Genomic DNA, 68,746 nt, shown 5'->3' with positions numbered 1-68,746 from the left:
AAAGAAGGAAAAAGAATCAAACTAAGACATAAAAAATTTGCACGAAATTTCTTTATTGATGACACATACCTGCAAAAAAATAAAAACTATACCAAGTGGCGGGAGGGACGGCGGCGGTGGCGGCAGCAGCACCTAGATACTATACCCTTTGCTCTCTTCTTTTTTTCAAGAAAAAATTTCTGGTTGAAGAAAAAATTTATTTGTGTTTTCGTAGGCTTCTTCTTTTGGCTTTTAAAAGGAGAATTGGATTAAATAGAAAGAGGTTCGGATGTTACATACCTAACATGCCACACAAGTTCACGTAAGATCCACATGAAATAGCAATAACATGAAAGAACAAGCATTTTCTAAGCTGCATGATTTGCAAGAGCATTAGCGCACCGATTCCTCTCTCACGAAAGGTATTCATAATTCTCTATCATCATAATGTTGCTAGTAGTGATCGAACAATCATTGCGATCATCAATACATACAGATCAAATGTGTATGGCGATGCTTACGGTCAATCAAATGGATAATAGTTACACATCCAACTTTACCTCAAGTTGGCCAATTTTCTTTATCTAGGCAATCTTGAGCCGTCTCTCATGACCCATCGTTCAATTCTAAGTATCCGAGGCAATATGTAAATATTTTGGTTGAACCCGAAAACCTATTTAGGGGTCTCGGAATTATTCCATCTTAACTCATGATCTCGTATTATTCCCTATCAAATCGTCACTAATCACAATTAAAATTTGTACGTATGCATACCAGGAATTTCCTTGCCTAGCATGATTGGAAGATACTTACATCCAAAATAACACCTTTGACGATTCCTTTCAACACAAAATCATTCCACCAGCAGATTGCACGTTTTTTTTTTACCTTGAACTCTCTATCATTCACATAAAATTTCTGGCCACACCCAAAAATTGAAAAATAAAAATAAAAAGAGAAGAGCATGGGTTTATGTCTACTAAAGACAGTGACGGGGAAAAAAATTATGAATAAGATCGAGACAAAAGTATTCACCCAAGACATTAACTGCACTGTCAGACAAGGATTGAGAGAGAGAGACAGAATCTATGATGACCTCATGATATAGATGGGGAAGAAAGAAAGAGGAAAATCAACCCATGTCAAAATTCATTGATTTTTCTTTTGTAATTCTTTATTATTGGGAAATGGAATTTCATTTATAATTACCAAATTATTACAAGAGCGAAGGGGAGAGAAGAGAGGGGGCGGGGGGGGGTGGTGTGGGTTGGGTGGGGGGAGGAGAGAGAGGGAGGGGTCACATGATGTCTTGTGAGCATTTCGTGTAAGAGGAAACTTCTGGTCCATCGATTGGGCCTGTCCCCATATGTGGAGCAGTCTTAGGTATGGTCACTTTCCTTAGCAGTCTGAGGTCTACCGCTGTCAATTCTCTTCTCAAACCCTAAAATTTTTTCCCTCGCCCAATTTATTGCCAAAGATGAAAATATGTATGACCTATTTATTCATATGTGTTTCTGCATCATATAAAGTGATTTTATATTTCCACAAGTAGTCTAGTCTAGGGTTATAGAAATGTTTGGCATTTTATGTCCATGTAAGCATTTAGTTTAATTTTAGTTACTAAGATAACTAGTGTTCTATTCCAGCTCCAACTGGTCTACATCAAATTTTCGATTCCACCTAAGACAACCCAACTCTTTTCGAAAATTAATCCGCATGGACGCATGTCGAGTTACATGACCCGAGAGTTTTGCTCAATTTGATCCTATTTAGGAGTTGGTAACGCATGTTACCATGGCTTTAAAATTTACTAAAGATGAAATGGGATATTTCATATTGTTGGCTATCGTTTTACACCTTCTCGAGTCGAGGTAGCTAGTAATCACTATATTTTTTTCACTATGGCACGTTCGCAAAAAAAACCACTCCTTTTTTCGTCCAATTTCGCTCCGCGCAATAAGGTCTGTTGGAAAAAAGCTTAAGTCCTCGATGCACCAGTTTAAGGGCAAAATCTTATCATTTGAAGAATTCTAAAGACATCTTTTTTTGATTAGTTCACACAATCCTTTTGAAGAAGAAGCATTATGGCATGACTTGGGTCTTATGGTTTTGTACGAAGAAGCAAGCGAAATCCCAACTCATTTGCTCATGCTTAAGATCATAAATATTAGATGAGCAAATGCAAGGTGCACCGACAACAAAACCCTAGCTCTCTCATTGTAAACACAACACGGAGTCAAAAATCACAATAGTCAGCACTTCCTAAAAAAATCAGTCCAACGTTTTATTCAACAATTAATTTGGATATCTTAATTTCAACATATCCGGAGCCCTTATACAAAATTAACAAGTTTAATTCCTTCTGGCTTAGAATATCCAGCCTAAAAGTATAAACTTTTATGTGGAAGGAGACTATAGCGAGATGTGTGATGCTTTAACACCCTTTCTCACGTGTAAGTCAGATTAGGAATGATACCTGAAATTCTGAGGGAGACCAAATATATAAAGAGTATATGAACCGTATAAATAATAGACGTGCGATACGCTAACACCCTATTTCATGTGCAAGTGGGATTAGACATGGCACGTGGAATTTGATGAGTTGAGGTAGAACTCGACTCTGGTATCACGTTACAATGTCCAACCCAAACAGTGCGTGAAGGCTTCACCTATTTCAGATTTGTCTATCCTCGATGGTTGGTTGGATTCTGAGCGAATAAGACATAATCATCAATTTATATAGTAGTGAAGCTTCGACTTCATGGTCCTTTTCACTGGGGAAGAAATTTGTCCCTTTTCTTGTTTTCCGTTTCCATTTGCACAGACACTCGTTTCAGCAATAATTGATGTACAACATGCCACTCTTTTCTTGAAATGCAATGAAGAACAAAGCTCTACACCCACGAAGCAGACCAACCCTTTTCCTTAGTCACTTCAATATCACATGAATCTCTCACATCCTAATTCCCCATTTCAGACACTTCCTTTCCACATCAATCTCTCAAACATAATTCCCCAAATACTCTCTCTCTCTCTCTCTCTCTCTCTCTCTCTCTGGGACAACATATGACCCTGTCAAAGTTAACATACATCTCAGTCAAATTCTCATTGAATATAGTTCATTTTTCATTGAAAGAACCAACATGGGTCGATTTCACTTTAAGGCAATATTTACCTACCTCTTACACCCCCAAACACATCCTATATTCCATTTCATCTCCCATTAAATGTAAAGCGTCAAAAGGCCAACATCATTTTTGGCTCTACCCACTTTCCCAACCAGAGATCTTCATAACATACATAATAATAATTGCTAAAGAAATGAAACCCTAACACAATACACCATGGTATCATCATGATCTGAGCACAGGCTCTTAGAACCACAAATCCATGCAACATGCCCTAGCTAGTTCTTCAAAGGTAGGAACTCGAAGAACTGGTGCTGATGGGGCGGAGGGCTCGCGCTCTTCTCGTCGACGTCATCGCCACTGCGGAGAGGGAACAATTGGAGGGTTTGTGAGTCCTCCTCGCACCCTCGGCCGCCGCCATTGGCCAATTCGGGGCTGTCTCGGAAAGGCGAGGACACGAAGAAGCTCCTGAGGTCATGAGCCTTGATGATCTTGTTAGGGTCCATCGATGCCCTAGCAGCAGGGTGGAGGGTTGGGGCGGCAGGCAGTGTGACTGTGGACGCGGTTGTGGTATTTATGAGGTGGGTGGGATGAGGACAAGGAGGCAGCTGCACCATCTGCCACGTGGCATTCCTCTCCAAAAGGTTGCTGTTGCTGTGCCTTCTCGTCCACTGAAATTCTCCATCGTCGAATTTGATCCACTGATCAGACGACGACGATCTCGTTCTACGCTCTGCCAAAGTTGCTGCTGATCCTGCTTTTGGTGCCTTTTGAGTCGTAGCTCCTGCAGATTCCTGCTAAACAAAAAAATTTCACGAGGAGAAATTTCTTAGTTTTCAAGAAACAATTGGGCCAAAACACATGACAATTCTTGGAAACTACGTGCAGCCAACAACAAATTTGAAATGACAGAAATTAGGAGACTACTCATGATTTGCCCCCACCTAGGAATCTAAGTGAGTGTACCCTTCGAGTCCCAGAAAGGACCTTGACATTGGACATGAGAGGCCAGAAGATCGTACTAACTAGCTACAGCTAGGTTTGCACTGTCTTTTCCAACTTTTACTAAGTATTTTGCTCCATCTTCTAACGTATGTCCAAATGATATATAAGCTTTCATCATATCTTAAACAGTGACGTTAACTACACTGAGATTGACTTATGAAACCGGTATATCCAGTTAACTAGTGATGCTTCAGACGTTCGCGCGCTCACACTCTGTCGCATCGTTTTATGTACTCACTCTATATCTGTGTCATATTATGCATAATATCGCAACATTCCTTTAGAGAAAATAATCACACAATCGTCAGGGAAGAAAAAGGAGGGACAATCGCTGCACCATGGGTTTGACTTATCTTGGAGTTTGAATAGAATATGTTCTGCTTTTCTCTTCTGGGTAAAGGAAAAGATATCAAGTGTATTTCATTTTCCTAGACTTGCATTGTATCAAGATCTGCAGAGAGAGAGAGAGAGAGAGAGGAAAATGTGTACATGTCTGTGTATCATTAGGCGTGCTTGTATCAGAGAGAGAGAGAGAGAGAGAGAGAGAGAGAGAGAGAGAGAGAGAGAGAGAGAGAGAGAGAGAGAGACCAAGAATGAGATGAGCCGAATTAGTGAATGAATGAAGCACAGACCCCCAGAAAAGCCCAGCTAAGTTTCATAACAGCTGCCCCGACAGAAAGGAAGGATTGCAGCTTTTGGACGACTCTTTTCATTTCCCAACAAACACAAAAAAAGCTTCTCTTTTTCACCTTCTCTTCTCTGAATTATCCTTTAAAACAAATGCTCTTTTTCTCATCTTCTTTCTGTCATGAATGTCCCAGTTTGAATTATCTCCTAATCATATGAACATAAGTGACCCTTAATTGCTTTTCATAGAACCCCATTTGAGATACCAAGATTACGAAAAAGTATGTTCCAAATTCAAAAGAGAATGGTCTTTTTGAGCAGTCTATATAAGCTGTATGAAAGAAGTATATGACTATAAACAAAGAAAGTACTCAAAAAGAAAAAGGGAAATTAAGGACCTCTGCTAGTGTACTGCAGTTTATAGGGGGTGCCCAGTTGTTCTTGGTCTGTTCAACTTCAAGCACTGTCCTACTCGCGCCTGTAGACAAAAAGAAAAACAGAAAGAACACAACTTTACACCACAACCCAACAAACAGAATATATCACAAAAAGCAATATATCAGAAGACTCTAATACGACTAAAACAATCCCATAATTCTCTCTTCTAGTCCTGTCTACCACATTCCATGTGACCCTCACCCAGGAAAAAAAATCCCAGGTTTCTCATGATAGATCGATGATAACAACGAGCATGAAGTGAACTCCAATGTTATGAGAAATAGAAAAGAACGTGAAAATGAACTGCATGTGCAATGACCCTTTGACCTTTATAACTCAAGAGCCCAATGTGGGAGTGTAGTGTCACCTGTTTCTTTCCTTTCTGATTCTTCGGCATCGCGGTTCATCTCCTCGGGGCCTGCCTCCATCTGGCGGCGGCGCTTCTGTCGTTCCCTGGCCTTGTGGTTTTGGAACCAGTAGAAGACATTCTTCCCCTCGATCTTGCCATACCGGCGGAGCTGCGCGGTGATCTGCTGGATTTGGTCTGCGTTGGGGGTCCGGGTCCCACGCCGGTATAGCTCCTCGAGGGTCCGTAGCTGCTCCGGCGTGGGGTTCCACCGCGAGCTCACCACGACCTGTGGCGAATTGAACTCTCTTTTGCTTTGCTCAGCCATAGTCGCTGCAAAAATGCAAGTGGTTCTAGTTGAGGAAATGACTTTATTCATCGAAAAGGAGGAAAATGAACTGGAACTAATGATGAATATTACATATGTAGTCAAAAGCATGAATATAAGATTACATGCTTCCTTATCCTATGAAAAACTAAAAAACACGAAAGAGAAGAAGAGATCAATGTATACCAAGATGGTGATTCAGTGCAAAAATGTCGGTGGCACCGTGGATACGGCTCACGCAAGGCGGCGCGGCGGTGGTGCCGCCACCGTTATTAGGGGAAGGATTGGCGACCGGCCTTGGCATGAGGGGGCGAAGCTTTCGGCCGTTGAAGGCATCGGCCATGTACAGATCTCCATCGTCATTGTAACCCATCATCCACATGTTTCTTGACAGCACCAGTTTAGTGCTAAAACGCTGGGGTTTTTCGGAAACTCAAAGCTTTACGTTGCACACGAGAGAGAAGACAGCGAGAGAGAAAGAGGAAAAGGATGGTTCTTGTGGTTGTGAGGAGGGAGTGACGCGAATTGTTATGGGCTGGAGTCAAGAAGAGGAATGGAAGGGTATGGAGGGTCCAAAGCTTTGTAAAGGGGGATGGAGTTCAAGAAACAGAAATGGTAGAGCCCTCACTTTGAAAAAGTAGATATGGTTCAAATATGGAATGTGTTGATATGCCTACCGAAGAGAGACGATGAGGGTTTCTGCAGCTATATTATATTATACATATATATAAATAAAATGGGGTGAGGTTAGTTCGGGTTGAACAGTTGAGAGAGAGAGAGAGAGAGAGAGAGAGAGAGAGAGAGAGAGAGAGAGAGAGAGAGAGAGAGAGAGGAATTTGAGTTTCTCAGATTTTCAGGGAAGGGGATTGATCACTCGATAGAGATAGAAGACGGGACCGAGAGAGAGAGAGAGAGAGAGAGAGAGAGAGAGAGAGAGAGAATGATTTGTGTGTAGGTGTAGCTAGTAGGTCTAACATAGGAAAGATGAAAGTGGGAAAAATTTTATTTTTTGAAAAAAAAGTGCTCGTACCTTCTCTCTATAAAAAAATATACACAAACCGTTTATGTAAAAATATTTTAGAACAATAGTATATACCATGATCACTCCATTATTTTTTCCTTATGTTTCCACCAAAACGAAATGTTTTGATTACTCTGGATCTTTATGAATGAATTTTAGCAATTATCCAGATCTATGAAAGTCGATATTACTCAAAATCATAACGACCTTAAAGAAACACGCCTAATTAATTTGAATAGGTTTGTGTAGATGAAACAATACACCTACAACATAATTGATAAAAGAACGATAGAGACGACATCTCGAGCGTTGTTAACACGTGCGAACCCAACTTGCATGCGCTATCGGATTAAGCAAGACGGCAGTTCGCGAGACTCGCATGCTATCGGGAAGCGCCTTAAGATTTCATTCCACATCGTGGGTGTTTTACGGGTCTTTGAGTAGTAGAAGTTAGTGCAAAGGCAAGCAAAGCACGGTTCAAACTCAAGAACGCGAGAGAGCATGTAGCATACGGACATACGTGAGGTTGACTAGGCCATAGAGCTGTCGTTTAAGAGAGAGAGAGAGAGAGGAAGAAGGGAAGAAGGCGTGGAATTCTGGGGGGGATCATCGGGAGGAGCGAACCAAAAACGACGTGACGATGATTGAGAGAGAGAGAGAGAGAGAGAGAGAGAGAGAGAGAGAGAGAGAGGGAGGAGTGAATAATGAAGAGCAATGGCCATGGAGAAATACAGCATAAGCAGCTCATCACTCTCTCTCTCTCTCTCATATTAATGGGTCTTCTCATGTCTCGTGCCTTTCACCATTATTCTCAATCCGAACTGCCCCTCTTCCCCCCCTCTGCTCCTTTGCCTTTTCCTTTGTCTATTCTCCTCTCTCTCTCTCTCTCTCTCTCGCCCAACAAGGAACAAAAAATGAAATTCTAGCAGAATTTCGAAATACATTTCGTTTCGCCAAGAGCCACAAAATCGAACTAGAAATTCACCTCTCTCTCTCTCTCTCTCTCTCTCTCTCTCTCTCTCTCTCTCTCTCTCTCTCTGTGTGACCAGGTCGTACGTTGCATTGGCCCTTTTCCAACATCTTCTTTTGTCCAACTATTTCAATTTCAATTCACCCACACGCTTTTGTGTTCCATGTATGTTTCACACACAAGGAGACAATCGTCACATCTCGTCCTAACTTACATGGGTAAAATTGCGCTAACCCCCCTTGTGATTTGGCGCATTTGCTCTCCTTCTCCCCATGAACAAGAGATAAACAACATTGTTAGGATAAGATAGACAATTGTGGTTTTGTACGTCCGTCGAGTTTGAAGTTAGGATTTCTCCCTGTTATTAGGAGTCTTGACCCAAAACTTGTTGAACTTGGATGCCCCGCTTCGGCCATGGGGTCCTCGTGTCCTCTGGTCGAAGATTCGGTGGCATTTTCTTCCTCGAGTGCACAATATATGTCCTTTCTATGAAATTGCATCGTATCTCATTTGCATTTCTTGGCCAAGAAACACAATAAAGTGTCTGGGGTTTTTGTTGTGACCAAGAAATTGAGAGAGGATACTCTCCATCCTTCTCTCCAATATACAGTCTTATGCTTTTGTTTTTCTCAATTCCTAATCGAAATAAAAGCTTCCTCGAATCGGGTCTCTGATTGACGGGTTAGAAATATAGACATCGCCCGCATGCAAACTTAACTAAAAATAAACACGAACAATGTCCGGGCTTGTATAACCCACCAATTAGAAGACCGATCCGGAGGAAAACATGAACCTCTAACTATCTCCGTTTTAACGAGAAAGTTACCTTAAACAGGTCCTTCGGTGTTGGTTTACATTTCTCCAATACTATTGTATCGTTGTAGAGGATGTATCTTTTTTCTTCCTTTTGAGTCCTCCTCATTAATTATTCATTGTCCCCTCTATGTTCCACGCAACAAGTTATCGTCCCTCTTTGCGTCACATAGTGGTAATAAGAATGAAATAATCACCTCTCTCTCTTGTGTACGAGCTATCACTATTGCATGCGGAGATTGTGTCCTCATCTCGAATCTTTTTCTTCCCCTCATTCAATGCCCTCTCGCTCTCTTGCATATTCATCTCTCTAGCTCATCAAGGGCTTGTCCCAATCTCCATCTCATTTGTCCAATGTCCCATTTCTCCCACGACACCTCATTTATCTCTCTCCCTCTCCCTCTCTCTCTCTGTCTCTCTGTCTCTCTAGACCCAAGAAAGGGCAAACCAGAAAGAAATCTCATATCATCATTGTTAAATAATTGGAAGTCTTGGAAGAGAGAGAGAGATGGGGCCAAAAGATTTCATGTCTTCTTCGGTGGCTGACTACAGCCCAAACTGCACATTCAATAATTTCTATGCTGCGGGATACGTCAAGGGACGCGAGAAGTGATGTGTGAAGATTGGATGATAAAGCTCCTCTTCATAGGTATCTAACTGCAAAATCATGATGGTGGTGGTGGTGGTAGTACTGACGATTGGTGACGATACATTTGGCCACGTGTACGGTGTAGTGCAGTGACTTGGACTGAGATGTGATATCATGAATGATGGGAGGGACGGTCAGAGAATTGTTTTGGTGTTTGTAACAAAGGGTTTAATAAAATACAATGTTGGGTAATTCTTGATTTTTCACATTTTCTTGTACCTAAGATTGGTTCGTTTACTTATGAATCACTCCATAAGATTTTTCTTATCTAATGTTGAATCTTGAGCATTGACACTAATTTCTACGTAAGTATTATCTCGGCCCAAGTCCTGAGGATGTTATCGTAAAATGATGATTTTGAATGTCTTTCCCTCGATATCAATTAAGTATGCCCATATTTGTAAAGGAATTTAGTTAAAGTGCACGTCATGGAAACACGTGAAGTATGTAATCAAGGAACACTATAATTTCAATGCATTAAAAGTTTTGCGCGAAATTTAATCAGCATTTTAAAATTAAAATTTTCTCGACAGAATATGTTTAATCAGTGTCTCAGAAACAACCCGCGACATCTCTAACCTCTAAATGTCCATTGAAGGATATACCCTACTTAGTTTTCAATAATTTTTAATGTCAGTCAGAACTTATAGCTGCAAATCTGCTGTCATGTCGAGGATTTTCTTAATAAGTGCTTCCACAACAATTGTGGAACTAACTATACTCAAGGGGAACTTACAACTGTTTCACACACTGTTTTTGTTATATTATGTGTAATAAAAATTTTCGAAATAGAAATAATTCTGGCAAAGTATGTTTTAACAAGGATTTGGCTAGCATAACGGCACCGTTACAGGCAATTAATAAAGATACCAGCAGGACCACGTTCTGTTTTTGCATAGAATTGGCAAACAGAGCATCGGTTTCAAACTCCTTTAAATATCAAAGGCGAGCATCAAACATCTTGGCATTCATATCTCATAATTTATAGGTCAATATTGCGGAAAAAAAAGAGAAAAATAAAAATAACATTTGAGAATTGATAAACGAGAAAAGTAAACATCAAGTATGAAAATATAAATGGTGGACTCTGAATTTTTAATGTTTTCATATCACATACCCAACGACTATGTTCTTTCATCTACGCAATGAAAAACAAGTTAGTCTCGCTTTTCGAAAAAGAAAGTTTACTAGTCCCTTATTAACTTTAATCACACACAAGTATATTGTACTTGAACAACGTATTATAGTTGTTATATTTGGCATTAAAGTTTTAAACTCGTATGAAAGGAATTATAGTAATGAAAGTATAATTCTTTAAAATATGGTAGAAGATTGATGTAAGCATAAAAAAAAAGAAAAAGAAATGTTACCTTAAAATGTAATATAAGATTTAGATCAAACGTATATTGTTTCATATATTTGTGATTATTTGGATCTTGGTCATTACTAATTTTAGGTTTTTCTCCCTTTTTACTTAGGCCAAATTTTTGTTATTTAAGGGAAATCCCACTAGGTGTGATTTGCATGGATTCTTGATTTTCCAAGGAAACCGGACAAATCTTGGGGAAATCTGCAATGCACGGTCACTGCATCGTCACCCATTCAAGAATAACGGTGCAGTCGGTTTCTCATTTTTCTTTTAAAAAGTATTTTAAAAAAACTCGTTAACAAGACCATTGCGTCGAATATTACATGAGAATCATGCCACAAACTTTTATGTCGCCATGTTATGGTTGACGAGATTGTGCAGGGAACTATTTCATCAAGTTGTAATATTCTAAATTCATACAAGAAAGGTTTTCGATGAGTTTCCCTCAAGAAAGTTCTTTTGAATTAATTCCAGAAAGTGAGATTTGTCTCAACTTACCATGCTAATTATTGTCGGCATTAATTAGTACTGCTTGGGGAGCTGTAACTTGCTGATCCACACAACTGTTCCTTAAAGCCCGTTCTTCGTTGTTCATTATATTAAAGTCCGTACAGAGCTAATCTCCAGATTAACTCGGTGGTTCCCTTCTTTAGCTGTCGGTGCAGTTGTTTATACATCAATTAATGCAGATGATGAAGCTAACCACAAACTAATCAATGCACTGTGACCTCTGCATTAACATATTGAGAAGGGCTAAAAGAGAGACCCTAGAAAAATATCAGAAGTGCCCTTCACTAACGCCAATATTACTTGTTTTTGTGATTATTTTTTTGCTGTGGTATAGGTAAGTACTTTTTAAGCGTAGTAACTGATATCTAGGAGTAACTTTTGAGATGGCCAGGTGGAAAGATCAAATGGGTACTAGGTTGTTTGACTGTGTGGGTATAGGCTGCACCAGCACGCAGTGCAATTTGACAAGAGCTTTTTGTCTTCAGCCAAGGCCTAATTAAGTGTGGGACACACCCACCTAAAATTGATCATTACGGTTCGTTGCCCTCGTACAATTGGCTGGTCAACCACTACATGCCACCAAATGATTTATTCACATCGAGAAGGGGAAGCTGAAGAGGACAATTAGAGTAAGTGGCGGTGATGTTTTGAGAAGCCGAGGAGCCGGTTACTTTAAATGAAACATGCCTATGAACTAGGGTTGGATAAGAGTTTGTCTCGTGAAGGTACAAGAGGGTCCTCACATCTAGATTTGATACCAGCTTATTATATGATTTTATATGAATCCTATTAACCGGAGGCCTATGAGCGTCTGTCTATTCACTTAGTCATCGCCTAAGGAAATTGTGCGATTTTTCATTATACTAACCATTCGTGTGTGATCTTACGATCAATACTTTTGAAATTGAATTATTCCGGATTAAACATAATTAAAAAGTACTCTTGAGGCACTCCTCGATAGTTGATATGACTATTTTGTCTTACATAATGCCATCCATGCATATACAAACTCGACTTGATTCCTACTTAACACAATCTTCAGTTTGATCGATAAATCGCTTCGTCTGAGCTTGAACATCTCGCGTCTCACCGGACCGACTTAGAGCCTAATGGCTGGAACACCGGAAATGACAAAATCGCATGTGGCTCCTCGATCACAACGGATGGGGATCCCGAGAGATCCGAACCCGAGCACAAATGATCTTTCCGCAACTCCGAAATGATAGGATGGTCCTCCTCACAAGTGTCCATCAATAATCTCTTTCTTGGAACTCAAAGATGAGGATCAGGCAAATAGGGAAGCTGCTGTGTCGGTCATTTAGGAGAGGTTTGGTTTAGAAATCAAAGCAGATTCGTGTGGGAGCTCCGATCCAAGAAAAGGACCAGCGTACTTCTAAATCGAGTATGAGAATGTTATATTTCTCTTATCAAGGTAAGTTCACGTGTTCCTCACACTCCCACGTTAATCTATCCCATCATTTCCTAAAACTAGGTTGTAGAAATTTAGCTGCACATTGCTATAGATTTCTGTGATGCAATACAGTATTTACCTTTTGGTGTTTGATCTTCTTCGTGTACAGTATTCTCCTTTTTTCTAGGGTTAGTACAATTATAAACCGCAATCCCAAATCGGTACCCCATAGAATATGTTGTTCCTCAAATTAATTGTTGCCTCGCAAAAAACCTCAAACCGGTGCCCCTGATCTAGATCTGCCATCCATTAGCATTCTTTCCAATATCCCGTGAAAATGTATATGTATCATCGTACATGGAAGACGACTGTAAAATGGATCCGACGTGAAGAATGACAGTTTTGACATTGAAAATCCACGTATATTGACACGAATGCTAACACACGTGGACTTTTCACCTCGAATTTGTCATTCTTTGAGTTGCAATCGTTAGCTACGTATATGTCGCGTATTAACTGGATATTAGAAGGATTGCTAACAAATGGTAGATTTGGGTCAAAGGTACTGGTTTGAGGAAAACAATGTCACGGGGTACCAGTTCGAGATGTTCTTTTGTGAGACTAGCATCAATTGAGGGTAAATGTATTGTGGAGGTACCGTTTGGAATTTTTAATGGTATTAACTCCTTTTTTATTTAAATCATGCGACATTCATGTATTGAGAACACCATAAAGGGATTCATCTTATCAATCCAAGCACACCTAGACAAAATCCTTGATTAGTTTCTAGTAATCAACTTGAGCCAGCAAGGGGACCATATCAGCAATTCAACCCTAAACCATCTTCCCCTTGCCAAACCACTGGGGAGCCCGCACCCAGATTCTGATTTTTCTCGATCTTTTCTGTGCTTCCACTTGTGCAAGAATAGACAGCGATGATCGCGAAAGCAAGGGGGAGAGAGAGTTCTGGAGGAAAACCCAGAAACCAAAAGATTTGAACGTTGAACGTTGACTTCATGTGGTGTTTTGGCACGGACTCTTGCCAAGCTGCCCTGTTGATGGATGTGGGACTCTTGGAGGTGATTGGCTGTGTTAGGGCGCGCATGGAATGCATTTTGGAGCAGAAATTCTGCTCCAGAGTGCATTCCGGAACAGAAATGTGTTTGTTAAAAAATTTCCGGAATGTATTCTGGAGCAATTTTTGTATTTTTGGAATAAAAATGCGTTTCTAAAAAATACTTGATTCCAGAATTCATTCTTAATTCTAGAATGCATTTTTTATTCCAGAATGAGTTTTGGGCAAGAAAAAGAAAAGCTACTTTTTGTAGCTTCTCTCTTCCAAAATGCATTCTCTCTTTTTTTTTTCTCTTTTTCGTGGCCTTTATAACACATTTTGAGATCTCACTAATTTTTTTTTATAAAATGCATAAAAATTGAAAAATTCCAGAAAAATTCATAAAAATTTCCAGAAAATAAAAAAAAGTCAGATTTCGGGAAAATAAGAAATTTGGTAAATTTTTTTCAAAAAATATAAAAAAATCAAAAATTTCAAAACTTCACATAATGGCTTAGAAGCCACCCTTGAGTGAAATTTAAATATTTTTAGGTGTCCAAAAAAATCAAAAAATTAAAAATTTCAAAACTTCACACAATGACTTAGAATACTTGTGGTCACCCACTTTGAGTGAAATTTAAATTTTTTGAGGTCCCCAAAAAAATCAAAAATTTCAAAACTTCACAAAATGGCTTAGAATACCTTTAGCCACCCACTTTGAGTGAAATTTAAATTTTTTGAGGTGCCCAAAAAAATCAAAATATAAAAAATTTTAAAACTTCACAGAATGGCTTAAAATACTTGTGGCCACCCACTTTGAGTGAAATTTTAATTTTTTTAGGTGAAAAAAAAGTCAACAAATCAAAACAGATTTCTGTTCCAGAAATCAATTTCTGGAGCAGAATTAGTCATGTTTTATCAAACAGATTTCTCCTTCAGAAATCAATTTCTGGCAAGAATTCTAGAAATCAATTTCTGGCAAGAATTTGATTTCTGGAGCAGAATGGTTACCATTCGCGCCCTTAGCATGCGAATTTGTTTGTGGAAACCCTAAAATAGATTTTTGAGAGGTTGTGAGGGGGAAAACGTAATGGATCTGATCCAAGTTGATTGAATCAAATGATGGGTTCATCTTGATAACATCCCCATGTTTGGCCACCCAAAGATTGGGGAACCTTGTATTGTATGACCCCAAGTTGCAAGATTTACTTTGAATTTGATGCAAGTAGTTTGTATTATTGGAGATCCATCACCAATCTCTAGTAATCAAGCTCAATCCAACACTTTATATATATACACACACACATAATCGTGATAATAAAGAATCAAAAGGACAATCATGAGAACAAACTGTAGTGTCATATTGTGCTATAAAATAGCATAGACTCACTTGTATCGGCAAAACTTACAATCGTGTTTTAAAGATCACACTTTTTTTTATCTTTGTGCACCATAAGTTTCTCACAATCATTTGCAATCTTTCAATATCTTGTATTCTATCAATCATTTACATGTCAATCACGTTGTTTACATCTATATTTCTTATAATCTAACAATCATTTATATTAGACATATTTCAATTGCTGCTTTTGTGACATCCAAAATTTTCTTTGTAGTTTATGATATTTAAGATATTAAGTAGTGAGAGTTATTAAGGTAATAAAATTAGTTTAGTATTTGTCAATGGGGACCGATACGCTCCAAAATACGTATCGAATGATTTTCAAACATTACAAATTTTATTGAGTTAAGGTGTTACTTTTATGCTATACTTTTTATTAATGATTTTAGCGGTTCCAGAATAATTTTCCAATTTATCGGCATTTCAAACGAATACCGATTTCTCTGTTTATTTACCGCAATGTATAGTATATACCCAAATAACCTAATATCTTCCTCTATTCAATTAAATTATGCTATTTGGCACTATATTAGCATGAATAAATGTCTTAATTCTCACCCTATTTTTGTCACATGCCTAATTTAAATGCTTTGAATCTAAGCCCATGACATCATGCATGGCCTATTACATATTTAACTCTAATAAGTTATTATCTAAATGTAACTATAGTTATTTTTTATTATAGTTTTTAACCCAAGTCATTTAATGTGACCCCAAAATACTTTTCATTGTGGCAAAATTTTGAAAGATAAGAGACTAAAAGGCATTTCTTCTTCTTCTTCACGTGGAGATCACTTCCTTCTTCTTCTTCTTCAAGTGCAAATTTTCTTTTTCACTCTCTTTCAACAAAGAAATCAAAGTTCAAGCTCACTTTCAATCTAGTTTCTTGACAAGGTATATTGTTGGACTTCCCTTTCCTTTTTCTTTGTTAAATAAGCTTTGTTGTTTTTGTTTTAAATAATAAGATTTGTTAATTTTTAGTATCTATTTTGATTTCAAGGTGGTTAGAGGCTTGCTTTGTTGAAGATTTCACTTTGGGTAAGTGAAAACTCTAAGGACTAAGCTAGAATGATTTATTTAGTACTCTTGATCATGGTTGATTGATTGTTTGTTATTCAGTTTAGATCTTATGCTATGTGTGAGCAAGTTTCAATAGATGTATGTTAAGCTATGGTGATTGTTGAGCTTGAAGTAAAAAGCTTTTCACTTGTTTATGTGGTCCTTGAGAGATTATTAAAAGGTTTTGGTGTATTTTTGAGTAGGAAAAGTGTGGAAATGGTAAAACTAGGCATAAAAGGGTATTTTGGTAAATTTTCTTGTTAAGGTATGGTAGAATTTCGAATATACAGAAATGAAGAGGGGCTGTGAACAGTGTTATATTATGATTTTTAGTGTTAATTAGTGGGTTATTGAGTATTATTAATTAAAGGAAATCAAACCGGTTGAAAAAAAATGAATTTATAAGCTTTAGGGGAAAATTTGTAATTTTACCAAGTTGAGGGGCGAATCTGTAAAAACTGGAAGTTCTGGGGACTATTCACAGCATGTGGAACCTCATTTTGATAAGTGGTTAAGTTAGTTTTTATAGATAATTGCTTAATTAGGTCGTATGTTTAACTATGCAAAATTGGAGCAATTTGTATTAAGTAATTAAAAGTGGACAGTTTTGAAAATTTTGTAAAGTATGTGGTGTCTACATTGTAAATAAACATTTGTGTGTTTTAAATAGCATATTAATAGCATATGGTTATTAATTTATTATTATGGCTTGAGGAATTAAAAATCGAAAATTAGAGGTAAAATTATAAAATGAGAAATTTACTAGGATAATATTCTAAGTCTAAGAATTAGGAATTATAGAAATAATCTCTATTATAAGTGGTAAAGTGAGCTTAATCAAGGGGGTTTAAAATAATTAAATAAATGAAAATTAAATGAGATACTAAATTATGGAGTAGTAGTGTTTAAATGTTGTAGAACTTGCAAAAGTTCTTCTCTAATTGATATTGGCTCGGTGAAAAGAAAAGAAAAGTTCTCATGTTGAAAGGTGCATAATTAATTGATTGTCTTGTACATTATGTGAAATGTAAATAAATTGATATGTCATTGTTTGCGATTGTAATTATGAAAATACGTGACATGTTTTGCATTGTAAATAATTACGTATGTCTTTGATGTTAAGTGATTAAGACCTTTGCCACGGCTTATTCTCCATCGAGCGAATTCCCTTGTATGAGTATATGGATGAGACTCTAGAGTTAGCCAGATGTTCTACCGTATGAAACGATTCCCTACAAGGTTGAAATGATATGAAATCATATGATGATATGGCTCTTGTAGTCATGGTATAACATGACTTTGCCATGGTATGATATTAAGAAATGATCATAATCACGCGGATGTACAGTGGTGTATTTATCCTCACTAATGAAAAGGACACCCATGATGAATGGGCTGAGGCGTGGCAAAGGGTATGAATGATTCCGTTGAGTTGGTGGTGACGATGCCTCGTTAGTCGAGATGCCTTACGAATCGAGATGGTCCTGGTCAGTGACAAATGTGAATTCATATGTGTGAATCGATGAGATGTTATGTGATATTCATGATATAAAATATGCCATCCTCTTGCATATGAGTGATTGATTTTATGCAATATTATTATTGTTTCATTGATATGTCATGATTAGAAGGATAGTACCTTTATTCATGTATTATGTATTGCCTTGAAATCATAATTATTGTTGATACCAGGTTGAGTGGTGAGTAAATCTTCTACCTTAGACTTAGAGATCTCAATTATTGGGCCTCGGCTCACTCCTTATTTTTAGATATGTAGAATGGATCCTTCGCTGCCACTGCGTTTTGGAGTCCCCATGTTTTTTTATTATAATTATGAAGATGTATTTGTACCTGGATCACCAGTAGTTTAAACTAGGTGCACTTCTATAATATGGGTCGACGTAGGGTTACCAGAGTATATAATCTATCGTTATGTCGCTTGGTATGTTAATATCAAGAGCAAGTTAGTTGGACCGCTTAGAGGCTTTGATGGTTCTCCAGGGTTTGGCGATGATGGCATGTCGTCGGGTGAAGTCATCAACCTTTAGTTGATGGTTCGACAGTGTACAGGCAAGCTTTTGGGCATAGTAGAATAATGCTGAAGTTAGGCGACCCTGATCCTTCCCATAAATTATTTATTTTGTTTTTGGCTGAATGTTGTATTGTAGAACTGGTTATAATGTTTATAAAAAGATGCATATGTATTTTATTAAATTTGTATGAGAATTTTGTAAATGCTTTGATATGCTTCTGCATGTTTTAATAATTATTAGTAAAAATTGGAAAAGACATGTGTCGCGTGTGACGTTCTGGGGCGTTACAGCTTTCTTCTAAAACGAGTCTCCTTAGATAAAAATAGGGTTAATACCACGAAAAACCCTAAACTGGTAAATCTATGACAAATTTATCTAAAACTATTTTTTTTACCATAAAAAATCCCAAACTGGTATACCTGTGACAAATTTACCCTCTGTTAATTTTCATTAAATTTTACCATCAAATTGCTGAGTTGGATGACACGTGACAGGTGAACGATGTATCAGTTTGGAGTTTTACCCTCCGTTTGTCATAGGTATACCAGTTTGTGATTTTGCGTGATATTAATCCAATTTAACGGAAACTAACGGAGGGTAAATTTATCACAAGTGTATCAGTTCGAGATTTTTTGTAGTCAAAAAATTAGTTTGGATTAAATTTGTCATAAATATACCAGTTTGTAGTTATTCGTGGTCAAAAAATTACTTTTTGATAAATTTGTCATAAGCGTACCAGTTTAAGATTTTTCGTGATATTAACTCTAAAAAATACATAAGGATATATTCTAAGGAGATCTACCTTAAATATATTCTTGTTCCTATATAATTCTCAATCTTCTTATTTACAGTCAGCATCCCCTGAAACCCTTTTTTTGTGTAAAATGTAAGTATTATTTAGAAGATGAAGTACATAAGCCTAGGGGTATCCCATCATTACAAATAGAACTAATAATACGAGAAGATGGAGATAGGAAGTCTTCACATAGTAGCCAATTCAACATTAGCATGGGAAGGTCTAAAATATTTGTAGAGTGAAGCTCTACCTCTAACGATTTTTTGCACCTTAGCCAAAATAATGTGGATATCATTTGACTTGCTTTGAAAACATAAGCAATTGCACTTCATCCAAATGCAATATATGGTCTCTAAGAATAATGATACCTTAAGGAGCCTCGCCGCCAAGTCCTTGCCTTCAGTATCCCTGATTATCCATTGAAGTTCATCATTCCATCCTCCTACAGAACGCCAAATCCCATGTTGTGCCAGGATACTACGCCATGTACTTCTAGTTCAGTTGCATTGGAAGAACAAATGAATTATGTCTTCTATATTGCTCCTATAGAAATTGCATTGGATACCGACTGAAGGCATCCATCATGATACAATCTCTACTGTTAGAAGCCTATCTCTACAAAGAAATCGGCCAATGAAATTGTGTTTGCTGATACCACTGGTCCAAATTAGGTTATCCACCTCACAACCGGCCCCACTTGTCGGAGTTCGTCATGAATCTCTTTATAACAGTACCTAGAGCTAGATATGACCGAAGTTAGAGCAGGTCTCGACTTAAGAAGACCTTGCCAACTCGAGCCGTAGTGCCATTGATGTCGAGGTGCATAATTAGAGTTCCTCTACATTTGAACTGTGAACCCAATTATCCATAGGAAGACGATGGAAAATTGATGAGGTTCCAAAGCATGCATCCTGGCAATACTTTGTTTCATAATTTCAGATTGAGCAACCCTAGTGCCCCTCCCTTTGGGTGAGCGAACTACTTGCCAAGCGATTTTCTAGAATTTTTTTAAGTAAATATATTTCTATATTTATCCAGCTCAATCCAACCAGAACATTCCTCCACCATGAATTTTTTTTGGTCCACTTTTTACTCACTTTATCTATCTTGCAGCAAAAGAAAATGAAAACCATGATTATTGATAAGTCAAAATTGCAAACTATTGTTAGGTTAAATTTGTCATGGTTTATTTGCTCAGAATGTAAGGCCAATCCCATTTTGTTGTGCGATATATATTGGATGAAACACATGGTCCATGAAGGTGCAGAGCAGCCAGTGACAATTTAATTTCTTGGTGATGTCATATTGATAAATTATTGGGCCACCACATATGTGGGTTTTGCTATGATTAATTAATGTGTACATAGCCAGGGTCGTAGTCACACGCGAGCTTGCATCACTTCTGTACATTCGTTTTCTTGAATTGAAGGCTACGCTTTAGTAGGATTAGTGTTTGTACACAGACCAATTCTTCACCATAACATATATAAATGTATATACTTTTATTTTTATAATTAACTTTCTATCAATATATAATAATGATAGAAAATGAATCGCGCGAAAATTGTGATCCATACCCAAATTCTTCGGCTGAAAAATTGGGTGTTAATTCGTGCATCGTATATCCTGAACCAGCTCGATATAATCAATGTTTGAAAGGGCTTGCAAGCTTCAATAAGAGGATAGACATTAGCCGCGTGAAAAACTCGTATTATATCGCGCGTTCTACCGAGGAAAGCACGGCGCGCGTGCGCGTAGAACACCGAAACGACGTCGCGAGCAGCAACAACAGTAAGTGAAATGAATTGACGGGTCATAAGCTGCAAAGAATACTGACACTATGTTCCCTGAGCAAGCTATGTATATTTTGGCAAATAGCTAATATGCCATTCTTTTCATGTACCTATACCCCAAAAGAAATTAAATGGCACGGCTTCTGAAATTAATTATTTTTGGGACCAAAGGAGAGTTAATATTTGGTGCGGCAGATGCTTTACGACTTTACGTTAGCACTGTCCCATCTGTCTCTTGGTTTTTTACTTTAGTTTCTGTCGTTTCACACGGTAAGCCAAGGCATCAATGATATGAAATCAAAGGCTCCCCGATTCTGCGCCATGCATGCGCCGGAAACGGGTCCAGCTTCAGATCCAGAACTGTATCAAACAGCATGACTCGAGTTAGACTGAGGTCCACAAAACATTACGTGCAAAGAAGATCACGTACCAATACCATTGTCGTCGTCGTCATATGACGGTGGACCTTGGGTTGGTGTTGTTCTTTGGTTGTTCTTGGTTGGACGAGGAAGACGAGAAGTGGAATGGGAGTTGTCTGTATGGACTCAAGCTTCGATTGGAGAAGAAGTTTTTGTTTGGGGTTTGATGGTTTTCATGAGAGAGAGAGAGAGAGATATGTGGGCTCGGGCTTGTTAGCGGGAGCCGGCACGAGTAATCGTCGTCGAGCACTGCTAAACGGCTCGATCTTCAGATGCTCGAACTCAAAGTCATAAGATAACCCAATTGATCATCCATGCCTGCTAGATATGATTTCATTCGTCTCGACGTCGACATACGCCTATACGCATTCTTTTGCATAAGAGAATTTCGCTACAAAGTCCGCAAATCAGTTAACTCTAGTTTTTTTCAACCTGTGCAGGTAGCCCCGATCCAAATCATTTTGCGTGTATCTGGTGGGATTCGAACATGTAACTTTTGGTTCCCAAGTCACCTGCCTCGATCCTGCACCGACCTCGAAATGTTCATCACATATTAGTTTATTTATCCTTGAATGTTCGCAGGTACATTTGTATAGGGATTTGAGGTGTTAAATATTGCATAAAAGTAATAGTTGTAAAGCCAACATAGAAAAAGGTTTAGTAAAATCACAAAAAAGCAGATCTTTTATCTTAACGTACATTTTTCATCAGAAAATAAAAAAAAATATTTAATTAGCTTCCAATATCTGGCAAAATGGATGAGGTAAGTATTCATCGTGTATTTATTTTTTTAGAAAACCATAAATGGTCTCCAAACCATCTAAATATTAGTTGGCCCATTACTAATAGGCCCTCCATAATTGTACACATGCGATGAATTTTTTTTCTTGTCGAAATGTTTCAAGGATGATCTATGAATCTTTTTCAAGATACAATGACTGGTTTGAATCAACTGAAATCAGATGAACGATTTTGCATTTCGAGTGACAGGACAAGATCTACCGAGGTCTATTTTAATTCTTTGGAAAGATGTATTCTAAATTCTTGCCAAATTTTTAAATTGTCAATACCTATTTTACAGACGCGTCAAATCTTGATAATTCGTTCAACAATTATTGCTTCTCAGAAAAGTGAAAACATCAAACCCTAGAATACAATAATAAGAAAACAAAACATGACCACCAAGGTCAGTAATTGCAGACGAATAATGTCTAAATTTCTTCTCTACTTACTCCTCTCTCTCTTGCTTTTAGCTGCATGGAAGTCTGGAGCTTTCTCTCTACACATATATATATAGAGTGTGTGTGTGTGTGTCTTATTTCTTCTCCTCTTTATGAGGTGAAAGCTGAATTTCCAGAACTCCTTGCTAGTATGTATTGGACCGAGGCCCAATGCTGTTTTCCTGCCTTTAGGTTCTGTAGTTCTTGGTCCTCTTGAAAAGCATCTGCAGATATTCTTGTACCCACACGCAGTCCGCTTGAAGTGTGCGTATTGCAATTCACATGTTCATTTGAAATGAAAAAGGTTTGCTTTGACTCCAAGCATAACCACAGAAAACACATAAAATCCAGCTAAGATAATATTTGCAAGTCCATCATACGGTTCTTGATCAAATCATGGTGTCTGAAAAGTAATATTCGACAACGCCCAATGATTTGATCGAGGGCACTGTTAGTCATGACATTTGACAGGATGCAATGCAATTTTCTCCTTGAGCTCTTAAACTCACAAATAGGTCAAGCTCAAGAAATTGAATGTTGATCTAATGACATAATGGAAAAAAACAGAAACCGTCGTGTCATTGGCTATTGGTTTCATGGATGAACCGATGATTTGTCATTTTCCCAAATGTGAAGCACAATTTAAAGCTCCATTGTCGAATGCGCATAATAATCCTCAACTGCCCCAAGTGGATTATGCTAATCTATAAAGTACCGAAGAACACCATATATCAAGAGATCACACTAAATCCAGATCAAACATCATTGTGCCGGCAAGTATGGCCAATCTAAGTCTGTCAAGACGACATCTTATTATCAAAGTCCAAAGGAGAGTACACAGCATTCAACAGACAGGATCAACTGAACAACAAGCAAGACCAAGGGAAGGGATATGACCAGAAAGGCCCTGTCACCAACCGGAGAAAATGCCCAACAAACACGGAAATTCTATCTACTAACCCAGCAGATAATTTATTGCATGATTTTAGCAATCAACTCATCACTTTTTCTTGGCGATGAAGAGACCCCATAGTTGCTCGCCTGATGAACTCCTCGTCAGCTTGGCCTTCCAGCCCCCAACTATATCATTATAGTCTTCCTGCATATTTTAGGACCACCAGGGAAACAGAATTTAACACCATAGCAAGTTAATCCAAAGCTTTTTGCAAAGTAAGACAAAAAGGTTATGGAGAACATACTTCAGAAAAGTCGCTGATGAATACATCTTTTTCCTTCTCAACAGCATTTAATTCTTTCTCCAGAACTTTCATGAACTGAAAGCACAAGCAAGGGATTTGTTTCAGAATGGAAAACAATTTGCACAACATGGCAACACACCAAAAGATTTATACAGACCAGGTCGGTACGATCCTCTGCTATGACCTCAGCAAATCCAGCATCCCTAAGCATCTGCATGTGGTGAAAAAAAAAACAGATTAAATAAGCTTGATGTGTTAAGGATAAATTTGTTGGCACAAAGCACAAACGAGATGTTGTCAACATGTTAAGCATACCTGACCATATGCCTGTAACTCATGGAGATCATACCCTCTTTGTTTGATATATGCCGCGAACTCTGGAGAAGGAGTTCCAGCATGTTTGCAGTAATCACTAATGAGAACTTTACCTCCAGGCTTCAACCACTTAAAGAAGGATCTGAATAGTGCTGGTTTGTCCTGGAAATAGCATTCAAATAGAACTCAGCACCGAGGAAGCACATACATACTTCTACATAAGAGGAGACGAATTAACAAGAAGTATTGTGCATCCATATATAATCTCCAACCAAAATGTTTCTACATTGATTATTAGAAATCAAGTGACTTCATGGAAATTGTACAAAATTGTAGATGACAAAAATAGATAAACGAGTGCCAAATCAACTTGATTTACTATGCCACAAGTCCAAATCTTGTTTTGAAAAAGTGAAGTCACTTTTTTTACTTTGGAAAAGAAAACTTACTTGAATATGCAGCATTGTGTCACGACTGTAGATCACGTCAAATGTATTATCAGGGTAACTTTTCTTGGTGCAGTCGGCAACCTCAAATTCAACAGAGCATTTGAGTCCAATGGCACGCTCGAGAGCAAAGGAGATCATATTTATGGAAAGATCAATGCCAACGACCTCGACATCAAAATTCTCTGCCATGTAGAAGTCTCCTCCACCAATGCCACACCCAACATCCAAAACTTTCTGATCGGGCTGGAGTTCCAGCTTTGCCACGAATTCTTTAGTTGTCTCTGTTATAAATGGTAGTGCTTAAATTAGTTAACCTAAGACCAAAGAGAGACCTCAGATTTGAGTAATCCCAGAGATCCATTAAATTTGGTTAAGTTCATGGGAAGTCAAGGTGTCTCAACATGGAAGTATCACGAAGTAAAGCAATACATGTTAATTTGGCCAAGATTTCAAGTAACATTTATTTAATTACTATGCATTCGTCAAACTGAAGCATTCTCTTTTCTGAGTCATACTGGTACTGCCCCCTAGAAATCATAAAGCTAATGTTACACACTACTATGTCACATCTGAGAGCATTGGGGTGGAAAGCTTCCTACGAAGATCACTTCACTCGTGATTACTCGTCAAAGGACTGACAAGGTACAGCACTATTCTAGGTGAAAGCTTCCAGTTTCTTAACTTGTGTGGAATGGCAGCAGTTATTCATCCTATTTTTAAATATAGCAAGTTCTCTTTTGAATTTTCACACCAAATAAATGAAATTGGATATAAAAATAGATTGTTTTTTTTTTTCTCTGAAGCATACCAAGCCCGCCTGTGCTCACAAAGCCTTGCCCAAAGACACGCTCATAACGTAGTATGCCACTACACTTATACTGAACATTGTCCAAGAATCGCTGAAAGCCTCTATCATCCTCTGACTTGACTTTCTGCCATGTCCAGCAAATCTGCATCAACGATCATGTTGCCTGTGTTATTATTATATCTACTATCCACAAAGCTGTAACTGGAAAAAAAAATCAAAAAGCTGAAAATGAAGTTTCCTGAGTATCACTTGCCTGATTCTGATTCTTTTTGCTTCTCACATAAGCTCCAATACACTTGCAACCAGCAAGAGAAAGTTCAAACAAATCTCCAGATGCATCACGCATGTGGCATTCTTTGAAAACCTGCAACAGAATGTGAACAAACTAAAATATCCACTAACATATCTACTAAAATATCTGGCATGGATACACTTATTTACTTCAAAATGCGTACACTGGAACCAGGCATAAAGTGACTAGAAAAGTTCTGCAAATCCCTCAAGAAATATCTTGAATTTGTGCAACCGACACATGCATCAAAGTAAATCTAAAACATATTTACATCGTGTCTCCCCCTGTTTCTACAGTGAAGAATTTTTTTTTTGAAAATATGGCTTGCACAGAGGGAGCTTTCTGGAGAATGGAAATGTGAATAATTAACAAAAATTTGAGATGCAAATTCGATAATTCTCAGCAAATGATCTTTCCCCGTAGTAATTCTAATCTGTCAGAACATAAATTGTCAATGTCAATGTCAAAGTCTTTCTTTTTAAGAAGCATTGGAAAAACTAATCCAAGGACAAACCTTTGTGTAGAATCTGGGTTCTCGATAATGGGTTGGGTTATATTTCCTCTTAGAGTCTCCAGATTGATGGAAGCAAGATTCACGGAAAAATATATATCCACCAACCTTCAACCATTTGGTCATCCTTTCAGCCAAATTCTCAACCTGTAACAACACAACATGTGTTTAAGAAGAAGGTAAGGGAAAAGATATAATCCTTCTTTACTTCAAACAACTAGGGACAAACCTATTCAGCCATGAATATTACACAAAGAGAAGTATAAAACTGGTTGTAACAACAGCACTAGATTAAGGTGGCACAAACAAAAGCATAAAGTCAATAGCCATAAAGGCAGCAGTCATGCTCAAATTTATTAACATAAAGCTACGCAACATTTAGGAGCACTAAACTTGTACAACACGTACAAGCAGATAACCATGATGAATATGCACAATTGGGATCCAAATGAGTCTTATAACCAAAGGATATTTTCAATGGAAACATTCAGAAAGATCTTTTTTCAATTTAACCTAACCACAGAGAAATAAAGAGAAATTCAGAATATACTCAAATCATTACACTGGATCACATAACCAATAAACCGGTGATGATTACCCACAAAAAGTTCTGTACAGGGGAAAGTACCCCTGATAGTATATTTCGATGCAGCATAAACATCTCTCATGACTAAGACATGATCCAGCACTCGCAAACTTTCTAAATGGAGAGAATATTTACAAGATGGATCGACTTCATGGTAAATGATGGTCACCGATTTTCTTACTGCGGTCATGCTCTGTTATCAACAGTTTATGCAGGAAAAGAATACATGAAGAAAACGACTATCACCTCCGTGTCTGAAAGATACATTAGTAACCAATTTGAGAATATCAAGTCTACAGAATCTTCTGCAATTTTCAAATCCGGGGATGTCACATCGGCACATTGGAATTTGACATTCTTATGATGCCCGTTGATGCTCTCATTCTGTAAAACAGAATTTGAAAAATGGATTCAGACGGCCCATGCAATAGATTACAGTATGCTCTTTAAGAGATGCATTATCTAAAGCTTTTCATTTAGAGGCACGTTACCTTCTTGATTGCACCGTCAATGAAGTCGAGAGCCAAAAGCTGACCAGCTTTCTGGGCTAACTCACCAGTAAATCGACCAATGCCAGCCCCAAGTTCCAGAACTGATTTTCCCTCGTATGGTGGGAGTAAAGAAAGGATCTGCAACCCAAGCAGCCATATAAGTTTATGGACAAAATCATGTGAAGCTAAGTAACACAGAGCATTAAAGCAGATAGCAGGCATTTCGCTCCATTTTAACACTCGTGCATATCCCACTCAGCATGGTGTAATGGTGACCATAGCCTTTTTTTATCCAGCAAAGTTGGTCCAGCTGGACATGACTGCTGTTGTGGCTGCCACCTCAAGTCAACAAATATGGGAATGCCTAATAACTGAGGTACATGGAGAAAAACCCACGTCTTGGCTGATTATGACCATTGCTGCTGGAGTTGCTCGAGTGAAGTATTTTCTTCATGCGGATATTCACATGTTTATTCTTTCCCCATATTATTAACCCAAGGAATTGAAGACGATTAATCTCACATTGTAGTTCGATTCAACACAAGCAAGTATTGATCTTTCTTTATTCTTTTTGGATGAAAGCAAAGTTGCATAGTTTTACCATGAAGTATATTCTTTTTCCTTTAAAGTATAAGGGATGGAAAAGTTCCACCCAAATCCAACATGTGTTAATCGAGCAACGCAAGCCGGATCCTCGAATGTCTGTGTGATATATATAATGGAGCCGAGTGAACAAAGTTGCATTCCCTTTTCCCAAAGAAAAAAGAACAACCTCAAATCACTGGCAAAATCTTTGGCTGTAAGGGGATTGTTATAGTTCCTGGGATTGAGAAAAACAAGGGACAGTACTGTCCAGTAGAGTGTTTGCATGAAGCCGTCACGCCTAAAAAGTAACATGTCCAACAGCCTCCGGGGTGGATTGACGATTCTTGCAATAATAGTAGTAGTAGTAGTAGTAATAACGATAACAATAAAACAAAGGGAGATAAAAGGAAAGGAAGGCATCAATCGATTCTCGCATCAACTGAAACCTTCAAAAGTGACAATTGCCTTAGAGATTCCGACGAACATTACGCGAGCGTCGCCATCAGAACCACAAAACCAACAACAGCCCATTTCCACCAACAGGAACTAAACTCAAATCGCCACCATTTCCACAAACTTAGGAAATCACGAAAATTTCAAGAGAGGGACAGAGAGGGTACCTCGGGGCGCTCTTCTCTGTCGAGATCGGAAGCTTTGGAGTCGAGCATCATGGCCTCGACGGTCAGGTCCGCCGAGTGCTCGACCCAGTAGCTCTTCTGCACCTGGCGCTCGTCTCCTGACAAGATCCCAAGCCCAAAACTCGGTCAGCATTCCGCGAGCCCACAAGAAAATACAACAAAACAACGCCAACCCAACAATCTCCGACCACAAGAAAGCAGAGAGAAGCCAGAGGAACGATACCTTGGGCAGCCATTGTTGCAGGGGAAGGTGGCAGGCGAAGGTTGAAGGGAAGAGCGAGTGAAGCGGGGCTCTAACTGCACCCCTGAATGGCGAGGCGAGACCTAGAGAAGCTCCTGGATCTGCGGTCGTGGGCTCTCCCTCTCTGCTGCATAGGCCGCACGATCTGTCTCTCTCTCTGGTCTCTCTGCTGTCGTACGTGCGTTCACGAGCGAAGATGGGGCGATGGCAGTAGCATTCGCGCAATGCGTATGCTTTTATAGAGGGAGGGAGGCAGCGCGCAGCACCGCCCCCAGGCGGCCAAAGTTTTCATTTTTTCTCTCTTTGCCTCTCTCTCTCTGTTTACTTTTCTCGTCGCCGACGACTCGGCGCAAATAGTTCAACAATACCCCCTGTTTCTTTTGGCCTAATTCTCTAAAGAACTCCCTAATTTTAGATCAAGTCCTAAATCTACCCCGAACTTTTTTTATCTCAGAAAAAATCCCAAACTTTAGGTTTAGTCTCAAATCTACCCCGAATTTTATTTTGTGCAAAAACAATCACCAAAGTTCAATTTATTTTACAAAATATACCCCAATGATTTAGTCCAAACTTGATGTGGCATTTTCACGTCGATAACAGATCCACATCAACAAAGTAATGGGGCTTTTTTTTTAGACAAAGAAAAGTTCGGCGCAAATTTGGACTGAGCCTAAAAATTAGATTTTTTTTAAATAAAAAAAATTGGGGCGGATTTGTTATCGTCTCTAACTTTCATATCATAGAATGGTATTATTTTGAAGAATTTCAACAAATTTTATTTGGTTTGATTTGTTATTGAAGTGAAAATACGACATCAGTATGTACCTATCGCTCTATTGCTTTGCTGACGTGGATTTGTTATTGATATAGAAGTGCCACGTCAAGTTGGGACTAGATCATGAGGGTATATTTTTGAAAATATATTGAAATTTGCTGATTTTTTTTTACATAATACAAAATTCGGGGCAGATTTGTGGCTGAACTTAAAGTTTGGGGTATTTTCTGAGACAAAAAAAACGTTTGGGGCAGATTTGGGACTGGACATAAAGTTTGGGATATTTTCTAAGACAAAAAAAAGTTCGAGGCAGATTTGGGATTTGACCTAAAGTTTGGGGTTTTTTAGGAAATTCACCCTCTTTCTTTTAGGGTTAATAAGACAAAAAATCATAAATTAGTATACATGTAATAAATTTACCGCAAATTAAATTTTTTACAACAAAATATCCAAACTAGTGTACTTATGATAGATTTACCCTCCGTTAGTTTTCGTTAAATTTTACTGTCAAGTTGTTGAGTTGAATGACACATGGCAATTGACAGGTATACCGATTTGGGTACCCAATGTTTGTCGCAAAATGTACCAGTTTATAATTTTTCATGGTATTGATCTAATTTAATGGAGATTAATGAAGAGTAAATTTGTCACAAATATACCGGTTTGGGATTTTTTGTAGTAAAAAAATTACTTTGTAGTAAATTTGTTACAGGTGCACCGATTTGAGGTAACCAAAAAATTAGTTTAAGGTAAATTTACCACGAGTATATTGGTTTGGAGTCGTTTGTGGTATTAACCCTAAAATATATTCACAAAATTTTTTTTTTCCAAAATTGCCTTTAAAACTTTAGTTGCAATAAATTGATCACTCTCATTATAATGACTACTTTTCTTGCACTCACCACTCATTTTCTTCCGATTAGATTTGAACTTGCATTTTAAAATACTGTGGGTCCTGTTTAGCAGAAAAAACGTTTGTTTTAATGAATTTTATATGCCTGGTAATGTCATTGATTACGTGTAGAGTTTCTCTAAATCATTATAATAATGACTATTGAAAATTTTATAATCGTTACCACGTTCCTATATTTTTTATATTAATATATTTATGAACTAAGGATTTGGCTTCCGTGTTGTTCGAAAGAGGGGGATTCATATGAAATGGGATAGAATTGAATTGACGATTTTATATCCAAATGTGTATCCCGATTTTACGGAAATGAAAAAAAAATCATGCAATGGGTATGCTACTAGTTAGTATTAGAGCAAGACCTCTCCAAAATAATCAAAGTTGTTGATCACATAGAACCTATATTGAGATCCATATGATCAAACAACTATGATGAGCTTGATCCATGTTGATCTTGGTCTAGACAAGAGTTTACCCTCTTAAACCCTGGTAGATGTCCGACAAAAAAAAACACTTTGGTAGATGTGCCGCTCGAGAATGGATCGGGCCCTAGTAGGATAAAGTGATATTTCTAGCGGGCTTATAAGATGACGAGAATTTAGAGGGGTACCCGAATCACACCTCAAATTGAATGCTCATTAACCTACCCATTTAGCTTGCGCCACAAGTACCTAACTACACTTTTGGGTGAGTTTGAACCAGGGCGGCTAGGCTCACCTAGCCCGCATAATTCTTATGTAATTTTTTCACGATAGGCGGGCTTAGGCAATTTTGTTAACCCGGACTCGTCCATCGATCATATCTATTAGCAGGTGATATGTGTCAATAACGACGAATACGCCCAACACTTTTTTTTTTTTATCAAACTACGCCCAATACTTAAGTGAGAGTTTATTACACCTTAACACAAATTACAACGGAGTCACAAACTTAGGATTCCGATCCCAAATTGCAGTAAAAATAGCACAATGCCAAGAATTACAGCATAGTCACAAACTTATTTTCACACGAATATTTGTGAATGTCGTACTATCGTCACGAGATTTCGTAACTTTATTCTTGTGATGGACGACCTTTTACCACGTGATTTGGTACACGGAGCTGACATATGTTCTTGTTGATGGTGGGCCATATAAAGCAACGTGAGGCCTACCTATGTGTCTTATGTACGCAGCTATCTGCATGAACTCTTTGCAATAATTTAGATTCCAATAATCAACGATAGTACAGCTAGTTGACACATAAATTAAGGACCATTTTTATATAGTGATTTATCATAAATCGGGAAAGAGACTTGCTACAATATCCAACGCGAAAATTTAAATTATTAGGTGAAAGAGAATTAGATGTGCACAAGATCCACTGAAAACTTGAAAAGCCGTTGTTAACTAAAATGCAAATAAATAACGTAGTTGTCGCTATGCAAACATGAAGTAGGTTATGCATAATGGCGCCCGAAATTGGACTCGTGGCGTACTTTGAACCCACAGACATTGCAAATTTATTCTTGTAATAAAGGAGCTAATCTCTGCTGAATATATACGAACACCAAAATCACTGGAATATTCACAAGCAGCGCAATATATCTCTGTGTACTAGTCGGACTCAGGACTTCCGACCTACTGAGCAATGTATGTGCGACGACCGATTCTTAGGGACAAGTCCCCTCCTCTTTCTTAGTTTCAATTCACCCCTCCGAAGTTAAGCCCAACAAAGGAGGTCGACAGAATCGAATCATCGAGTCACACTACGGATGGCAATTTTGGTCACTCCAATAATAAGCGTGTCATATTCAATATCCAATAATATACATAGCGGGACCCGGCCGACGATGGCTCCGGGTTCCGGCTTTTCAAAAGTGGGAAGCAGCGACGGGCAAAGATGGCAAAAAAGGGCCAAACATGAATGTGCCCGTCGCCACGGGAAATCCTTCTGTCGCCATCCACCAAATTTCATCGCTATTTCCCAACCCCCACCAAAATCTTGAAAAGTCACCAATCAAATTTGAAATTATTAACGAAAGAGAAAACGAATCGTTCTTGGCCATATGCGTGGAACGATGGCAATAAACAATTTCGGAATACGTGGCCCGAATCGTTTTTGTCCGCATTTGGGTCGGGTTGTATCTTGATCCTATGATTAAATTAAAAAAGAAAGATCTCCTGAGTCCTAGATCTAATGAGCTGCTTAGCGAGGGCGTGAATCTCATGTCCAGATCACATTAGACCTGCCAGACGGGAGGATCAGAATAAAAAATGGCCCGATCCAAATTGACCCGTTTTTATATACTATAATATAGTGACTCATACCCGACCCAACTCCTTTTGCTAAAACACTTACTAGGAAAACTCATATCCAAACTGATGCGAAAGCACAGAGCGAGCAAGCGAGCGCATGATTGAGTGAGGGCGAGAGAATGGAGATTGGGTCCAACTTCTAAGTAAGTTGTTAACCCATTTAACACTCATGTTATTTTGAGTTTTATCATCCTAAACACATCAATGACTCATTTGTTGAATATAACTAATTCATACAACAACTCAGCCCATTAAAGACAAGTCTAAATCACATGTCCCAATAAAATTAAAAAAATTCACACTTGATGGTATCGATTGATCACATTGACTAGCCTTATAACCATCCCCCACCAACTTTGCATTTTAAAAAAAAAATACTCGCAAACATATATAATCGAGGATTGATACCATTAAAGAGTTCCAAAATAATTAATTTTCATCTCGCGAAGAATCCTCGACCGGGACACCTGAACCGAATCTATCCGTTTTGGATATGATGCAAAAGGTAGATTTTGGATTTGGCTATCGATTTGAGATTTTTCGTGAGACGAAAATTGATTTAGGGTAAAGGCGTGATGAGATTATTAGTTCGGAATTTCCGTGAGACGAAAATTAGTTTGGGATAAATGTGTCGTGTGGTATCATTTTGAGAATTTAAATGGTATTAAAACTTAGAAATTTAACTCGCTTTTTAGTGTATGATTGTACCTTTTTCAAAATATTTTTCTTTTGTCCATCCAAAAGCCTATATGCTAAAAAGGAAAATGACACCAATGATTCCTAAACAATGACCCAATATGCAATGCGGTTCATAAAATTTTAATTTATTTAATGTGGCATCTGGACAACGTGGAATATTTTCATATAGTTCATGGACTAAGTTGAACATGTAATAAAAGTCCAAAGATTACATTGAACAAATTAAAAATTCAGGGATCGTACTGCACATTAGGCTAAAGTAAATGGATTGTATTGAACAAATTAAAAATTTAGGGACTACATTGCACATTGAGCTAAAATTCATAAATCATTTGCGTCATTATTCCATATTATAACGAGTTCCTTGGTGTAGTACAACAAAAAATAATTCAAGAAAAAGGGAATAATTTTTTAATTTATCTCCAATTTTGTTTGATCTGCGGGTTGTATCTGGGAGTGGTGACATGCTATTAGCGGACGAGATACTCACTTGATTCAGTGGGTCCCACCGTCGGTCGGCCAATCTCCGCTTGCGACGAATGATTGTCCTGTTGTGCCCTATTCAATGATTCTACCCCGATTCCTTCGGCCCACTTGAATTTATGTGGGGGCATTTGGTACCAGAAATCACAAAAGAAAAGAACAGAAAAGAAAGGTCATTTTCCAAAAATAAATAAATAATATTTTTATTTGCATAATGCATTTGTGACCTTAAAAAATAAATTGTTTTTATATGTTAATAGAGAATTGAGAGGCACAAAAATGAAGCTTGGCTGACTTAATGATCCGGGGGAGTGAACGTAGCGCTTTTGAATAAGTGAATCCGTCGCTAAATTCAATTCGCACGTCACGCAATATGTGAATTGGTCGCAACAGGAGATTTTAGTGTACTCAATGATTGTAACTACCAAAATAGATGGCTCGCTTCATTTGGAAGAAATTAAAAGGAAAAAAGGATCATACAAAATAAAAATAATAAATCATAGGTTAGAGTTTCTTACATAACGACAGATAATGATGAATCTGATTTTGTCTTCTTCTTTTTTTGAAAAAAGTTTGATAGATCCGTATGCAATAATATATCGGGTACACCTTCCAAGCTCAAAATTTATCTTAATCAAAAAGTATTTATTTTGATTTTTTTTTTTCGAAAAAGGATGATAGATCCCTTTGCAATAATATATTGGGTACATTTCCGAAGCTCAAAAAATTTTATTAAAAAAATAAAAAATTTAATCAGAAGATGTCCCCTCGAGATGCGTGGAGCTGCTTTGATTTTAGCGAATCAAGAAGATAATATTTTGCCAAACCTAACTTTAATAAAATAGGTTTTCAGAGTTAATATATGAAAATAGTAATACCACGAAAAACTCTAAATTAATACATTTATGATAAATTTACTTTAAATTAATTTTTTGACCACAAAAAAATCAAAACAAGCATACCTTTGACAAATTTACTTCAAATTAATTTTTGACTACTAAAAACTCAAAACTGATATACTTGTAACAAATTTACCCTCTGTTAGCTTCCATTAAAATGTATTAATATCGTGAAAAATCCCAAATTGGTACATCCCAATCCAATACACCCTCAACTTTAAGCAAATTGACAGTAAAATAACAAAAACTAACAGAGGATACATTTGTCACGGGTGTACCAGTTTTGGATTTTTGGTAGTCAACAAATTAGTTTGGAGTAAATTTTCCTCAAACGTACCAGTTTGAGATTTTTTTCTGGTATTAATCTTATATGAAAAAAATAAAGCAAAGTCGTAATTAAAATATCTCGCACGTAAAGAAGATGTGCGCAGATCACATCTTATCACTTTCGAGTTTTATATTTCCAAAATAATAATTTACTTTGATATAACTTTAATCCAAGGATTGAATTTACCTTAAGTTAGGGTTGCTCGCCCTAACCGGTGATTTCCTTGTCCACAGTATCACATTCGACGATTTCTAATTCAAGTGTCTGGAAGGCAAGATCCAAGAATATTACCAAGAATTTAGTCGTGGAGTTCTTTTCCCCTCGATTCTAGCTAGCCCTAACTTAAGGTAAATTTAATCCTTAATCCGCGAGAGAGCATGTAGCATACGGACATACGTGAGGTTGACTAGGCCATAGAGCTGTCGTTTAAGAGAGAGAGAGGAAGAAGGGAAGAAGGCGTGGAATTCTGGGGGGGATCATCGGGAGGAGCGAACCAAAAACGACGTGACGATGATTGAGAGAGAAAGAGAGGGAGGAGTGAATAATGAAGAGCAATGGCCATGGAGAAATACAGCATAAGTAGCTCATCTCTCTCTCTCTCTCTCTCTCTCTCTCTCTCTCTCTCTCATATTAATGGGTCTTCTCATGTCTCGTGCCTTTCACCATTATTCTCAATCCTAACTGCCCCTCTTCCCCCCCTCTGCTCCTTTGCCTTTTCCTTTGTCTATTCTCCTCTCTCTCTCTCTCTCTCGCCCAACAAGGAACAAAAAATGAAATTCTAGCAGAATTTCGAAATACGTTTCGTTTCGCCATGAGCAAGAAAATCGAACAATAAATTCACCTCTCTCTCTCTCTCTAGACCCAAGAAAGGGCAAACCAGAAAGAAATCTCATATCATCATTGTTAAATAATTGGAAGTCTTGGTAGAGAGAGAGAGATGGGGCCAAAAGATTTCATGTCTTCTTCGGTGGCTGACTACAGCCCACACAGCACATTCAATAATTTCTATGCTGCGGGATACGTCAAGGGACGCGAGAAGTGATGTGTGAAGATTGGATGATGAAGCTCCTCTTCATAGGTATCTAACTGCAAAATCATGATGGTGGTGGTGGTGGTACTGACGATTTGTGACGATACATTTGGCCACGTGTACGGTGTAGTGCAGTGACTTGGACTGAGATGTGATATCATGAATGATGGGAGGGACGGTCAGAGAATTGTTTTGGTGTTTGTAACAAAGGGTTTAATAAAATAAAATGTTGAGTAATTCTTGATCTTTCACATTTTCTTGTACCTAAGATTGGGTCGTTTACTTATGAATCACTCCATAAGATTTTTCTTATCTGATGTTGAATCTTGAGCATTGACACTAATTTCTACGTAAGTATTATCCCGGCCCAAGTCCTAAGGGTGTTATTGTAAAACGACGATTTTGAATGTCTTTCCTTGGATATCAATTAAGTCTGCCCATATTTGTAAAGGAATTTAGTTAAAATGCACGTCATGGAAACACTTGAAGTATGTAATCAAGGAACACTATAATTTCAACGCATTAAAAGTTTTGCGGGAAATTTAATCAGCATTTTAAAATTAAAATTTTCTCGACAGAATATGTTTAATCAGTGTCTCAGAAATAACCTGCGACATCTCTAACCTCCAAATGTCCATTGAAGGATATACCCTACTTAGTTTTCAATAATTTTTAATGTCAGTCAGAACTTATAGCTGCAAATCTGCTGTCATGTCGAGGATTTTCTTAATAAGTGCTTCTACAACAATTGTGGAACTAACTACTCAAGGGGAACTTACAACTGTTTCACACACTGTTTTTGTTATATTATGTGTAATAAAAATTTTCGAAATAGAAATAATTCTGGCAAAGTATGTTTTAACAAGGATTTGGCTAGCATAACGGCACCGTTACAGGCAATTAATAAAGATACTAGCAAGACCACGTTCTGTTTTTGCATAGAATTGGCAAACAGAGCATCGGTTTCAAACTCCTTTAAATATCTAAGGCGAGCATCAAACATCTTGGCATTCATATCTCATAATTTATAGGTCAATATTGCGGAAAAAAAAGAGAAAAATAAAAATAACATTTGAGAATTGATAAACGAGAAAAGTAAACATCAAGTATGAAAATATAAATGGTGGACTCTGAATTTTTAATGTTTTCATATCACATGCCCAGCGACTATGTTCTTTCATCTACGCAATGAAAAACAAGTTAGTCTCGCTTTTCGAAAAAGAAAGTTTACTAGTCCCTTATTAACTTTAATCACACACAAGTATATTGTACTTGAACAACGTATTATAGTTGTTGTATTTGGCATTAAAGTTTTAAACTCGTATGAAAGGAATTATAGTAATGAAAGTATAATTCTTTAAAATGTGATAGAAGATTGATTTAAGCATAAAAAAAAGAAAAAGAAATGTCACCTTACAATGTAATATAAGATTTAGATCAAACGTATATTGTTTCATATATTTGTGATTATTTGGATCTTGGTCATTACTAATTTTAGGTTTTTCTCCCTTTTTACTTAGGCCAAATTTTGTTATTTAAGGGAAATCCCACTAGGTGTGATTTGCATGGATTCTTGATTTTCCAAGGAAACCGGACAAATCTTGGGGAAATCTGTAATGCACGGTCACTGCATCGTCACCAGTTCAAGAATAACGGTGCAGTCGGTTTCTCATTTTTCTTTTAAAAAGTATTTTGAAAAAACTCGTTAACAAGACCATTGCGTCGAATATTATATGAGAATCATGCCACGAACTTTTATGTCGCCATGTTATGGTTGACGAGATTGTGCAGGGAACTATTTCATCAAGTTGTAAGATTCTCAATTCATACAAGAAAGGTTTTCGATGAGTTTCCCTCAAGAAAGTTCTTTTGAATTAATTCCAGAAAGTGAGATTTGTCTCCACTTACCATGCTAATTATTGTCGGCATTAATTAGTACTACTTGGGGAGCTGTAACTTGCTGATCTACACAACTGTTCCTTAAAGTCCGTTCTTCGTTGTTCATTATATTAAAGTCCGTACAGAGCTAATCTCCAGATTAACTTGGTGGTTCCCTTCTTTAGCTGTCGGTACAGTTGTTTATACATCAATTAATGCAGATGATGAAGCTAACCCAAAACTAATCAATGCACTGTGACCTCTGCATTAACATATTGAGAAGGGCTAAAAGAGCAAACCCTAGAAAAATGTCAGAAGTGCCCTTCACTAACGCCCATTATACTTGTTTTTGTGATTTTTTTTTGGCTGTGATATAGGTAAGTACTTTTTAAGCATAGTAACTGATATCTAGGAGCAACTTTTGAGATGACCAGGTGGAAATATCAAATGGGTACTAGGTTGTTTGACTGTGTGGGTATAGGCTGCACCAGGAAGCAGTGCAATTTGACAAGAGCTTTTGTCTTCAGCCAAGGCCTAATTAAGTGTGGGACACACCCTGGGGTAGCTGATCAAGGCGTAAGATTTCCAACAGAAAATGCTACAACTAGAAAGGATAATTCTGATGCTCCAAAACAAGATGAAAAATTTGGGGGATGGATGGTGGTACAAAAATCGAGGAGAACGACAACTCGTTGAGGACGAGGGGACAACATTGGAAAACACCAGTCAGGATCTCGCTTTGCTGTGTTGCACTCTCACATAGAAAATGAACAACCGGAAATAGCAGAATCTGAGAATCCCTTGCCTTCGCAAGATATCACTGAACATCCTGCCCCGCCTAGGGTGCGGTCTCAATTGGGTGATGATGAGCTACTTGACCAATTTGCAAAGGATTATAAAACCCCTAGCCAACAACCTCCAAAGCCTTCTGAGTTGATGGTTGCCAAGTCCAAACGTCTGCCTCTTCATAGTAAAGGGGATACTGATATGGATGATAACTTAGTAGTCGTCGACAACCCTGTATCATCGGTGGGATGTGAAATGGATTTGTTAGTGGGGATCAAAGGGGTCGGTTCACATTCTGGAAATTGGAGCACTAAGGTTAATATGCAACCCAAGCCCCCCGATCCCATATTGAACAGTAGCGGTCGAGACATGGAAGATGACTCCGGAACTTTGGCTATCTCATTGGTACCTGATACCTTTGATGAGATCATGAATTAACTTTGCCTTTCTGTGTAATTTGCCTCTCCAAAATCTTTTCTTATGATGAATATTATAATTTGGAACTGTCAAGGAGCTGGTAGTAAGAAATTTCTCATAGCCATGAGGGATATTATAAAACTATAGGTGCCCGATATTCTTGTAGTGCTGGAACCTAGAATCAGTGGCGATAAGGTTTCTACAGTTATTGCAAAACTGGGATTCAGGCTTTCAGTTAGGGAAGATGCACAAGGTTTCTCTGGAGGTATATGGTTTCTATGGAAGGATGATTCAATTCGAGTAGATTTGCTTTGCTCTAATGCTCAATTCATTCACCTCAAGCTGACGGCGAATTGGGTTTCATGGTGTTACACCGCTATTTATGCTAACCCTGCAGAGAGCAAGAAAAAAGAATTGTGGTCTGCTATTGCTAACCTAGCTATCTCAATGACCATGCCCTGGCTCATTGCGGGCAACTTTAATGAAATTGCTTATGGGCATGAGAAAATTGGTGGAGCTCCTGTTTCGTTGGTCAAATGTGACAATTTCAGAAATTGGATCGACTCCTGTCAACTTCTTGACCTCGGTTTCACCGGTTACAAATACACCTGGAGAGGTCCGAAATGGTCAAGACTCGCTAGAGTTTTCAAGAGGCTGGATAGAGCGTTGTGTAATGCAGATTGGCGATTGATGTTTCCTAATGCTTTTGTCAAGGTCCTACCGCGAGTTAAATCTGACCACCATCCACTTCTTATCAACCTTAACGGCGTCACTACTCATAAACGCGCTAATCGACCTTTCCGTTTTGAAGCTGCCTGGATAACTCACCCTAAATTCTCTGACTTTGTTAAAGAGAATTGGAGTGTTGACACTACACTTCAAGCCCAATTGGAACAGTTCAAGGGACGCGTACAAGAATGGAATAGGAATACATTCGGACATATCTCCAGACGCAAACGGCAGCTCCTTGCTAGAATTGCAGGCATCCAAAGAAAACTGGAACAGGGACACAATCCTTTTCTTGAGGAAGTTGAGCAGAAGCTAAAACATGAGTACATGGAAACTTCAGTGCAAGAAGAAATTTTTTGGTTCCAAAAGGCCAGGCATAAATTTATCACTTTTGGGGATAGGAACACTCGTTTCTTTCATACCACAACAATCGTTCGACGAAGAAAGAATGGCATCTTATCCCTAAAGAGCGAGGATGGAAGTTGGATTGACGATCCCACTCAACTGAAGAACTTGGCTATCTCCTATTTTCAGAAGCTTTACACAGAAGAATGTTCACGCACTTCTACGGTGAATTGGCCTGATCGTTTCAACCGTGTTTCCCAAGATGAGATTCAGAGGCTTTCAAAACATCTGAATAGAGAGGAAATTCAGAATGCATTGTTTGGAATGGGACCGTTTAAAGCACCAGGACCAGATGGATTTCAGGCAATTTTTTATCAGAACCAATGGGCAACAGTGAGCAACTCGGTAAATCTTGAAATTGAGAAACTATGGCTCCGGGATGGAAACCTGGACGGCATCAACCAGACACTTATCACCTTGATCCCTAAAGTTGATAATCCCGATAGATTGGTGCATTTCCGACCCATCAGCCTCTGCAATGTTTCTTACAAAATAATCACTAAGATTATTGTCAACCGATTGAAGGAAGTAATGCCACTTCTGACTTCACCCAATCAAGTGAGCTTTGTTCCAAGTCGCTACATTCAAGATAATATTATCATTGCTCAGGAAATCATTCATTCAATGCGCAAGAGGAGGGGCAAGAAGGGTTACATGCTAGTTAAGATAGATTTAGAGAAGGCATATGATCGACTAAATTGGGATTTCATTCGCGAGACTCTTCAGTTGGCTGGTATCCCTGAATCATTGTTGAATCTTATTATGCGGTGTATTACAACTAGTAATATGCAACTGCTTTGGAATGGGGAACTAACTGAAGTGTTTAAGCCTACAAGGGGCCTAAGACAAGGGGACCCACTTTCGCCTTTCTTATTTGTCCTTTGTATGGAACGACTTTCTCATTTAATCATGGAGTTGGTTGAGAAGGGAGAATGGAAGCCGTTTCGTACCCGTCCAGGAAGCCCTGTAATCTCGCACTTAGGCTCCGTTCGTTTGGCAGAAAATATTCTCCTTTTGGAAAATATTTTCCCGGAAGTCATTTTCCTGGAAAATGTTTTCCCGGAACATAATTTTCCGGTGTTCGGCGACCAATATGAAAAAGTTTCGGAAAATATTTTTCGCCGCGCCGGCGACCGCGGCGGCGGCCGGCGACCGGTGGCGAAGGCCGGCGACGACGGCCGGAGAACCGGGCGGCGGCGACGGCGGCCGATGACCACCGGCCGCGGCGGCGCGCCGGCGACCGCCGCGGCGGCGGCCGGCGGTGAACGGTGGTGACCGGCGATCAACTTCCTCTCTCACGGAAAATATTTTCTCTCCCATGAGCAATTTTGCCTTCAATTTGGGGGAAAATGATTTCCTCTTTGTGAAAAGAGGAAATCATTTTCCTCAAAATAATGAAGGACTTGGGGGTGGGGAAGGAAAATGTTTTCCCACGAAAAACATTTTCCGCCCCCGAACACCGGAAAACGCGGAAAATATTTTTCGGAAAAATATTTTTCCGCAAACGAATACAGCCTTAATGTTTGCGGACGATCTCCTTCTTTTTGCGGAAGCCTCTCCTCAACAAATGCTGGTTATCAAACGGTGCTTGGATTCTTTCTGCGATGCTTCGGGTCAAAAGGTTTGTAATACTAAGTCCAAGCTCTTTTGTTCGAAGAACGTCCCTCGACATGAAATGACACTTATCAGCGCCATGGGAGGCTTTCCTCTTACTACCAATCTTGGCAAATATTTAGGGGTACCATTGCTTCATGAAAGAGTTACCCGTAGAACTTACCAACCTGTTGTTGACAAAGTGCATAATAAGTTAAGCGGGTGGAAAGCTGCAAATTTATCTCTCGCTGGTAGAATCACCCTGATTCAGTCTGTTGCTATGACTATGCCATCTTATGTGATGCAAGCCGCGAAGCTACCTGTAATTACATGTGAAGCAATAGAGAGAGAGTGTCGAAACTTTGTTTGGGGAGATGTTGAAGGTAAAAAGAAGATGCACTTGCTTAGTTGGGAGAAGCTTTGCCATCCGAAAAACTGTGGGGGGCTAGGATTTCGTAATCTGAGAGACAGTAACAAAGCTTACCTTATGAAATTGGCTTGGTTCTTAGTTTTGAAACCAACATCACTATGGGTTTCATATATTCGAGATAAATACAATTGTATTGAATTGGTACCGTCTGCTCTACCCTCCCGTACTACACATTCTTTATTTTGGAAGGCTCTTAGCAGCATCTGGAGTGATGTCCTAGAGGGTATGAGATGGGTAGTTGTTAATGGGCGATCGGTTAAATTCTGGAAGGATAACTGGGTTGATGAGGTTGGCCCACTAACCCACTGGATTCTTCCGTCTGCTTCAGCACAGAACCTAGACTGCACTGTTCGTGATTTCGTTTGCAACAATCAATGGCACCTTGCACTTCTAAAAGACATTCTACCACAATCAATCTTGATGCGTATACATTCAATGCTTCCACCTTCTGATAATGGTGGTGAGGATATGCTTATATGGGGCAGTGATAGCAATGGTTCCTTCACGGTTAAAGAAGCTTATGAATTAGTTGCACCAATACATCAAATGCCGACTAACCGACTCTGGAGTTTAGTATGGAAATGGGATGGGCCACAAAGAATCAAAAGCTTCTTGTGGTTGGTTTCTCATCAGTGCCTACTCACTAACGATGAAAGATTTCGACGTAGACTCACAGCGGACTCTTGTTGCGTGATGTGCCCGCACTCTCCGGAGACAATTATACATGTTCTCAGAGATTGCAAGTCTGCAAAGACAATTTGGCAGAAGATTCTACCTGCTAGTTTACAAGGCGAGTTCTTCACCCAAGATCTACTCCCATGGTTGATGTTAAACTTATCTGGTTCATCAACTAGGGTTCGTGATAATTGGTTACTATTTTTTGTTGTTGCTTGTTGGTATTTCTGGAACTGGAGGAATAGAAGAATATTTGAGAAGGATTTTTGTCTTACTAGCGAACCCTTGTGCGTGATTCTAAGCCATGTCAAAGATATTGCTTCGGCTCGACTGGCAGAACATAGATTGTCTCCCCATAGGGAGAAAAGAGCTAAGCTTGTGGGTTGGACTGCCCCTTCGACTGGTTGGGTCAAGCTCAATTCTGACGGGGCCTCTAAAGGCAACCCGGGACCCACCTCAGTAGGTGGGCTTCTGCGCAATGAATCAGGCAATTGGCTTGCTGGATTTGCTCAAACTGTGGGAGTGTGCTCTTCACTCAAAGCAGAACTATGGGGTATCCTTTTGGGTCTTAAAATGGCAATTTCTTTGGGCATACCTAAACTTATTGTAGAAGTAGACTCGCAAATCGCCATTTCACTACTTCACATATCATCTCCCGCTCTCCACTTTGGCGATACGCTCATCCCTCAAATTCAGAAACTTTTAAGGTGTTTCCAGAATGTCAAAATGCTTCATAATTTTAGGGAAGGCAGCTCATGTGCTGATTGGTTAGCAAATTGGGTATTTCATTCTAGTGATGCAAATGGTACCTTAGTGCTAGATAGGCCACCGAGAGGGTTGATTCCTCTTTTGTTAGGAGATCAAGTTGGTTCAAGTTTCGTTAGACGAGTTATGTTGTAATTTCTGGGCTTTGCCCCTTTCAATACCAAAAAAAAAAAAAAATGTGTGGGACACACCCACCTAAATTGATCATTGGGGTTCGTTGCCCTCGTACAATTGGCTGGTCAAGCACTACACGCCACCAAATGATTTATTCACATCGAGAAGGGGAAGCTGAAGAGGACAATTAGAGTTAGTGGCGGTGATGTTTGAGAGGCCGAGGAACCGGTTACTTTAAACGAAACATGCCTATGAACTAGGGTTGGATAAGAGTTTGTCTCATGAAGGTACAAGAGGGTCCTCACATCCAGATTTGATACCAGCTTATTATATGATTTTATATTAATCCTCTTAAACGGAGGCCTATGAGTGTCTGTCTATTCACTTAGTCATCGCCTAAGGAAATTGTGCAGTTTTCCATTATATTAACTGTTTGTGTGTGATCTTATAATCAATACTTTTGAAACCGAATTATTTCGGAATTAAACATGATTAAAAAGTACTCTAGAGGCACTCCTTGATAGTTGATAGGACTATTTCGTCTTACATAATGCCATCCATGCATACACAAACTCGACTTGATTCCTACTTAACACGATCTTCAGTTTGATCGGTAAATTACTTTGTCTGAGCTTGAACATCTCGCATCTCACCGGATCGACTTAGAGCCTAATGGCTGGAACACCGGAAATGACAAAATCGCATGTGGCTCCACGATCCCGACGGACGGGGATCCCGAGAGATCCGAACCCGGGCACATATGATCTTTCTGCAACTCTAAAATGATACGATGGTCCTCCTGACAAGTGTCCATCAATAATCTCTTTCTTGGAACTCAAAGATGAGGATCAGGCAAATAGGGAAGCTGCTGTGTCGGTCATTTAGGAGAGGTTTGGTTTAGAAATCAATGTAGATTCGTGTGGGAGCTCCGATCCAAGAAAGGGACCAGCGTACTTCTAAATCGAGTATGAGAATGTTATATTTCTCTTGTCAAGGTAAGTTCACGTGTCCCTCACAATCCCACGTTAATCTATCCCATCATTTCCTAAAACTAGGTTGAAGAAATTTAGCTGCGCATTACTATAGATTTCTGTGATGCAATACAGCATTTACCTTTTGGTGTTTGATCTTCTTCGTGTACAGTATTCTCCTTTTTTCTAGGGTTAGTACAATTATAAACCGCAATCCCAAATCGGTACCCCATAGAATATGTTTTTCCTCAAATTAATTGTTGCCTCGCAAAAAACCTCAAACCGGTACCCCTGATCTAGATCTACCATCCATTAGCAATCTGTCCAATATCCTGTGAAAATGTATATCTATCATCGTACATGGAAGACTACTGTAAAATAGATCCGACGTAAAGAATGACAGTTTTGACATTGAAAATCCACGTAGATTGACGCGAATGCTAACACACGTGGACTTTTCATGTCGAATTTGTCATTCTTTGAGTTGCAGTCGTTGTCGCATATTAACGGGATATTGGAAGGACTGCTAACGAACGGTAGATTTGGGTCAGAGGTACTGGTTTGAGGAAAACAATGTCACGGGGTACCAATTCGAGATGTTCTTTTGTGAGACTAGCATCAATTGAGGGTAAATGTATCGTGGATGTACCGGTTTAGGACTTTTAATGGTAATAACTCCTTTTTTATTTAAATCATGCGACATTCATGTATTGAGAACACCATAAAGGGATTCATCTTATCAATCCAAGCACACCTAGACAAAGTCCTTGATTAGTTTCTAGTAATCAACTTGAGCCAGCAAGGGGACCATATCAGCAATTCAACCCTAAACCATCTTCCCCTTGCCAAACCACCGGGGAGCCCGAACCCAGATTCTGATTTTTCTCGATCTTTTCTGTGCTTCCACTTGAGCAAGAGTAGACAGCGATGATCGCGAAAGCAAGGGGGAGAGAGAGTTCTGGAGGAAAACCCAGAAACCAAAAGATTTGAACGTTGAACGTTGACTTCATGTGGTGTTTTGGCACGGACTCTGGCCGAGCTGCCCTGTTGGTGGATGTGGGATTCTTGGAGGTGATTGGCTGTGTTAGCATGCGAATTTGTTTGTGGATACCGTAAAATAGATTTTTGAGAGGTTGTGAGGGGGAAAACGTAATGGGGATCTGATCCTAGTTGATCGAATCAAATGATGGGTTCATCTTGATAACATCCCCATGTTTGGTCACCCAAAGATTGGGGAACCTTGTATTGTATGACCCCAAGTTGCAAGATTTACTTTGAATTTGATGCAAGTAGTTTGTCTTATTGGAGATCCATCACCAATCTCTAGTAATCAATCTCAATCCAACTCTTTAAAATATATATATATATATATATATATATATATATATTAATATCAATTGTGACACAAAGAATCAAAAGGACTGACAACAAATTGTAGTATCATATTGTGCTATAAAATAGCAGACTCTCACTTGTATCGGCAAAACTTACAATCTTGTTTTAAAGATCACACTTGTTTTATCTTTGTGCGCCATAAGTTTCTTACAATCATTTGCAATCTTTCAATATCTTGTAATCTATCAATCATTTACATGTCAATCACGTAGTTGACATCTATATTTCTTATAATCTAACAATCATTTACATTAGACATATTTCAATTGCTACCTTCTTCTAAAATGAATCTCCTTATATAAAAATAGGGTTAATACCACGAAAAATTCCAAACTGGTACATCTATGACAAATTTATCTAAAACTATTTTTTTTATCATAAAAAACCCCAAACTGGTACACCTGTGATAAATTTACCTTCTGTTAATTTTCATTAAATTTTACCGTCAAACTACTGAATTAGATGACATGTGACAGTTGAATGGTGTATCGGTTTAGAGTTTTACCTTCTGTTTGTCATAGGTATAGCAGTATGTGGTTTTGCGTGATATTAATCCAATTTAACGGAAACTAACGGAGGGTAAATTTGTCACAAGTGTATCAGTTTGAGGTTTTTTGTGGTCAAAAAATTAGTTTGGATTAAATTTGTTACAAATGTACCAGTTTGTGGTTATTCGTGGTAAAAAAATTACTTTTTAATAAATTTGTCATAAGTGTACCAGTTTAGGGTTTTTTGTGATATTAACCCTAAAAAATATATAAGGATATATTCTAAGGAGATCTACCTTAAATATATTATTGTTCCTATATAATTCTCAATCTTCTTATTTATAGTAAGCATCCTTTGAAACCCTTTTTTGTGTAAAATGTAAGTATTATTTAGAAGATGAAGTACATAAGCCTAGGGGTATCCCATCATTACAAATAGAACTAATAATACGAGAAGATGGAGATAGGAAGTCTTCACATAGTAGCCAATTCAACATTAGCATGGGAAGGTCTAAAATATTTGTAGAGTGAAGCTCTACCTCTAACGATTTTTTGCACCTTGGCCAAAATAATATGGATATCATTTGACTTGCTTTGAAAATGTAAGCGATTGCACTCCATTTAAATGCAATATATGGTCAATGAGAATAATAATACCTTGAGGAGCCTCGAGGCCAGGTCCTTGCCTTCAGTATCCCTGATTATCAATTGAAGTTCATCATTCCATCCTCCTATAGAACGTCGAATCCCATGTTGCGCCAGGATATTACGCCATGTACTTCCAGTTCAGTTGCATTGGAAGAATGAATGAATTATGTCTTCTATACTAGTCCTATAGAAATTGCATTGGATATCGACCGAAGGCATCCATCATGATACAATCTATCCTGTTAGAAGCCTGTCTCTACAAAGAAGCTGGCCAATGAAATTGTGTTTGCTGATATCACTGGTCCAAATTAGGTTATGCCACTCCACAATCGGCCCCACTTGTTGGAGTTCGTCATGAATTTCTTTATAATAGTACCTAGAGCTAGGTATGACCGAAGTTAGAGCAGGTCTCGACTTAAGAAGACCTTGCCAACTTCAGGTCGTAGTGCCATTGATGTCGAGGTGCATAATTAGAGTTCCTCTACATTTAAACTGTGAACCCAATTATCCATAGGGAAGAAGATGGATAATTGATAAGGTTCCAAAGCATGCGGCGTAGCAATACTTTGTTTCATAATTTCAGATTGAGCAACCCTAGTGCCCCCTCCCTTTGGGTGAGCGAACTACTTGCCAAGCGATTTTCTAGAATTTTTTTAAGTAAATATATTTCTATATATATCCAGCTCAATCCAACCAGAACATTCCGCCACTATGAATCTTTTTTGGCCCACTTTTTACTCACTTTATCTATCTTGCAGTAAAGAAAATGAAAACCAAGATTATTGATTAGTCAAAATTGCAAACTATTGTTAGGTTAAATTTGTCATGGTTTATTTGCTCAGAATGTAAGGCCAATCCCACTTTGTTGTGCGATATATATTGGATGAAACACATGGTCCATGAAGGTGCAGAGCAGCCAGTGACAATTTAATTTCTTGGTGATGTCATATTGATAAATTATTGGGCCACCACATAGGTGGGTTTTGCTATGATTAATTAATGTGTACATAGCCAGGGTCGTAGTCACACGCAAGCTTGCATCACTTCTCTACATTCGTCTTCTTGAATTGAAGGCTACGCTTTAGTAGGATTAGTGTTTGTACACAGACCACTTCTTCACCATGACATATATAAATGTACATACTTTTATTTTTATAATTAACTTTCTATCAATATATAATAATGATAGAAAATGAATCGCGCGAAAATTGTGCTCCATACCCAGATTCTTCGGCTGGAAAATTGGGTATTAATTCGTGCACCATATATCCTGAACTAGCTCGATATAATCAATGTTTGAAAGGGCTTGCAAGCTTCAATCAGAGGACAGACACTAGCCGTGTGAAAAACTCGTATTATATCGCGTGTTCTACCGAGGAAAGCACGTCGCGCGTGTGCGTAGAACACCGAAACGACGTCGCGAGCAGCAACAACAGTAATTGACGGGTCATAAGCTGCAAAGAATACTGACACTATGTTCCCTGAACAAGCTATGTATATTTTGGCAAATAGCTAATATGCCATTCTTTTCATGCACCTATGCCCCAAAAGAAATTAAATGGCACAGCTTCTGAAATTAATTATTTTTGGGACCAAAGGAGAGTTAATATTTGGTGAGGCAGATGCTTTACGGCTTTACGTTAGCACTGTCCCATCTGTCTCTTGGTTTTTTCCTTTAGTTTCTGTCGCTTCACACGGTAAGCCAAGGCATCAATGATATGAAATCAATGGCTCCCCGATTCTGCGCCATGCATGCGCCGGAATCGGGTCCAGCTATCAGATCCAGAACTGCATCAGACAGCATGACTCGAGTTAGACTGAGGTCCACAAAACATTACGTGCAAAGAAGATCACGTACCAATACCATTGTCGTCGTCGTCACACGAGGGTGGACCTTGGGTTGGTGTTATTCTTTGGTTGTTCTTGGTTGGACGAGGAAGACGAGAAGTGGAATGTGAGTTGTCTGTATGGACTCAAGCTTCGATTGGAGAAGAAGTGTTTGTTTGGGGTTTGATAATTGGTCAAGGGAGAGAGAGAGATGTGGGCTCGGGCTTGTTAGCGGGAGCCGGCTTGAGTAATCGTCGTCGAGTGCTTGCAGAACCCGACTCAGAAACGACTCGATCTTGAGATGCTCGAACTCAAGGTCATAAGATAACCCAATTGATCATCCACGTGTGCTAGATATGATTCCACTCGTCTTGACATTGACATACGCCTGTACGCATTCTCTTGCATGAGATAATTTCGCTACAAAGTCCACAAATCGGTTAACTCTAATTTTTTCGACCTGTGCAGGTAGCCCTGATCCATATCATTTTGCATGTATCTGGTGGGATTTGAACAGGTAACTTTTGGTTCCCAAGTCACCTGCCTCGATCCTGCATCGACCTCGAAATGTTCATCACGTATTAGTTTATTTATACTTGAATGTTCGCAGTTACACTTGTATTGGGATCTGAGGTGTTATATATTGCATAAAAGTAACAGTTGTAAGGCCAACATAGAAAACGTTTAGTAAAATCGCAAAAAAAAGAAAACAGATCTTTTATCTTAACGTACATTTTGCATCAGAAAAGAAAAAAATAATATTTAATTAGCTTCCAATATCTGGCAAAATGGATGGTGTAATTATTCACTGTGCATTTATTTTTTTAAAAACCATAAATGGTCTCGACACCATCTAAATATTAGTTGACCCATCACTAATAGGCCCTTCATAACCGTTCATCGTGTCAATCGGTGAACTCGAGATATACATTTTAACATTGTGAATTCGCATTCGCGGTTTAATTTCTATGGTAATATCAACTATAAAATGTTGTATTTTTGTTAAGCATGCTAGAAACAAGGGAATCATATCAGTGGTTCTTGTAACTCCTGCTTGAAGTTCAAAGTCGTCCTCGACCATGCATGTTCTTCTGATTAAGGACAATTGCTGTACTTTTTCTGGCAAAAATGTGAAAGTTTATTTTGGCTAATTCTAAAAAAAAGCACCAACTTTATCTTAAGTAATAACTCTGGCCTGAACTTTTTTTTGTTTCAATGAAAAGCACAAACTTTTATTCGAGTCCCAAATTTGAACCCCGTGATGTGAAATTTTCAAATTGTTCGGGCAAGATTTGCGATTTAAGTAAAAGTTTGTAATTTTTTATGAGACAAAAAAAAGTTCGGGCCAGAATTGTCACTTAATGTAAAGTTGGTACCTTTCTTTGGAATTAGGCCAAGTTATTTTTTTAGAATGCGACATGGATTCAAATTGCTCACTTGTACACGGACCATTTTCATGTGCAGACTTTTTTTTAAACTTCTTAGGTCAGAAGTCGAACTATTTCGATCATTTTCCCAAACTAAAATTAGAACTTAACCACAAAACTAACATCCTTTTATACACACGCGATGAATTTTTTTTTTCTTATCGAAACGTTCCGGGAACAATCTGTGATTCTTTTTAAACATACAACGACAGGTTCGAATAGACCGAAAATAGATAAACGATTTTGCATTTCGAGTGACTAGACAAGATCTACCTAGGTCTATTTTAATTCTTCGGAAAGATGTATTCTGAATTCTTGCCAAATTTTTAATTTGTCAATACCTATTTTACGAACGTGTCAAATCTTGATAATTCGTTCAACAATTATTGCTTCTCAGAAAAATGAACACGTCACTTCCTAGAACACAACAATAAAAAACAAAACATGACCACCAAGGTCAGTAATTGCAGAAGAATAATGTCTAAATTTCTTCTCTACTTACTTCTCTCTCTCTTGCTTTTAGCTGCATGGAAGTCTGGAGCTTTCTCTCTACACACACACACTTATATATAAGTGTGTGTGTGTGTGTGTGTGTGTCTTATACCTTCTCTCTGAGGTGAAAGCTGAATTTCCAGAACTTCTTGCTAGTATGTATTGGACCGAGGCCCAATGCTGTTTTCTGTAGTTCTTGGTCCTCTTGAAAAGCATCTGCGGATGTCCATGTACCACACGCAGTTCGCTTGAAGCGTGCGTGTTGCCATTCACATGTGCATTTGAAATGAAAAGGGTTTACTTTGACGACAAGCAAAACCACAGAAAACACAAGAAATCCACCAAAGATACTACGTGCAAGTCCATCATACGGTTTTTGATCAAATCGTGGTGTCTGATAAGTAACATTCGACAATAACCAATGATTTGATTGAGGGCGCCGTTAGTCATGACATTTATAAGGATGCAATGCAAACTTTTCTCCTTGAGCTCCTAGCTCACAACTAGGTCGGTTCGATCATGCAATGACCAAACCCCAATTGTTGCATGATCCTAAGTCTTTTAGGGGGTTGAATCAAATCAAGCTCAAGAAATTGAATGTTGATCTAATGACATAATTGGAAAGAACAGAAACCGACGTCATGTCATCGGCCATTGGTTTCGTTGATGAACCAATGATTTGTCATTTTTCCAAAATGTGAAGCACAATGCAAAGGTCCAATGTCAAATGCTCATAATAATCCTCAACTACCCCAAGTGGATTATGCCGATCTATAAAGTAGCGAAGAACGCCATATATCAGAAGATCACACTAAATCCAGATCAAACATCATTGTGCCCGCAAGCATGGCCACTCTAAATCTGTCAAGACGACGTCTTATTAGCAAAGTCCAAAGGAGAGTACACAGCATTCAACAGACAGGATCAACTGAACAACAAGCAAGACCAAGGGAAGGGATATGACCAGAAAGGCCCCGTCACCAGCCGGGGAAAATGCCCAACAACCACGAAATTCTATCCACTAACCGAGCAGATAATTTATTGCATGATTTTAGTAATCAACTCATCACTTTTTCTTGGCGATGAAGAGACCCCATCGTTGCTCACCCGATGAACTCCTCGTCAGCTTGGCCTTCCAGCCCCCAACTATATCATTATAGTCTTCCTGCATATTTTAGGACAGCCAGGCAAACAGAATTTAACACAATAGCAAGTTTAATCCGAGGCTTTTTGCAAAGACGACAAAAAGGTTATGGAGAACATACTTCAGAAAAGTCGCTGATGAATACATCTTTTTCCTTCTCAACAGCATTTAATTCTTTCTCCAGAACTTTCATGAACTGAAAGCACAAGCAAGGGATTTGTTTCAGAATGGAAAACAATTTGCACAACATGGCAACACACCAAAAGATTTATACAGACCTGGTCGGTACGATCCTCTGCTATGACCTCAGCAAATCCAGCATCCCTAAGCATCTGCATATGGTGAAAAAAAAAACAGATTAAATAAGCTTGATGTGTTAAGGATAAATTTGTCGGCACAAAGCACAAAAGAGATGTTTTCAACATGTTAAAGCATACCTGACCATATGCCTGCACATCATGGAGATCATACCCTCTTTGCTTGATATATGCCGCAAACTCTGGTGAAGGAGTTCCGGCATGTTTGCAGTAATCACTAATAAGAACTTTACCTCCAGGCTTCAACCACTTAAAGAAGGATCTGAATAGTGCTGGTTTGTCCTGGAAATAGCACACAAATAGAACTTAGCACTGAGGAGGCATATGCATACTTCTACATGAGAGGAGACGGATTAACAAGAAGTAACGTGCATCCATATATAATCTCCAACCAAAATGTTTCTACATTGATTATTAAAAATCAAGTGACTTCATGGGAACTGTACAAAAATGTAGATGACACAAATAGATAAATGAGTACCAAATCAGCTTGATGTACTATGCCACAAGTGCAAATCTTGTTTTGAAAAAGAGAAGTTACTTTTTTTACTTTGAAAAAGAAAACTTACTTGAATATGCAGTATTGTGTCACGACTGTAGATCACGTCAAACGTATTATCAGGGTAACTTTTCTTGGTGCAGTCGGCAACCTCCAATTCAACGGAGCATTTGAGTCCAATGGCACGCTCAAGAGCAAAAGAGATCATATTTATGGAAAGATCAATGCCAGTGACCTCGACATCAAAATTCTCTGCCATGTAGAAGTCTCCTCCACCAATGCCACATCCAACATCTAAAACTTTCTGACCAGGCCGGAGTTCCAGCTTTCCCACAAATTCTTTAGTGGTATCTGTTGCAAATAGTAATGGTTAAATTAATTAATCTAAGACCAAAGAGAGACCTCAGGTTTGAATAATCCCAGAGATCCATCAAATTTGGTTAAGTTCATAAGAAGCCAAGGTGTCTCAACATAGAAGTATCACAAAGCAAAACATGATAATTCGAATGTTTCCGAATTCAAGTAAATCTTTTTTCTTTTTCTTTTGGCCAAGTAAACTTATGTGATTACTATGCATTTGTCAAACTGAAGCATTGTCTTTTCTGTGTCAGACTGGTATTGCCCCCTAGAGAATCAGAAAGCTAATGTTACACACTACTAAGTCATCTGGGAGCATTTGTGTACAGCTTCCCAAGAAGATCACTTTTACTTATGATTATCCATCAAGGACTGATAGGTACAGAACTATTCTAGGTGAAAGCTTCCAGTTTCTTAACACGCGTGGGAATGACGGCAGCTATTTATCCTTTTTTTTTTAAAACACGCATTTTCCCCCAGATAACAAGTACTCTTTTTGAATTTCACACAGAATAAATTAACATTTATATAAATATTTTTTTTTTCTTAAGCATACCAATCCCGCCTGTGCTCACATAGCCTTGCCCAAAGACACGCTCATAACGTAGAATGCCACTACTCTTATACTGAACATTGTCCAAGAATCGCTGAAAGCCTCTATCATCCTCTGACTTGACTTTCTGCCATATCCAGCAAATCTGCATCAACAATCATGTTGCCCGTGTTATTATCATATCTACTATCCACAAAGCTGTAACTGGAAAAACAAAAAAGATCAAAAAGCTGAAATTCAAGTTTTGGAGTATCATTTGCCTGATTCTGATTCTTTTTGTTTCTCACATAAGCTTCAATGCACTTGCAGCTAACAAGAGAAAGTCCAAACAAATCTCCAGATGCATCACGCATGTGGCATTCTTTGAAAACCTGCAAATGAATGTGAACAAACTAAAATAGCCACTAACATATCCACTAAAATATCTAGCATGGATTCTAGAAAAGTAACTTATTTACTCCAAAATATGTACACTAGAACCAGGAATAAAGGGACTAGAAAATTTCTGCAAATCCCTCGAGAAATATCTTGAATTTGTGCAACCGAAACATGCATCGAAGCAAATCTAAAACATATTTACATCGTCTCCCCCTTGTTTCTACAGTGAAGAAATTTTTTTGAAAATATGGTTCGCACAGAAGGAGCTTTTTGGAAAATCGAAATGTGAAATAATCAACAAAAATTTGAGATGAAAATTGGAAAAGATTTCAGTAAATGATCTTTCCCAGTAGCAATTCTAATCTGTCAGAACATAAATTGTCAATGCCAATGTCTTTCTATTTTAGAAGCATTGGAAAAACTAATCCAAGGACAAACCTTTGTGTAGAATCTGGGTTCTCGATAATGGGTTGGGTTATATTTCCTCTTAGAGTCTCCAGATTGATGGAAGCAAGATTCACGGAAAAATATATATCCACCAACCTTCAACCATTTGGTCATCCTTTCAGCGAAATTCTCAACCTGTAACAACAAAATACGTGTTTAAGAAGAAGGTAGAGGGAAAAGATATAATTCTTCTTTACTTCAAACAACTAGGGACAAACCAATTCAGCTATGAATTTCACACAAGGAGAAGTATAAAACCGGTAGTAACAACAGCACCAGATTAAGGTGGCACAAACAAAAGCATAAAGCCAACATAGAGCCAAAAATGCAGCAGTCATGCTCAAATTTGTTAACATAAAGCGAAGCAACATTTAGGAGCACTAAAATTGTACAATACGTACGAGCAGATAACCATGATGAAGATGCACAATTGGGATCCAAATGAGTCTGATAACTTAGGGATATTTTCAATGGAAACATTCAGAAAAATCTTTTTTCAATTTAACCTAAACACAGAGAAATAAAGAGAAAATCAGAATGTACTCAATCATTACACTGGATCACATAGCCATTAAACTTGAGATGATTACTCACAAAAAGTTCTGTATAGGGGAAAGTATCCCTGATAGTTAATTTTGATGCAGCATAAACATCTCTCATAACTAAGACATGATCCAGCACTCGCAAACTTTCTAAATGGAGAGAATGTTTACACGATCAATTGACTTCATGGTAAATGATGGTAACCGACTTTCTTACTGCAGTCATGCTCTGTTATCAACAGTTTATGTAGGAAAAGAATACATGAAGAAAACGACCATCACCTCCGTGTCTGAAAGATACATAAGTAACCCATTTGAGAATATCAAGTCTACAGAATCTTCTGCAATTTTCAAATCCGGGGATGTCACATCGGCACATTGGAACTTGGCATTCTTATAATGCCCATTGATGCTCTCATTCTGTAAAACAGAATTTGAAAAATGCATTCAGACAATCAATGCAGTATGCTCTTTAAGAGATGCATTACCTAAAGCTTTTCATTCAGAGGCACGTTACCTTCTTGATTGCACCATCAATGAAGTCGAGAGCCAAAAGCTGACCAGCTTTCTGGGCTAACTCACCAGTAAATCGACCAATGCCAGCCCCAAGTTCCAGAACTGATTTTCCCTCGTATGGTGGGAGTAAAGAAAGGATCTACAACCCAAGCAGCCGTATAAGTTTATGGAAAAAATCATGTGAAGCTAAGTAACACAGAGCAATAAAGCAGATAGCAGGCATTTCGCTCCATTTTAGCACTCGTGAATATCCCACTCAGCATGTTGTAATGGTGACCATAGCCTTCTTTTATCCAGCAAAGTTGGTCCAGCTGGACATAACTGCTGTTGTGGCTGCCACCTCAAGTCAACAAATATGGGAATGCCTAATAACTGAGGTACATGGAGAAAAACCCACGTCTTGGCTGATTATGACCATTGCTGCTGGAGTTGCTCGAGTGAAGTATTTTCTTTATGCGGATATTCACATGTTTATTCTTTCCCCATATTATTAACCCAAGGAATTGAAGACGATTAATCTCACATTGTAGTTCGATTGAACACAAGCAAGTATTGTTCTTTCTTTATTCTTTTTGGATGAAAGCAAAGTTGCATAGTTTTACCAAGAAGTATATTCTTTGTCCTTTAAAGTATAAGGGATGGAAAAGTTCCACCCAAATCCAATATGTGTTAATCGAGCAATGCGAGCTGGATCCTCAAATGTCTGTGTGATATATATAATGGAGCCGAGTGAACAAAGTTGCATTCCCTTTTCCCAAAGAAAAAAGAACAACCTCAAATCACTGGCAAAATCTTTGGCTGTAAGGGGATTGTCATAGTTCCTGGGATTGAGAAAAACAAGGAACAGTACTGTCCAGTAGAGTGCTTGCATGAAGCTGTCACGCCTAAAAGTAACATGTCCAACAGCCCCCAGGGTGCATTGACGATTCTTGCAATAATAGTAGTAGCAGTAATAATAACGACAACAATAAAACAAAGGGAGATAAAAGGAAGGGAAGCCATCAATCGATTCTCGCATCAACTGAAACCTTCAAAAGTGACAATTGCCTTAGAGATTCCGACGAACATTACGCGAGCGTCGCCATCAGAACCACAAAACCAACAACAGCCCATTTCCACCAACAGGAACTAAACTCAAATCGCCACCATTTCCACAAACTTAGGAAATCACGGAAATTTCAAGAGAGGGACAGAGAGGGTACCTCGGGGCGCTCTTCTCTGTCGAGATCGGAAGCTTTGGAGTCGAGTATCATGGCCTCGATGGTCAGGTCCACCGAGTGCTCGACCCAGTAGCTCTTCTGCACCTGGCGTTCGTCTCCTGACAAGATCCCAAGCCCAAAACTCGGTCAGCATTCCGCGAGCCCACAAGAAAATGTAACAAAACAACGCCAACCCAACAATCTCCGACCACAAGAAACCAGAGAGAAGCCGGAGGAACGATACCTTGAGCAGCCATTGTTGCAGGGGAAGGTGGCAGACGAAGGTTGAAGGGAAGAGCGAGTGAAGCGGGGCTCAACGGCACCCCTGAATGGCGAGGCGAGACCGAGAGAAGCTCCTGGATCTGCGGTCGTGTGCTCTCCCTCTCTGCTGCATATGCCGCACGATCTCTGTCTCTCTCTCTGGTCTCTCTGCTATCGGACGTGCGTTCATGAGCGACGATGGGGCGATGGCAGTAGCATTCGCGCAATGCGTATGCTTTTATAGAGGGAGGGAGGGAGCGCGCAGCTCCGCCCCCAGGCAGCCAAAGTTTACATTTTTTTTCTCTCTTTGCCTCTTCTCTCTCTCTCTCTCTCTCTCTCTCTTTACTTTTCTCGTCGTCGACGACTCGGCGCAAATAGTTCAACAACACCCCCGTTTCTTTTGGCCTAATTCCATAAAAAAACCCCCTAATTTTAAGTCAAGCTTCAAATTTATCCCGAACTTTTTTTATCTAAAAAAAATCTCAAACTTTAAGTCCAGTCCCAAATCTATTCTGAATTTTATTTTGTGTAAAAAAAATCACCAAAGTTCAATTTATTTTAAAAAATATATCTCGTGATTCAGTCCCAACTTGATGTGACACTTCCATATCGATAACAAAGCCACATCATCAAAGTAATGGGACTTTTTTTAGACAGAGAAAAGTTCAGAGCAAATTTGAACAGAACCTAGATTTTTTTAAATAAAAAAATTTTGGGGTGGATCTGTTATCGTCTCTAACTTTCATATTCTAGAATGGTTTTATTTTGGAGAATTTCAATAATTTTTATTTGGTTTGATTTGTTATTGAAGTGGAATGCGATGTCGGTCTGTACCTATCGCCCTATTACTTTGCTGATGTGGATTTGTTATCAACGTGGAAGTGCCACATCAAGTTAGGACTAGATCACTAGAGTATATTTTTGAAGATAAAATAAAATTCGGGACATAACTTAAAGTTTTGGGTATTTTCTGAGACAAAAGAAAGTTTGGGGCAAATTTGGGACTAGACCTAAAGTTTGAAATTTTTTCTGAGACAAAACAAAGTTCGGGGCAGATTTGGGATTGGACCTAAAGTTTGGAATTTTTTCTAAGACAAAAAAAAGTTTGGGGCAGATTTGAGACTTGACCTAAAGTTTGAGGTTTTTTTAGGGAATTCATCCTATTTCTTTTAGGGTTAATAAGACAAAATATCATAAATTAGTATACATGTGATAAATTTACCGCAAATTAAATTTTTTTACCACAAAATATCCAAACCAGTATATTTATGACAGATTTACCCTCATTTAGTTTCTATTAAATTTTATCGTCAAATTGTTGAGTTAAATGACACGTGACAGTTGATGGGTATACCGATTTGGGTACCCTATGTTTGTCACAAATGTATCAATTTATGATTTTTCGTGGTATTAATCCAATTTAACGAAGATTAATAGAGGGTAAATTTATCACAAATGTACCGGTTTGAGATTTTTTGTGATTAAAAAATTACTTTGTAGTAAATTTGTCACAGGTGCACCGGTTTGGAATGGCCAAAAAATTAGTTTGGGGTAAATTTACCACGAGTATATCAGTTTGGAGTTTTTTGTGGTATTAATCCTAAACCATATTCACAAATTTTTTTTTCAAAAATTGCCTTAAAAACTTTAGTCAGGATAAATTGATCACTCTCGTTATAATGGCTACTTTTCTTGCACTCACCACTCATTTTCTTCCTATTAGATTTGTACTTGCATTTTAAAACACTGTGGGTCCTGTTTAGCAGAAAAAACGTTAGTTTTAATGAATTTTATATGCCTGATAATGTCATTGATTACGTGTAGAGATTCTCTAAATCATTATAATAATGACTATTGAGAATTTTATAATCGTTACCACGTTCCTATATTTTTTATATTAATATATTTATGAACTAAGGATTTGGCTTCTGTGTTGTTCGAAAGAGGGAGATTCATATGAAATAGGATAGAATTGAATTGACGATTTATATCCAAATGTGTATCCCGATTTTACGGAAATGAAAAAAAAATCATGCAATGGGTATGCTACTAGTTAGTATTGGAGCATGACCTCTCCAAAATAATCAAAGTTGTTGATCACATAAAACCTATATTGAGATCCATATGATCAAACAACTACGATGAGCTCGATCTATGTTGATCTTGGTCCGGACAAGAGTTTGCCCTCTAAACTCTGGTAGATGTTTGACAAAAAAAAAACACTTTGGTAGATGTGTCGCTTGAGAATGGATCGGGCCGTGGTAGGATAAAGTGATATTCCTAGCAGGCTTATAGGATGACGAGAATTTAGAAGGGTACCCGAATCACATCTCAAATTGAATGCTCATTAACTTACCCATTTGGCCTGCGCCACAAGCACCTGAAAACACTTTTGGGTGAGACCGAACCAGGGCCGGCCAGGCTCACGTAGCTCGCATAATTCTTACGTAATTTTTTCGCGGTGAGCGGGCTTAGGCAATTTTTTAAGCCCGGACTCGTCCATCGATCATATCTATTAGCAGGTGATATGTGTCGATAACGACGAATGCGCCCAACACTTAAGTGAGAGTTTTTTTGGGTTGGCGAGAAGGGGCTTCTATATCGGTGTCTTGAAAATTGTATGACATCGTTCGGTTTGGTTGATCAGATTGGTTATCGAAATCGCTCTTCATTTCGATTATTCCTTTCGTTTGCTTCTTCTTGAGCTTGTCAGATTCAACCCACATCACTTAGGATTCCGATCCCAAATTGCAGTAAAAATAGCACAATGCCCAGAATTACAACGTAGACACAAACTTATTTTCACACGAATATTTGTGAATGTCGTGTTATCGTCACGAGATTTCGTAACTTTATTCTTGTGATGGACGACCTTTTACCATGTGATTTGGCACGTGGAACTGACATAGGGAAAAGTATCAAAAAAGTCATAAACCTTTTGTATTGATGCCAATTTAGTCATAAACCTTTTTTTGATGCCAATTCAGTCCTAAACCTTTTGTATTTGTGCATATCGAGTCCTAAACCTTTTTTTGGTGTCAATTCAGTCCTAAACCTTTTGTATTTGTACCAATTCAGTCCTAAACCTTTTGCATTAGTGGCAATTGAGTCCTAAACCTTTTGCATTTGTGCCAATTTAGTCATAAACCTTTTGTATTAGTGCCAATTTAGTCCTTCCGGTTAATTTAGCTCAAAAAGGTTTAGGACTGAATTGGCACCAATACAAAAAGTTTAGGACTGAATTGGTACTAATGTAAAAGGTTTAGGACTCAATTGGCACCAAAAACAGATTTAGGACTGAATTGGCACAAATGCAAAAGGTTTAAGACTAAATTGATATCAAAAAAAGGTTTAGGACTAAATTGGCATAAATGCAAAATGTTTAGGACTGAATTGGCACTAAAAAAAAAATTTAAGTTTAAATTGGTACAAATGCAAAAGGTTTAGGATATTTTTGACACTTTTGCCAGCTGACATATGTTCTTGTTGTTGGCGGGTCATATAAATCAACGTGAGGCCTACCCATGTGTCCTATGTACGCAGCTACCTGCCGTGAACTCTTTGCAATAATTTAGATTCCAATAATCGACGATAGTACAGCTAGTTGACACGTAAATTAAGGACCATTTTTATATGGTGATTTATCATAATTGGGAAAGAGACTTGCTAGAACATCCAATGCAAAAACTTAAATTATTAGATGGAAAGATGTACGTAAGATTTATTGAAATCTCATATATAAATGACTTGAAATATTGTAACATTATCGATGGAAAGCCGTTGTCAATTGAAAATGCAAATAAAAAAACAAAGTTGTTGCTATGCATAATGGCGACCGAAATTGGACCCGTGGCATACTTTGAACCCACAGACATCGCAAATTTATTCTTGTAATCAAGGAACCAATCTCCGCTGAATATATATGAACATCAAAATCACCGGAACATTCATAAGCAACGCAATATATCTCTGTGTATTGGTCGAACTCAGGACTTCCGACCTATCGAGCAATGCACTTGCGACAGTTGATTCTTAATGACAAGTCCCTCCTCTTTCTTAGTTTCAATTCAACTCTCCGGAGCCCATAAATTGTCCGACGCTAAGTAAATTTCATGTTCGACCAACGATAAGCACTCCATAGGATGTCGACAGGATCGACACATCGAGTCACGTGACGGATGGCAACTTTGGTCACTCCAATAATAAGCGTGTCATATCCAACATCCAATAATAGCTTGGCGGGTCCTGTCGGGCGACGGTTCTAGCCTTCGGCTTTTCGAAGAGGGAAGTAGCAAACGGCCAAAGATGGCAAATAAGGGCAAAGGATGAATGGCCCAATTGCCCCGGTAAATCCTCCCGTCGCCAATTGCCATCCACCAACCTTCGTCGGTATTTCCAACCCCCCACCCAAAATCTTGAAATGTCACCAATCAAATTTTGAATTATTAACGAAAGAGAAAATGAATCGTTCTTGGCCATGTGCGTGGAACGATGGCAATAAACAATCCCGCAAATACGTGGCCCGAATCTTTTTTGTCCACTTTCGGGTCAGGTCGTATTTCCGACCCGTATCTTAATCCTATGATTAAATTAAAAAAAGAAAGATCTCGTGAGTCCTAGATCTAATGAGCTGCTTAGCGAGGGCGTGAATATCGTGCCCAGATCACATTACACCTGCTAAACGGGAGGGCCAGGATAAAAAATGACCTGACTCAAATTGACTTGTTTTTATGCACTATGCTATAGTGACTCATACCCAACCCAATCCATATTATTAAAATAATTACTAGGAAAACTCATATCTAAATTAAGGTGAAAGCACGGAGTGAGCGAGCGAGCGAGTATATGATTGAGTGAGGGCGAGAGAATGGAGATTGAGTCCAACTTCTAAGTAAGTTGTGAACTCATTTAACACCCATGTTATTTTGAGTTATATCATTCTAAACACATCAATGACTCATTTGTTGAATATAACTAATTTATACAATAACTCAGCCCACCAAAGACAGGTCTAAATCACATGTCCCAATAAAATTAAAAAAATTCACACTTGATGGTATCAATTGATCACATTGACTAGCCACCAACTTTGCATTTAAACATAAAAAATACTCACAAACATATATAATCGAGGATTGATACCATTAAAGAGTTCCAAAATAATTAATTTTCGTCCGGCGAAGAATCCTCAACCGGTACACCTGAACCGAATCTATCCGTTTTGGATATGATGCGGAAGGTAGATTTTGGATTCGGCTACCGGTTTGAGATTTTTCATGAGACGAAAATTGATTTAAAGGCGTGATGAGATTATTAGTTCGGAATTTTCGTGAGACGAAAACTAGTTTGGGGGTAGACGTGTTGTGTGGTATCATTTTGAGAATTTAAATGGTATTAAAACTTAGAAATTTAACTTGCTTTTTAGGCTCCGTTCGTTTGGCAGAAATTATTCTCCCGGAAAATATTTTCCTGATTTTCCGGTGTTCGGGGGGCGGAAAACGTTTTCCGTGGGAAAATATTTTCCTTCCCCCCCTTAAAAAATAGCCTAAATCAACCGGTACACCTGAATCGAATATATCCGTTTTGGATATGATGCGGAAGGTAGATTTTGGATTCGGTTACCGGTTTGAGATTTTTCACGAGACGAAAATTGATTTCAAGGCGTGATGAGATTATTAGTTCGGAATTTTCGTGAGACGAAAACTAGTTTGGGGGTAGATGTGTTGTGTGGTATCATTTTGAGAATTTAAATGGTATTAAAACTTAGAAATTTAACTCGCTTTTTAGCGTATGATTATACCTTTTTCGAAAGATTTTTCTTTTGTCCGTCCAAAGGCCTATATGCTAAAAAGGAAAATGACACCAATGATTCATAAATAATGGCTCAATGTGCAATGTGGTTCATGAATTTTAATTTGTTTAATGTGGTCTCTGAACAACATGGAACATTTTCGTATAGTTCATGGACTAAGTTGAACATGTAATAAAAGTCCAGAGACCATATTGAAAAAATTAAAAATTCGGGGATCACATTGTATATTGGGCTAAAGTTAAGGATTGTATTGAATAAATTAAAAATTCAGGGATCACATTACATGTTAGGTTGAAATTCAGGGACCATTTACGTCATTATTTCATATTCTTACAAGTTTCTTGGTGTAGTACAACAAAAAATAATTCAAGAAAAAGGGGAATGATTTGTTTAAGTTAATCTCTAATTTTGTTTGATTTGCGGGTTGTATATGGGAGTGGCGACATGCCATTAGCGCACGAGATACTCACTTGATTCAGTGGGTCCCACCGTAGGTCGGCCGATCTCCGCGGGCGACGAATGATTGTCCGGTTGTGCCCTATTCAACGATTCCACCCCGATTCCTTCGGCCCACTTGAAATTTATGTGGGGGCGTTTGGTACCAAAAACCACAACAAAAAGAAACGAAAAGAAAAGAAAGGTCGTTTTCCAAAAATAAATAAATAATATTTTTATTTGCATAATGTATTTGTGGCCTTAAAAAAAAATTTGTTTTTATATGTTAATTGAGAATCGAGAGGCACGAAAATGAAGTTTGGCTGATTTAATGATCCGGGGGGAGTGAAAGTAGGGCTTTTAAGTGAATCCGTCGCTAAATTCAATTCGCATGTCACGCGATATGTGAATTGGTCGCAACCGGGGATTTTAGTGTGCTCAATGATTGTACCTACTGAAATAGACGGCCCGCTTCATTTGGAAGAAATTAAAAGGAAAAAAGGATCATACAAAATAAAAATAATAAATCATGCGTTAGAGTTTCTTACGTAACGACAGATAATGATGGATCTGATTTTGTCGTTTTTTTCTTTTTGAAAAAAGTTTGATAGATCCCTATGCAATAATATATCGGGTACACCTGCCAAGCTCAAAATTTATCTTAATCAAAAAGTATTTATTTTTATATTTTTTTTTCGAAAAAGGATGATAGATCCCTTTGCAATAATATATTGGGTACATTTCCGAAGCTCAAAACATTATATTAAACAAAATAAAAAAGTTAATCAGAAGATGTCCCCTCGAGATGCGTGGAGCTACTTTGATTTCAGCGAATCAAGAAGATAATATTTTGCCAAACCTAACTTTAATAAATTAGGCTTTCAGAGTTATTATATGAAAATACTAATACCACGAAAAACCCTAAATTGATATATTTGTGACAAATTTACTTTAAATTAATTTTTTGATCACAAAAAAATTAAAACAGGTATACCTTTGACAAATTTATCACAAACTAATTTTTTGACTACCAAAAACCCAAAATTGATACACTTGTGACAAATTTACCCTCCGTTAGTTTCCATTAAAATGGATTAATACCGTGAAAAATCCCAAACTGGTACACCCCAATCCAATACACCCATCAACTCTCAGCAAATTGACAGTAAAATAACAGAAACTAACGGATGATACATTTGTCACGAGTGTACCGGTTTTGAGTTTTTAGTGGTCAACAAATTAGTTTGGAGTAAATTTTCCTCAAACGTACCAGTTTGAGATTTTTTGCGGTATTAATCTTATATGAAAATAATAAAGCAAAGTCGTAATTAAGATATCTCGCACACAAAGAAGACGTGCACAGATCACATCTTATCACTTTCGAGTTTTATATTCCCAAAAAAATAATTTACTTTGATATAACTTTAATCCAAGGATTAATTTTACCTTAAGTTAGGGTTGCTCGCCCTAACCGGTGATTTCCTTGTCCACGGTATCACATTTGACGATTTCTAATTCGAGTGTCTGGAAGGTAAGATCCAAGAATATTACCAAGAATTTAGTAGTGGAGTTCTTTTCCCCTCGATTCTAGCTAGCCCGTGGATCTCGGCTCGCACGACCTATTGCTCTTACTACGACGGATGCAATAAGCATCCACTAAGGCATGTTGATAGTCTTCGATCCACGACCCGATCCGAACCCAACTCCATACCGGTCCAAGCCGGATCATTATGGGCCGAGAGAGCGGCCCAATCCAGTTATTGGGCCACAAAGAATGATTCCTCATGAGCCCATGCCAAGAGAATAGGTACGATGAATGGCCCAAAACCAGATCATTATGGGCCGAGAGAGGATCAAAGGGTCCATGTGACTTGTGAGCGAACCGGTTGGGTTATTAATGACCTGTTCGGCTTGGTTGTACTACATCTCGTCTTCGATTATAGTTCATGGCTTTCGATGTTTCGCCCTTTCGCTAATGAAGGGAAACCCGCGATTCGTGCCGGTTGTCGGGCTTGACTATTTTTACCTAACCGGAACAATGCGAGTTTTCACGGGTGCTCGGAGGGGCGGGCGGGTCCTTAAACGGGAAAGCAGGTTAGACAAGCGCTACACTTACGTGCTAATGTGGTGAAGCGAGCCGATTGTTTCTCGGTCAAGAAGGAGATGGAGGGAACTGGCTTATGTATTTTCCCGTACGGCGGGTGAAACCGTCGAAAGCCCCTTAATTACCACTCCCTTTTTTAGCTTTCTTTTTTATTGAACTTTTAAATTTCCAATTAACCAGAGTAGTACAACAATATTTGATTTTGGGTTGATTCCCGTTATGGTCGGTGTAGGAGAAAATTTCAAATAGGGCCCTAAAGCACGGCCGCTTTCTCAAAAGAGACCGCGGAGTGGACCTTATTCACTGGCCGGTCAAATCTTTGCCGTCAGGTATTCACGGGCCATTTTCCTCGTCATGGCTGGGGCATTTTCGTCCAAGACATTTTCGTCTCACGCAAGTCGCTCCAACAGTCATTCGCTACGGTATCCGAATTTGGCATGCTTGACCAACAGGTGACCATGATCAGCTATGGATTGAGAGTTGTTCGAGTTGTCTGCTACACCTTCGTCTCTTTTCGTCTCCATGCAGAAGTTGCCAACTATGTCCATGGAAGTCACGACCTCCATCGGTTCACTCCGATAGAGATCACTAGCCCTGCATGGCCATAGACCGTGGTTGCGTGAGGCGGTCACCTTTATGGCCCTAGCGTCAAGGCTTAGCTTAGCTGATTTGCGCGATTATTCATGCAACAAAGAGGGACCTGCAGCCCTATTTCCTCCGACGAGGTCATGTGCCTTGTGCAACCTCTAAAATGTGGCCACATGACGTCGATGACCTCCATGGCTGCGGTGGTGGGGCTCGGCTCCATGATCGGGGCCCAACAGTGGCAGCACTAGAGGTGGGACGACGGTCAGGACACATCGTTTGAAGACGAGAAAAAAAAAGAAGAGAAAAGAAGGAAAAAGAACCGAAGAAGATGGAGGTGTAAATAAGAAAAAAGAAAAAAAAGGAAGGAGGAAAAAAGAAAATATGAGTAATGGCCGCAGAGGAAATGCATGTCATTACCGCCGTTAGTACCACATAAGTCGCACGGGCTCGTCGGCGTTGAAAACTTTGCCGGCTAGCGAGCTGGAAATGTTTTTCAAGACTAAATTATCCACTTTTAGATCTTATTCGAGATAATATCAAACTTGAAGACACTTTCGAGGGAGCACACGCAATTCAAGACCTCACTCGAAATCTTCTCGCGGCATCACGATCATGAGCACATGTAATTTCTGTGTTCATGTGCTTGTCTTTAACGCATTAATTGGCCCCATTTTCATGCTTAAACAACTACAAGTGAGTGTCTGCTCTAGATCAATCGGCTGCTTTTTTGCTCAAGTGCGTGTAACAGCATATCAATCAGATCAAGGATATTTGCTCTTAAGGCATGCTCATACAATAGTATCAGTCGATGACATGACAGCGGCCCAATTGTCGAAAAAAGTATGGCCATCTGTTCCAAATTTTCCAAATGATGGCCCAACTTAATTTCGATCTGTGGATATTTATGTACTGTTTTTTTACCTCAACTTAGAAGGTTTTTTGGACGCTACAACACAATTTTTTTTTGTCAATTTCTATTCACTTTATAGTCATTAAATCACATTATAGTGAATAGCATTCAGTGATATATAGCATCTCTCTAATGTCTACCGCACGGTGATATGATATTCATATAGAAAATCATCAGGATAGTCACAAAAGCATGCGATCATTTACATTGTCCCATCATATTTGAGATTCACAATAATGAAGATTGCAATCATATAAAGATAATTATGTAAATTTAGTCCTAAACATTTTATAAATTTTATTCAAAATTTTCTCAATTTTTTATAAATTTTTTTCTTTTTATTGTTCACTTCTTGGAAAGGGTTGGTGATACTCGCCTACGGCCAAATCTGGCTGGTGAGGGCTGCGACCCTTGCTTGCCAAGCCCTCGCCGGCCAAACCTGGGGGAGGGTTGCCAGCCAGACGCAATGGCCCTTGCCGGCTCTTTCCAAGAAGTGAACAATAGAAAGAAAAAAGAAAAGAAAAGAATATAAAAAAAGTTCAGAAAATTTTAATAAAATTACGAAAATTGTCCTCGGCAGTGTCGGTCATACCACATTAGCAATATTCGGCCAAAATTGGACAGGGGGCTAAATTGGCAAATCGTCAAAATATTTAGGACTAAATTAGCACAATGGAATGGTTTATAACTGAATTGACATTTATACGATAAGTTTAGGACTTTTCGGACAATTTTTCCAATCCAACATGATGTGACCAAGGTGATGACCACATCTCTAATGTCACTTGGACATGTAAACTTCAATTTTCTCCATGTTTCAAGGGCAAGATGATTTTTGCATTGGAGGAAGGCAAACCCCTTGCCCTCTTAAGGAAATCCTAGTGGGTCTAGTTCAACTTTTCACGTGCATTTAGATAATCTTATCATTCTGGGTTCTAAAGAATGCAAAAGAATGTTTGATTAGTCTAAGGGAAATATTCTACACATATCCTTATCTCTTCGCTATATATATCTACAATGAATCTTAGGGCTAAGAATATACAAAGAGAGAGAGAGAAAGAGAGGTGACAAAAGTCCACAAAGCAATGTTGTTGAAGTGGCCGACCCAACACAAACTAGTGGGAGACATCAAATAGAGTTTCTAGAGCCCCTTCTCTTTATCCTTCCTTCCTTTTTTTCTTTCTTTCTTTTTGGTTTTCCTGATGTTCATGAATACTTTTTCATGCGATATTCCGATATTAAAATGTACAATTTGAATAATAATTAAGCTGTATTGTGAGGAGAGACCATGCATATATAGTCATGATAAATTCATTAAACAAGAACAAGTAAAGATAAGAGGAGGGCACAGCTTTGCTTGCCTTTTGTTCTGTCTTACGAAACCTTTTGCTGTTGTTCAATGTCTGGAATGATGTCTGTACGTACTCAACAAAGTAAATGGGATCCTCCATCCAAGTGCGTGCATGCTTTAGAATATATTAATTCTCTCTGTCTCATGTGCATAATATCTCAGTTGGGGGGTCCACATTTGCCTTTTCTTCTTTTCTTTTTCTCTTTTGAAATTTGGTGTTTGAAGTTTAGTGTTCTCCTATTTAGAATTTATGTCTTGTCTTGTCATGTATGGGTGAAATATCATTCGATTCACGAATACTCCAGGAAAGAAGTTTTTATGTGCGCTCTAAACCTTACGTTTCTCTCTTGGACTTAAGTACGTTCTTAAAAAATTTAGTTTCGATTT

The 68,746-nt window shown here is 38.5% G+C and overlaps 3 protein-coding genes across 4 annotated transcripts; all 3 read right to left on the bottom strand.

Moving 5' to 3' along the window:
* Positions 1-3,081: 3,081 nt before the first annotated feature.
* On the bottom strand, positions 3,082-6,623 carry LOC115676709 (WUSCHEL-related homeobox 1). Its single transcript, XM_030599678.2, has 4 exons — positions 6,038-6,623; positions 5,545-5,856; positions 5,138-5,217; positions 3,082-3,901 (listed from the first exon to the last, which is right to left on the bottom strand). Exons 1-4 carry the CDS (start codon positions 6,231-6,233, stop codon positions 3,386-3,388), a joined length of 1,104 nt encoding a protein of 367 aa, XP_030455538.1. The 5' UTR covers positions 6,234-6,623; the 3' UTR covers positions 3,082-3,385.
* A 16,540-nt stretch (positions 6,624-23,163) lies between these two features.
* Positions 23,164-57,278, bottom strand: LOC115676708 (phosphomethylethanolamine N-methyltransferase-like). 2 transcript variants are annotated; one of them, XM_030599674.2, is made up of 12 exons: positions 57,143-57,278; positions 28,227-28,342; positions 27,022-27,159; positions 26,777-26,914; positions 25,948-26,091; positions 25,395-25,505; positions 25,142-25,283; positions 24,334-24,614; positions 23,885-24,046; positions 23,727-23,780; positions 23,570-23,644; positions 23,164-23,469 (listed from the first exon to the last, which is right to left on the bottom strand). In XM_030599674.2, the coding sequence occupies exons 1-12, from the start codon at positions 57,153-57,155 to the stop codon at positions 23,371-23,373; spliced, it is 1,473 nt and encodes a 490-aa protein (XP_030455534.1). In that variant the 5' UTR covers positions 57,156-57,278; the 3' UTR covers positions 23,164-23,370. The 2 variants fall into 2 exon arrangements, with proteins under 2 accessions (XP_030455534.1, XP_030455533.1); XM_030599673.2 differs by lacking the exon at positions 57,143-57,278 and adding an exon at positions 28,468-28,710.
* On the bottom strand, positions 51,807-57,278 carry LOC115676706 (phosphomethylethanolamine N-methyltransferase-like). The gene is made up of 12 exons (XM_030599670.2): positions 57,143-57,278; positions 56,902-57,017; positions 55,701-55,838; positions 55,466-55,603; positions 54,633-54,776; positions 54,077-54,187; positions 53,820-53,961; positions 52,977-53,257; positions 52,528-52,689; positions 52,369-52,422; positions 52,212-52,286; positions 51,807-52,111 (listed from the first exon to the last, which is right to left on the bottom strand). The coding sequence occupies exons 1-12, from the start codon at positions 57,153-57,155 to the stop codon at positions 52,013-52,015; spliced, it is 1,473 nt and encodes a 490-aa protein (XP_030455530.1). The 5' UTR covers positions 57,156-57,278; the 3' UTR covers positions 51,807-52,012.
* Positions 57,279-68,746: the final 11,468 nt, after the last annotated feature.

Source organism: Syzygium oleosum, unplaced genomic scaffold, assembly GCF_021117445.2.
Source record: "Syzygium oleosum isolate NSW1041296 unplaced genomic scaffold, Sole_v2.1 Sole_v2.17, whole genome shotgun sequence".
NCBI lineage: Eukaryota > Viridiplantae > Streptophyta > Magnoliopsida > Myrtales > Myrtaceae > Syzygium > Syzygium oleosum.
Note: the sequence above shows the minus strand (reverse complement) of the source record. Positions and strands in the feature narration are given on the sequence as shown.

What these genes read in the sequence shown, in the direction of transcription:
- LOC115676708 (XM_030599674.2), bottom strand. An exon ending in TGTATCTTTCAGACACGGAG is followed by an intron (nt 26,092 to 26,776) that starts GTGATAGTCGTT and finishes GTGTTGTTACAG; the next exon opens with GTTGAGAATTTGGCTGAAAG. An exon ending in TGTGAGCACAGGCGGGCTTG is followed by an intron (nt 24,615 to 25,141) that starts GTATGCTTCAGA and finishes CATTTATAACAG; the next exon opens with AGACAACTAAAGAATTCGTG.
- LOC115676709 (XM_030599678.2), bottom strand. Translation starts at nt 6,233, where the DNA reads ATGTGGATGATGGGTTACAATGACGATGGAGATCTGTACATGGCCGAT. An exon ending in TGCACTGAATCACCATCTTG is followed by an intron (nt 5,857 to 6,037) that starts GTATACATTGAT and finishes GCATTTTTGCAG; the next exon opens with CGACTATGGCTGAGCAAAGC. An exon ending in ATCAGAAAGGAAAGAAACAG is followed by an intron (nt 5,218 to 5,544) that starts GTGACACTACAC and finishes TTTTGTCTACAG; the next exon opens with GCGCGAGTAGGACAGTGCTT.
- LOC115676706 (XM_030599670.2), bottom strand. An exon ending in TTGATGGTGCAATCAAGAAG is followed by an intron (nt 55,604 to 55,700) that starts GTAACGTGCCTC and finishes TCTGTTTTACAG; the next exon opens with AATGAGAGCATCAATGGGCA. An exon ending in TGTGAGCACAGGCGGGATTG is followed by an intron (nt 53,258 to 53,819) that starts GTATGCTTAAGA and finishes TATTTGCAACAG; the next exon opens with ATACCACTAAAGAATTTGTG.